The sequence below is a fragment of the Ovis canadensis genome, chromosome 24 (genome assembly GCF_042477335.2).
Source record: "Ovis canadensis isolate MfBH-ARS-UI-01 breed Bighorn chromosome 24, ARS-UI_OviCan_v2, whole genome shotgun sequence".
NCBI classification, from domain to species: domain Eukaryota; kingdom Metazoa; phylum Chordata; class Mammalia; order Artiodactyla; family Bovidae; genus Ovis; species Ovis canadensis.
The window spans coordinates 5259814-5330762 of record NC_091268.1 but is presented as its reverse complement, the minus strand read 5'-3'; positions in this window follow the sequence as shown (position 1 = coordinate 5330762).

Genomic DNA, 70949 nt, shown 5'->3' with positions numbered 1-70949 from the left:
GCGGCGGACTGAGTGACACTGCTGCTACCGCTCTGGAGGAAAGCGCAAGTGCATGCCCGCATTCGAGACGAGGACTGACTCCCCTGGGGAGACTCCAGAATACCCCAAGATCCATGTCAGCACTGGAGAGGAATCCTCAGGTTCCGGCCCCGACTCCACACAAGGTCTTAGGCCCCGGCATCGACGGGAGAGGAATCCCGAGAGGCCCCCGAGGAACTCGCATGGGACTGGCCTTTCCTGAGGCCACCAGAGCGGGTCCCTGAGGTCCCCGTCGTAAGTCGAGAGCACCTGCCGCAACTCGAAAAAATCCAGGAGGTTTTGCCCTCCAGGCGAGATGAGGCCCATTTCCGCTGAGGCTTCTCGAGGCCAATCACGTCTAACCACTGGAACTTCCAAAGATCCTTCACACCATTGCTGCAACTCAAGAAGTTCCCCGACATACCCGTCTGCACGCGAGAGGAAGCACGTGGGGTCCCGCACACATCCAGGGGAGACCCGTTTCCGCCTCCTAGCTCGAGATGAGGGATCCTTTCCCTGTTTCGTAGGGAAAGAATTCCCGGCGTTCCCGTCGCATCTCAAGAGGAGGCGCTCTCCACAGGAAAGGCGAGAGGAACTCCAGGGTCGTGACACCATTCCAAGAGTCCCCCAGATGTGTCAGTCCATTCCAGAGGAACCTTTTTTCCCTGCACTGCCTTGACGTTCAAGCCGAGGATCGACTCCCACCACGTGTGCACGTGGGACAGCCCTGTGGGAAAGCCTCGTGGGAAAGCCTCGTGGGAAAGACTCGAGGGAAAACCATAGATCGTTTGATCCACGCGGCGGACTGCGTGACACTGCTGCTACCGCTCTGGAGGAAAGCGCAAGTGCATGCCCGCATTCGAGACGAGGACTGACTCCCCTGGGGAGACTCCAGAAGTACCCCAAGATCCATGTCAGCACTGGAGAGGAATCCTCAGGTTCCGGCCCCGACTCCACACAAGGTCTTAGGCCCCGGCATCAACGGGAGAGGAATCCTGAGAGGCCCCCGAGGAACTCGCATGGGGACTGGCCTTTCCTGAGGCCACCAGAGCGGGTCCCTGAGGTCCCCGTCGTAAGTCGAGAGCACCTGCCGCAACTCGAGAAAATCCAGGAGTTTTGCCTTCCAGGCGAGATGAGGCCCATTTCCGCTGAGGCTTCTCGAGGCCAATCACATCTAACCACTGGACCTTCCAAAGGGTCCTTCACACCCTTGCTGCAACTCAAGAAGTTCCCCGACATACCCGTGTGCACTCGAGAGGAAGCACGTGGTGTCCCGCACACATCCAGGGGAGACCCGTTTCCGCCTCCTAGCTCGAGATGAGGGATCCTTTCCCTGTTTCGTAGGGAAAGAATTCCCGGCGTTCCCGTCGCATCTCAAGAGGAGGCGCTCTCCACAGGAAAGGCGAGAGGAACTCCAGGGTCATGCCACCATTCCAAGAGTCCCCCAGATGTGTCAGTCCATTCCAGAGGAAACTCTTTTCCCTGCACTGCCTTGACGTTCAAGCCGAGGATCGACTCCCACCACGTGTGCACGTGGGACAGCCCTGTGGGAAAGCCTAGTGGGAAAGCATCGTGGGAAAGACTCGAGGGAAAACCATAGATCCTTTGATCCACGTGGCGGAATGTTTGACACTGCTGCTACCGCTCTGGAAGAAAGCGCAAGTGCATGCCCGCATTCGAGACGAGGACAGACTCCCCTGGGGAGACTCCAGAAGTACCCCAAGATCCATGTCAGCACTGGAGAGGAATCCTCAGGTTCCGGCCCCGACTCCACACAAGGTTTTAGGCCCCGGCATCGACGGGAGAGGAATCCCGAGAGGCCCCCGAGGAACTCGCATGGGGACTGGCCTTTCCTGAGGCCACCAGAGCGGGTCCCTGAGGTCCCCGTCATAAGTCGAGAGCACCTGCCGCAACTCGAGAAAATCCAGGAGGTTTTGCCCTCCAGGCGAGATGAGGCCCATTTCCGCTGAGGCTTCTCGAGGCTAATCACGTCTAACAACTGGAACTTCCAAAGGGTACTTCACACCCTTTCTGCAACTCAAGAAGTTCCCCGACATACCCGTCTGCACTCGAGAGGAAGCACGTGGGGTCCCGCACACATCCAGGGGAGCCCCGTTTCCGCCTTCTAGCTCGAGATGAGGGATCCTTTCCCTGTTTCGTAGGGAAAGAATTCCGGGCGTTCCCGTCGCATCTCAAGAGGAGGCGCTCTCCACAGGAAAGGCGAGAGGAACTCCAGGGTCGTGCCACCATTCCAAGAGTCCCCCAGATGTGTCAGTCCATTCGAGAGGAACCTGTTTTCCCTGCACTGCCTTGACGTTCAAGCCGAGGATCGACTCCCACCACGTGTGCACGTGGGACAGCCCTGTGGGAAAGCCTCGTGGGAAAGCCTCGTGGGAAAGACTCGAGGGAAAACCATAGATCCTTTGATCCACGCGGCGGACTGCGTGACACTGCTGCTACCGCTCTGGAGGAAAGCGCAAGTGCATGCCCGCATTCGAGACGAGGACTGACTCCCCTGGGGAGACTCCAGAAGTACCCCAAGATCCATGTCAGCACTGGAGAGGAATCCTCAGGTTCCGGTCCCGACTCCACACAAGGTCTTAGGCCCCGGCATCGACGGGAGAGGAATCCCGAGACGCCCCCGAGGAACTCGCATGGGGACTGGCCTTTCCTGAGGCCACCAGAGCGGTTCCCTGAGGTCCCCGTCGTAAGTCGAGAGCACCTGCCGCAACTCGAGAAAATCCAGGAGATTTTGCCATCCAGGCGCGATGAGGCCCATTTCCGCTGAGGCTTCTCGAGTCCAATCACATCTAACCACTGGAACTTCCAAAGATCCTTCACACCATTGCTGCAACTCAAGAAGTTCCCCGACATACCCGTCTGCACGCGAGAGGAAGCACGTGGGGTCCCGCACACATCCAGGGGAGACCCGTTTCCGCCTCCTAGCTCGAGATGAGGGATCCTTTCCCTGTTTCGTAGGGAAAGAATTCCCGGCGTTCCCGTCGCATCTCAAGTGGAGGCGCTCTCCACAGGAAAGGCGAGAGGAACTCCAGGGTCGTGACACCATTCCAAGAGTCCCCCAGATGTGTCAGTCCATTCCAGAGGAACCTTTTTTCCCTGCACTGCCTTGACGTTCAAGCCGAGGATCGACTCCCACCACGTGTGCACGTGGGACAGCCCTGTGGGAAAGCCTCGTGGGAAAGCCTCGTGGGAAAGACTCGAGGGAAAACCATAGATCCTTTGATCCACGCGGCGGACTGCGTGACACTGCTGCTACCGCTCTGGAGGAAAGCGCAAGTGCATGCCCGCATTCGAGACGAGGACTGACTCCCCTGGGGAGACTCCAGAAGTACCCCAAGATCCATGTCAGCACTGGAGAGGAATCCTCAGGTTCCGGCCCCGACTCCACACAAGGTCTTAGGCCCCGGCATCGACGGGAGAGGAATCCTGAGAGGCCCCCGAGGAACTCGCATGGGGACTGGCCTTTCCTGAGGCCACCAGAGCGGGTCCCTGAGGTCCCCGTCGTAAGTCGAGAGCACCTGCCGCAACTCGAGAAAATCCAGGAGTTTTGCCCTCCAGGCGAGATGAGGCCCATTTCCGCTGAGGCTTCTCGAGGCCAATCACATCTAACCACTGGACCTTCCAAAGGGTCCTTCACACCCTTGCTGCAACTCAAGAAGTTCCCCGATATACCCGTGTGCACTCGAGAGGAAGCACGTGGTGTCCCGCACACATCCAGGGGAGACCCGTTTCCGCCTCCTAGCTCGAGATGAGGGATCCTTTCCCTGTTTCGTAGGGAAAGAATTCCCGGCGTTCCCGTCGCATCTCAAGAGGAGGCGCTCTCCACAGGAAAGGCGAGAGTAACTCCAGGGTCATGCCACCATTCCAAGAGTCCCCCAGATGTGTCAGTCCATTCCAGAGGAAACTCTTTTCCCTGCACTGCCTTGACGTTCAAGCCGAGGATCGACTCCCACCACGTGTGCACGTGGGACAGCCCTGTGGGAAAGCCTAGTGGGAAAGCATCGTGGGAAAGACTCGAGGGAAAACCATAGATCCTTTGATCCACGTGGCGGAATGTTTGACACTGCTGCTACCGCTCTGGAAGAAAGCGCAAGTGCATGCCCGCATTCGAGACGAGGACAGACTCCCCTGGGGAGACTCCAGAAGTACCCCAAGATCCATGTCAGCACTGGAGAGGAATCCTCAGTTTCCGGCCCCGACTCCACACAAGGTCTTAGGCCCCGGCATCGACGGGAGAGGAATCCCGAGAGGCCCCCGAGGAACTCGCATGGGGACTGGCCTTTCCTGAGGCCACCAGAGCGGGTCCCTGAGGTCCCCGTCGTAAGTCGAGAGCACCTGCCGCAACTCGAGAAAATCCAGGAGGTTTTGCCCTTCAGGCGAGATGAGGCCCATTTCCGCTGTGGCTTCTCGAGGCCAATCACATCTAACCACTGGAACTTCCAAAGGGTTCTTCACACCATTACTGTAACTCAAGAAGTTCCCCGACATACCCATCTCCACTCGAGAGGAAGCACGTGGGGTCCCGCACACATCCAGGGGAGCCCCGTTTCCGCCTCCTAGCTCGAGATGAGGGATCCTTTCCCTGTTTCGTAGGGAAAGAATTCCCGGTGTTCCCGTCACATCTCAAGAGGAGGCGCTCTCCACAGGAAAGGCGAGAGGAACTCCAGGGTCGTGCCACCATTCCAAGAGTCCCCCAGATGTGTCAGTCCATTCCAGAGGAACCTGTTTTCCCTGCACTGCCTTGACGTTCAAACCGAGGATCGACTCCCACCACGTGTGCACGTGGCACAGCCCTGTGGGAAAGCCTCGTGGGAAAGCCTCGTGGGAAAGACTCGACGGAAAACCATACATCCTTTGATCCACGCGGCGGACTGCGTGACACTGCTGCTACCGCTCTGGAGGAAAGCGCAAGTGCATGCCCGCATTCGAGACGAGGACTGACTCCCCTGGGGAGACTCCAGAAGTACCCCAAGATCCATGTCAGCACTGGAGAGGAAACCTCAGGTTCCGGCCCCGACTCCACACAAGGTCTTAGGCCCCGGCATCGACGGGAGAGGAATCCCGAGAGGCCCCCGAGGAACTCGCATGGGGACTGGCCTTTCCTGAGGCCACCAGAGCGGGTCCCTGAGGTCCCCGTCGTAAGTCGAGAGCACCTGCCGCAACTCGAGAAAATCCAGGAGGTTTTGCCCTCCAGGCGAGATGAGGCCCATTTCCACTGAGGCTTCTCGAGGCCAATCACATCTAACCACTGGAACTTCCAAAGGGTCCTTCACACCCTTGCTGCAACTCAAGAAGTTCCCCGACATACCCGTCTCCACTCGAGAGGAAGCACGTGGTGTCCCGCACACATCCAGGGGAGCCCCGTTTCCGCCTCCTAGCTCGAGATGAGGGATCCTTTCCCTGTTTCGTTGGGAAAGAATTCCCGGCGTTCCCGTCGCATCTCAAGAGGAGGCGCTCTCCACAGGAAAGGCGAGAGGAACTCCAGGGTCGTGCCACCATTCCAAGAGTCCCCCAGATGTGTCAGTCCATTCCAGAGGAACCTGTTTTCCCTGCACTGCCTTGACGTTCAAGCCGAGGATCGACTCCCACCACGTGTGCACGTGGGACAGCCCTGTGGGAAAGCCTCGTGGGAAAGCCTCGTGGGAAAGACTCGAGGGAAAACCATAGATCCTTTGATCCACGCGGCGGACTGCGTGACACTGCTGCTACCGCTCTGGAGGAAAGCCCAAGTGCATGCCCGCATTCGAGACGAGGACTGACTCCCCTGGGGAGACTCCAGAAGTACCCCAAGATCCATGTCAGCACTGGAGAGGAAAACTCAGGTTCCGGCCCCGACTCCACACAAGGTCTTAGGCCCCGGCATCGACGGGAGAGGAATCCCGAGAGGCCCCCGAGGAACTCGCATGGGGACTGGCCTTTCCTGAGGCCACCAGAGCGGGTCCCTGAGGTCCCCGTCGTAAGTCGAGAGCACCTGCCGCAACTCGAGAAAATCCAGGAGGTTTTGCCCTCCAGGCGAGATGAGGCCCATTTCCGCTGATGCTTCTCGAGGCCAATCACATCTAACCACTGGAACTTCCAAAGCGTCCTTCACACCCTTGCTGCAACTCAAGAAGTTCCCCGACATACCCGTCTCTACTCAAGAGGAAGCACGTGGGTCCCGCACACATCCAGGGGAGCCCCGATTCCGCCTCCTAGCTCGAGATGAGGGATCCTTTCCCTGTTTCGTAGGGAAAGAATTCCCGGCGTTCCCATCGCATCTCAAGAGGAGGCGCTCTCCACAGGAAAGGCGAGAGGAACTCCAGGGTCGTGCCACCATTCCAAGAGTTCCCCAGATGTGTCAGTCCATTCCAGAGGAACCTGTTTTCCCTGCACTGCCTTGACGTTCAAGCCGAGGATCGACTCGCACCACGTGTGCACGTGGGACAGCCCTGTGGGAAAGCCTCGTGGGAAAGCCTCGTGGGAAAGACTCGAGGGAAAACCATACATCCTTTGATCCACGCGGCGGACTGCGTGACACTGCTGCTACCGCTCTGGAGGAAAGCGCAAGTGCATTCCCGCATTCGAGACGAGGACTGACTCCCCTGGGGAGACTCCAGAAGTACCCCAAGATCCATGTCAGCACTGGAGAGGAAAACTCAGGTTCCGGCCCCGACTCCACACAAGGTCTTAGGCCCCGGCATCGACGGGAGAGGAATCCCGAGAGGCCCCCGAGGAACTCGCATGGGGACTGGCCTTTCCTGAGGCCACCAGAGCGGGTCCCTGAGGTCCCCGTCGTAAGTCGAGAGCACCTGCCGCAACTCGAGAAAATCCAGGAGGTTTTGCCCTCCAGGCGAGATGAGGCCCATTTCCGCTGAGGCTTCTCGAGGCCAATCACATCTAACCACTGGAACTTCCAAAGGGTCCTTCACACCCTTGCTGCAACTCAAGAAGTTCCCCGACATACCCGTCTCCACTCGAGAGGAAGCACGTGGTGTCCCGCACACATCCAGGGGAGCCCCGTTTCCGCCTCCTAGCTCGAGTTGAGGTATCCTTTCCCTGTTTCGTAAGGAAAGAATTCCCGGCGTTCCCGTCGCATCTCAAGAGGAGGCGCTCTCCACAGGAAAGGCGAGAGGAACTCCAGGGTCGTGCCACCATTCCAAGAGTCCCCCAGATGTGTCAGTCCATTCCAGAGGAACCTGTTTTCCCTGCACTGCCTTGACGTTCAAGCCGAGGATCGACTCCTACCACGTGTGCACGTGGAACAGCCCTGTGGGAAAGCCTCGTGGGAAAGCCTCGTGGGAAAGACTCGAGGGAAAACCATAGATCCTTTGATCCACGCGGCGGACTGCGTGACACTGCTGCTACCGCTCTGGAGGAAAGCGCAAGTGCATGCCCGCATTCGAGACGAGGACTGACTCCCCTGGGGAGACTCCAGAAGTACCCCAAGATCCATGTCAGCACTGGAGAGGAATCCTCAGGTTCCGGCCCCGACTCCACACAAGGTCTTAGGCCCCGGCATCGAAGGGAGAGGAATCCCGAGAGGCCCCCGAGGAACTCGCATGGGGACTGGCCTTTCCTGAGGCCACCAGAGCGGGTCCCTGAGGTCCCCGTCGTAAGTCGAGAGCACCTGCCGCAACTCGAGAAAATCCAGGAGGTTTTGCCCTCCAGGCGAGATGAGGCCCATTTCCGCTGAGGCTTCTCGAGGCCAATCACATCTAACCACTGGAACTTCCAAAGGGTCCTTCACACCCTTGCTGCAACTCAAGAAGTTCCCCGACATACCCGTCTCCACTCGAGAGGAAGCACGTGGTGTCCCGCACACATCCAGGGGAGCCCCGTTTCCGCCTCCTAGCTCGAGATGAGGGATCCTTTCCCTGTTTCGTAGGGAAAGAATTCCCGGCGTTCCCGTCGCATCTCAAGAGGAGGCGCTCTCCACAGGAAAGGCGAGAGGAACTCCAGGGTCGTGCCACCATTCCAAGAGTCCCCCAGATGTGTCAGTCCATTCCAGAGGAACCTGTTTTCCCTGCACTGCCTTGACGTTCAAGCCGAGGATCGACTCCCACCACGTGTGCACGTGGGACAGCCCTGTGGGAAAGCCTCGTGGGAAAGCCTCCTGGGAAAGACTCGAGGGAAAACCATAGATCCTTAGATCCACGCGGCGGACTGCGTGACACTGCTGCTACCGCTCTGGAGGAAAATGCAAGTGCATGCCCGCATTCGAGATGAGGACTGACTCCCCTGGGGAGACTCCAGAAGTACCCCAAGATCCATGTCAGCACTGGAGAGGAATCCTCAGGTTCCGGCCCCGACTCCACACAAGGTCTTAGGCCCCGGCATCGACGGGAGAGGAATCCCGAGAGGCCCCCGAGGAACTCGCATGGGGACTGGCCTTTCCTGAGGCCACCAGAGCGGGTCCCTGAGGTCCCCGTCGTAAGTCGAGAGCACCTGCCGCAACTCGAGAAAATCCAGGAGGTTTTGCCCTCCAGGCGAGATGAGGCCAATTTCCGCTGAGGCTTCTCGAGGCCAATCACATCTAACCACTGGAACTTCCAAAGGGTCCTTCACACCCTTGCTGCAACTCAAGAATTTCCCCGACATACCCGTCTCCACTCGAGAGGAAGCACGTGGTGTCCCGCACACATCCAGGGGAGCCCCGTTTCCGCCTCCTAGCTCGAGATGAGGGATCCTTTCCCTGTTTCGTAGGGAAAGAATTCCCGGCGTTCCCGTCGCATCTCAAGAGGAGGCGCTCTCCACAGGAAAGGCGAGAGGAACTCCAGGGTCGTGCCACCATTCCAAGAGTCCCCCAGATGTGTCAGTCCATTCCAGAGGAACCTGTTTTCCCTGCCCTGCCTTGACGTTCAAGCCGAGGATCGACTCCCACCACGTGTGCACGTGGGACAGCCCTGTGGGAAAGCCTCGTGGGAAAGCCTCGTGGGAAAGACTCGAGGGAAAACCATAGATCCTTTGATCCACGCGGCGGACTGCGTGACACTGCTGCTACCGCTCTGGAGGAAAGCGCAAGTGCATGCCCGCATTCGAGACGAGGAGTGACTCCACTGGGGAATCTCCAGAAGTACCCCAAGATCCATGTCAGCACTGGAGAGGATTCCTCAGGTTCCGGCCCCGACTCCACACAAGGTCTTAGACCCCGGCATCGACGGGAGAGGAATCCCGAGAGGCCCCCGAGGAACTCGCATGGGGACTGGCCTTTCCTGAGGCCACCAGAGCGGGTCCCTGAGGTCCCCGTCGTAAGTCGAGAGCACCTGCCGCAACTCGAGAAAATCCAGGAGGTTTTGCCCTCTAGGCGAGATGAGGCCCATTTCCGCTGAGGCTTCTCGAGGCCAATCACATCTAACCACTGGAACTTCCAAAGGGTCCTTCACACCATTGCTGCAACTCAAGAAGTTCCCCGACATACCCATCTCCACTCGAGAGAAAGCACGTGGGGTCCCGCACACATCCAGGGGAGCCCCGTTTCCGCCTCCTAGCTCGAGATGAGGGATCCTTTCCCTGTTTCGTAGGGAAAGAATTCCCGGCGTTCCCGTCGCATCTCAAGAGGAGGCGCTCTCCACAGGAAAGGCGAGAGGAACTCCAGGGTCGTGCCACCATTCCAAGAGTCCCCCAGATGTGTCAGTCCATTCCAGAGGAACCTGTTTTCCCTGCCCTGCCTTGACGTTCAAGCCGAGGATCGACTCCCACCACGTGTGCACGTGGGACAGCCCTGTGGGAAAGCCTCGTGGGAAAGCCTCGTGGGAAAGACTCGAGGGAAAACCATAGATCCTTTGATCCACGCGGCGGACTGCGTGACACTGCTGCTACCGCTCTGGAGGAAAGCGCAAGTGCATGCCCGCATTCGAGACGAGGACTGACTCCCCTGGGGAATCTCCAGAAGTACCCCAAGATCCATGTCAGCACTGGAGAGGATTCCTCAGGTTCCGGCCCCGACTCCACACAAGGTCTTAGACCCCGGCATCGACGGGAGAGGAATCCCGAGAGGCCCCCGAGGAACTCGCATGGGGACTGGCCTTTCCTGAGGCCACCAGAGCGGGTCCCTGAGGTCCCCGTCGTAAGTCGAGAGCACCTGCCGCAACTCGAGAAAATCCAGGAGGTTTTGCCCTCTAGGCGAGATGAGGCCCATTTCCGCTGAGGCTTCTCGAGGCCAATCACATCTAACCACTGGAACTTCCAAAGGGTCCTTCACACCATTGCTGCAACTCAAGAAGTTCCCCGACATACCCATCTCCACTCGAGAGAAAGCACGTGGGGTCCCGCACACATCCAGGGGAGCCCCGTTTCCGCCTCCTAGCTCGAGATGAGGGATCCTTTCCCTGTTTCTTAGGGAAAGAATTCCCGGCGTTCCCGTCGCATCTCAAGAGGAGGCGCTCTCCACAGGAAAGGCGAGAGGAACTCCAGGGTCGTGCCACCATTCCAAGAGTCCCCCAGATGTGTCAGTCCATTCCAGAGGAACCTGCTTTCCCTGCACTGCCTTGACGTTCAAGCCGAGGATCGACTCCCACCACGTGTGCACGTGGGACAGCCCTGTGGGAAAGCCTCGTGGGAAAGCCTCGTGGGAAAGACTCGAGGGAAAACCATAGATCCTTTGATTCACGCGGCGGACTGCGTGACACTGCTGCTACCGCTCTGGAGGAAAGCGCATGTGCATGCCCGCATTCGAAACGAGGACTGACTCCCCTGGGGAGACTCCAGAAGTACCCCAAGATCCATGTCAGCACTGGAGAGGAATCCTCAGGTTCCGGCCCCGACTCCACACAAGGTCTTAGGCCCCGGCATCCACGGGAGAGGAATCCCGAGACGCCCCCGAGGAACACGCATGGGGACTGGCCTTTCCTGAGGCCACCAGAGCGGGTCCCTGAGGTCCCCGTCGTAAGTCAAGAGCACCTGCCGCAACTCGAGAAAATCCAGGAGGTTTTGCCCTCCAGGCGAGATGAGGCCCATTTCCGCTGAGGCTTCTCGAGGCCAATCACATCTAACCACTGGAAATTCCAAAGGGTCCTTCACACCCTTGCTGCAACTCAAGAAGTTCCCCGACATACCCGTCTGCACTCGAGAGGAAGCACGTGTTGTTCCGCACACATCCAGGGGAGCCCCGTTTCCGCCTCCTAGCTCGAGATGAGGGATCCTTTCCCTGTTTCGTAGGGAAAGAATTCCCGGCGTTCCCGTCGCATCTCAAGAGGAGGCGCTCTCCACAGGAAAGGCGAGAGGAACTCCAATGTCGTGACACCATTCCAGGATTCCCCAGATGTGTCAGTCCATTCCAGAGGAACCTGTTTTCCCTGCACTGCCTTGACGTTCAAGCCGAGGATCGACTCCCACCACGTGTGCACGTGGGACAGCCCTGTGGGAAAGCCTCGTGGTAAAGGCTCGTGGGAAAGACTCGAGGGAAAACCATAGATCCTTTGATCCACGCGGCGGACTGTGTGACACTGCTCATACCGCTCTGGAGGAAAGCGCAAGTGCATGCCCGCATTCGAGACGAGGACTGACTCCCCTGGGGAGACTCCAGACGTACCCCAAGATCCATGTCAGCACTGGAGAGGAATCCTCAGGTTCCGGCCCCGACTCCACACAAGGTCTTAGGCCCCGGCATTGACGGGAGAGGAATCCCGAGACGCCCCCGAGGAACTCGCATGGGGACTGGCCTTTCCTGAGGCCACCAGAGCGGTTCCCTGAGGTCCCCGTCGTAAGTCGAGAGCACCTGCCGCAACTCGAGAAAATCCAGGAGGTTTTGCCCTCCAGGCGAGATGAGGCCCATTTCCGCTGAGGCTTCTCGAGGCTAATCACGTCTAACCACTGGAACTTCCAAAGGTTCCTTCACACCCTTGCTGCAACTCAAGAAGTTCCCCGACATACCCGTCTCCACTCGAGAGGAAGCACGTGGGTCCCGCACACATCCAGGGGAGCCCCGTTTCCGCCTCCTAGCTCGAGATGAGGGATCCTTTCCCTGTTTCTTAGGGAAAGAATTCCCGGCGTTCCCCTCGAATCTCAAGAGGAGGCGCTCTCCACAGGAAAGGCGAGAGGAACTCCAGGGTCGTGCCACCATTCCAAGAGTCCCCCAGATGTGTCAGTCCATTCCAGAGGAGCCTGTTTTCCCTGCACTGCCTTGACGTTCAAGCCGAGGATCGACTCCCACCACGTGTGCACGTGGGACAGCCCTGTGGGAAAGCCTCGTGGGAAAGCCTCGTGGGAAAGACTCGAGGGAAAACCATAGATCCTTTGATCCACGTGGCGGACTGCATGACACTGCTGCTACCGCTCTGGAGGAAAGCGCAAGTGCATGCCCGCATTCGAGACGAGGACTGACTCCCCTGGGGAGACTCCAGAAGTACCCCAAGATCCATTTCAGCACTGGAGAGGAATCCTCAGGTTCCGGCCCCGACTCCACACAAGGTCTTAGGCCCCGGCATCGACGGGAGAGGAATCCCGAGAGGCCCCCGAGGAACTCGCATGGGGACTGGCCTTTCCTGAGGCCACCAGAGCGGGTCCCTGAGGTCCCCGTCGTAAGTCGAGAGCACCTGCCGCAACTCGAGAAAATCAGGGAGGTTTTGCCCTCCAGGCGAGATGAGGCCCATTTCCGCTGAGGCTTCTCGAGGCCAATCACGTCTAACCAGTGGAACTTCCAAAGGGTCCTTCACACCCTTGCTGCAACTCAAGAAGTTCCCCGACATACCCGTCTGCACTCGAGAGGAAGCACGTGGTGTCCCGCACACATCCAGGGGAGCCCCGTTTCCGCCTCCTAGCTCGAGATGAGGGATCCTTTCCCTGTTTCGTAGGGAAAGAATTCCGGGCGTTCCCGTCGCATCTCAAGAGGAGGCGCTCTCCACAGGAAAGGCGAGAGGAACTCCAGGGTCGTGCCACCATTCCAAGAGTCCACCAGATGTGTCAGTCCATTCCAGAGGAACCTGTTTTCCCTGCACTGCCTTGACGTTCAAGCCGAGGATCGACTCCCACCATGTGTGCACGTGGGACAGCCCTGTGGGAAAGCCTCATGGGAAAGCCTCGTGGGAAAGACACGAGGGAAAACCATAGATCCTTTGATCCACGGGGCAGACTGCGTGACACTGCTGCTACCGCTCTGGAGGAAAGCGCAAGTGCATGCCCGCATTCGAGACGAGGACTGACTCCCCTGGGGAGACTCCAGAAGTACCCCAAGATCCATGTCAGCACTGGAGAGGAATCCTCAGGTTCCGGCCCCGACTCCACACAAGGTCTTAGGCCCCGGCATCGACGGGAGAGGAATCCCGAGAGGCCCACGAGGAACTCGCATGGGGACTGGCCTTTCCTGAGGCCACCAGAGCGGGTCCCTGAAGTCCCCGTCGTAAGTCGAGAGCACCTGCAGCAACTCGAGAAAATCCAGGAGGTTTTGCCCTCCAGGCGAGATGAGGCCCATTTCCGCTGAGGCTTCTCGAGGCCAATCACATCTAACCACTGGAACTTCCAAAGGGTCCTTCACACCCTTGCTGTAACTCAAGAATTGCCCCGACATACCCGTCTCCACTCGAGAGGAAGCACGTGGGGTCCCGCAGACATCCAGGGGAGCCCCGTTTCCGCCTCCTAGCTCGAGATGAGGGATCCTTTCCCTGTTTCGTAGGGAAAGAATTCCAGGCGTTCCCGTCGCATCTCAAGAGGAGGCGCTCTCCACAGGAAAGGCGAGAGGAACTCCAGGGTCATGCCACCATTCCAAGAGTCCCCCAGATGTGTCAGTCCATTCCAGAGGAACCTGTTTTCCCTGCACTGCCTTGACGTTCAAGCCGAGGATCGACTCCCACCACGTGTGCACGTGGGACAGCCCTGTGGGAAAGCCTCGTGGGAAAGCCTCGTGGGAAAGACTCGAGGGAAAACCATAGATCCTTTGATCCACGCGGTGGACTGCGTGACACTGCTGCTACCGCTCTGGAGGAAAGCGCAAGTGCATGCCCGCATTCGAGACGAGGACTGACTCCCCTGGGGAGACTCCAGAAGTACCCCAAGATCCATGTCAGCACTGGAGAGGAATCCTCAGGTTCCGGCCCCGACTCCACAGAAGGTCTTAGGCCCCGGCATCGACGGGAGAGGAATCCCGAGAGGCCCCCGAGGAACTCGCATGGGGACTGGCCTTTCCTGAGGCCACCAGAGCGGGTCCCTGAGGTCCCCGTCGTAAGTCGAGATCACCTGCCGCAACTCGAGAAAATCCAGGAGGATTTGCCCTCCAGGCGAGATGAGGCCCATTTCCGCTGAGGCTTCTCGAGGCTAATCACGTCCAACCACTGGAACTTCCAAAGGTTCCTTCACACCCTTGCTACAACTCAAGAAGTTCCCCGACATACCCGTCTCCACTCGAGAGGAAGCACGTGGGTCCCGCACACATCCAGGGGAGCCCCGTTTCCGCCTCCTAGCACGAGATGAGGGATCCTTTCCCTGTTTCGTAGGGAAAGAATTCCCGGCGTTCCTGTCGCATCTCAAGAGGAGGCGCTCTCCACAGGAAAGGCGGGAGGAACTCCAGGGTCGTGCCATCATTCCAAGAGTCCCCCAGATGTGTCAGTCCATTCCAGAGGAACCTGTTTTCCCTGCACTGCCTTGACGTTCAAGCCGAGGATCGACTCCCACCACGTGTGCACGTGGGACAGCCCTGTGGGAAAGCCTCGTGGGAAAGACTCGAGGGAAAACCATAGATCCTTTGATCCACGCGGCGGACTGCGTGACACTGCTGCTACCGCTCTGGAGGAAAGCGCAAGTGCATGCCCGCATTCGAGACGAGGACTGACTCCCCTGGGGAGACTCCAGAAGTACCCCAAGATCCATGTCAGCACTGGAGAGGAATCCTCAGGTTCCGGCCCCGACTCCACACAAGGTCTAAGGCCCCGGCATCGACGGGAGAGGAATCCCGAGAGGCCCCCGCGGAACTCGCATGGGGACTGGCCTTTCCTGAGGCCACCAGGGCGGGTCCCTGAGGTCCCCGTCGTAAGTCGAGAGCACCTGACGCAACTCGAGAAAATCCAGGAGGTTATGCCCTCCAGGCGAGATGAGGCCCATTTCCGCTGAGGCTTCTCGAGGCCAATCACGTCTAACCACTGGAACTTCCAAAGGGTCCTTCACACCCTTGCTGCAACTCAAGAAGTTCCCCGACATACCCGTCTCCACTCGAGAGGAAGCACGTGGGTCCCGCACACATCCAGGGGAGCCCCGTTTCCGCCTCCTAGCTCGAGATGAGGGATCCTTTCCCTGTTTCGTAGGGAAAGAATTCCCGGCGTTCCCGTCGCATCTCAAGAGGAGGCGCTCTCCACAGGAAAGGCGAGAGGAACTCCAGGGTCGTGCCACCATTCGAAGAGTCCCCCAGATGTGTCAGTCCATTCCAGAGGAAACTGTTTTCCCTGCACTGCCTTGACGTTCAAGCCGAGGATCGACTCCCACCACGTGTGCAATTGGGACAGCCCTGTGGGAAAGCCTCGTGGGAAAGCCTCGTGGGAAAGACTCGAGGGAAACCATAGATCCTTTGATCCACGCGGCGGACTGAGTGACACTGCTGCTACCGCTCTGGAGGAAAGCGCAAGTGCATGCCCGCATTCGAGACGAGGACTGACTCCCCTGGGGAGACTCCAGAATACCCCAAGATCCATGTCAGCACTGGAGAGGAATCCTCAGGTTCCGGCCCCGACTCCACACAAGGTCTTAGGCCCCGGCATCGACGGGAGAGGAATCCCGAGAGGCCCCCGAGGAACTCGCATGGGACTGGCCTTTCCTGAGGCCACCAGAGCGGGTCCCTGAGGTCCCCGTCGTAAGTCGAGAGCACCTGCCGCAACTCGAAAAAATCCAGGAGGTTTTGCCCTCCAGGCGAGATGAGGCCCATTTCCGCTGAGGCTTCTCGAGGCCAATCACGTCTAACCACTGGAACTTCCAAAGATCCTTCACACCATTGCTGCAACTCAAGAAGTTCCCCGACATACCCGTCTGCACGCGAGAGGAAGCACGTGGGGTCCCGCACACATCCAGGGGAGACCCGTTTCCGCCTCCTAGCTCGAGATGAGGGATCCTTTCCCTGTTTCGTAGGGAAAGAATTCCCGGCGTTCCCGTCGCATCTCAAGAGGAGGCGCTCTCCACAGGAAAGGCGAGAGGAACTCCAGGGTCGTGACACCATTCCAAGAGTCCCCCAGATGTGTCAGTCCATTCCAGAGGAACCTTTTTTCCCTGCACTGCCTTGACGTTCAAGCCGAGGATCGACTCCCACCACGTGTGCACGTGGGACAGCCCTGTGGGAAAGCCTCGTGGGAAAGCCTCGTGGGAAAGACTCGAGGGAAAACCATAGATCGTTTGATCCACGCGGCGGACTGCGTGACACTGCTGCTACCGCTCTGGAGGAAAGCGCAAGTGCATGCCCGCATTCGAGACGAGGACTGACTCCCCTGGGGAGACTCCAGAAGTACCCCAAGATCCATGTCAGCACTGGAGAGGAATCCTCAGGTTCCGGCCCCGACTCCACACAAGGTCTTAGGCCCCGGCATCAACGGGAGAGGAATCCTGAGAGGCCCCCGAGGAACTCGCATGGGGACTGGCCTTTCCTGAGGCCACCAGAGCGGGTCCCTGAGGTCCCCGTCGTAAGTCGAGAGCACCTGCCGCAACTCGAGAAAATCCAGGAGTTTTGCCTTCCAGGCGAGATGAGGCCCATTTACGCTGAGGCTTCTCGAGGCCAATCACATCTAACCACTGGACCTTCCAAAGGGTCCTTCACACCCTTGCTGCAACTCAAGAAGTTCCCCGACATACCCGTGTGCACTCGAGAGGAAGCACGTGGTGTCCCGCACACATCCAGGGGAGACCCGTTTCCGCCTCCTAGCTCGAGATGAGGGATCCTTTCCCTGTTTCGTAGGGAAAGAATTCCCGGCGTTCCCGTCGCATCTCAAGAGGAGGCGCTCTCCACAGGAAAGGCGAGAGGAACTCCAGGGTCATGCCACCATTCCAAGAGTCCCCCAGATGTGTCAGTCCATTCCAGAGGAAACTCTTTTCCCTGCACTGCCTTGACGTTCAAGCCGAGGATCGACTCCCACCACGTGTGCACGTGGGACAGCCCTGTGGGAAAGCCTAGTGGGAAAGCATCGTGGGAAAGACTCGAGGGAAAACCATAGATCCTTTGATCCACGTGGCGGAATGTTTGACACTGCTGCTACCGCTCTGGAAGAAAGCGCAAGTGCATGCCCGCATTCGAGACGAGGACAGACTCCCCTGGGGAGACTCCAGAAGTACCCCAAGATCCATGTCAGCACTGGAGAGGAATCCTCAGGTTCCGGCCCCGACTCCACACAAGGTTTTAGGCCCCGGCATCGACGGGAGAGGAATCCCGAGAGGCCCCCGAGGAACTCGCATGGGGACTGGCCTTTCCTGAGGCCACCAGAGCGGGTCCCTGAGGTCCCCGTCATAAGTCGAGAGCACCTGCCGCAACTCGAGAAAATCCAGGAGGTTTTGCCCTCCAGGCGAGATGAGGCCCATTTCCGCTGAGGCTTCTCGAGGCTAATCACGTCTAACAACTGGAACTTCCAAAGGGTACTTCACACCCTTTCTGCAACTCAAGAAGTTCCCCGACATACCCGTCTGCACTCGAGAGGAAGCACGTGGGGTCCCGCACACATCCAGGGGAGCCCCGTTTCCGCCTTCTAGCTCGAGATGAGGGATCCTTTCCCTGTTTCGTAGGGAAAGAATTCCGGGCGTTCCCGTCGCATCTCAAGAGGAGGCGCTCTCCACAGGAAAGGCGAGAGGAACTCCAGGGTCGTGCCACCATTCCAAGAGTCCCCCAGATGTGTCAGTCCATTCGAGAGGAACCTGTTTTCCCTGCACTGCCTTGACGTTCAAGCCGAGGATCGACTCCCACCACGTGTGCACGTGGGACAGCCCTGTGGGAAAGCCTCGTGGGAAAGCCTCGTGGGAAAGACTCGAGGGAAAACCATAGATCCTTTGATCCACGCGGCGGACTGCGTGACACTGCTGCTACCGCTCTGGAGGAAAGCGCAAGTGCATGCCCGCATTCGAGACGAGGACTGACTCCCCTGGGGAGACTCCAGAAGTACCCCAAGATCCATGTCAGCACTGGAGAGGAATCCTCAGGTTCCGGTCCCGACTCCACACAAGGTCTTAGGCCCCGGCATCGACGGGAGAGGAATCCCGAGACGCCCCCGAGGAACTCGCATGGGGACTGGCCTTTCCTGAGGCCACCAGAGCGGTTCCCTGAGGTCCCCGTCGTAAGTCGAGAGCACCTGCCGCAACTCGAGAAAATCCAGGAGATTTTGCCATCCAGGCGCGATGAGGCCCATTTCCGCTGAGGCTTCTCGAGTCCAATCACATCTAACCACTGGAACTTCCAAAGATCCTTCACACCATTGCTGCAACTCAAGAAGTTCCCCGACATACCCGTCTGCACGCGAGAGGAAGCACGTGGGGTCCCGCACACATCCAGGGGAGACCCGTTTCCGCCTCCTAGCTCGAGATGAGGGATCCTTTCCCTGTTTCGTAGGGAAAGAATTCCCGGCGTTCCCGTCGCATCTCAAGTGGAGGCGCTCTCCACAGGAAAGGCGAGAGGAACTCCAGGGTCGTGACACCATTCCAAGAGTCCCCCAGATGTGTCAGTCCATTCCAGAGGAACCTTTTTTCCCTGCACTGCCTTGACGTTCAAGCCGAGGATCGACTCCCACCACGTGTGCACGTGGGACAGCCCTGTGGGAAAGCCTCGTGGGAAAGCCTCGTGGGAAAGACTCGAGGGAAAACCATAGATCCTTTGATCCACGCGGCGGACTGCGTGACACTGCTGCTACCGCTCTGGAGGAAAGCGCAAGTGCATGCCCGCATTCGAGACGAGGACTGACTCCCCTGGGGAGACTCCAGAAGTACCCCAAGATCCATGTCAGCACTGGAGAGGAATCCTCAGGTTCCGGCCCCGACTCCACACAAGGTCTTAGGCCCCGGCATCGACGGGAGAGGAATCCTGAGAGGCCCCCGAGGAACTCGCATGGGGACTGGCCTTTCCTGAGGCCACCAGAGCGGGTCCCTGAGGTCCCCGTCGTAAGTCGAGAGCACCTGCCGCAACTCGAGAAAATCCAGGAGTTTTGCCCTCCAGGCGAGATGAGGCCCATTTCCGCTGAGGCTTCTCGAGGCCAATCACATCTAACCACTGGACCTTCCAAAGGGTCCTTCACACCCTTGCTGCAACTCAAGAAGTTCCCCGATATACCCGTGTGCACTCGAGAGGAAGCACGTGGTGTCCCGCACACATCCAGGGGAGACCCGTTTCCGCCTCCTAGCTCGAGATGAGGGATCCTTTCCCTGTTTCGTAGGGAAAGAATTCCCGGCGTTCCCGTCGCATCTCAAGAGGAGGCGCTCTCCACAGGAAAGGCGAGAGGAACTCCAGGGTCATGCCACCATTCCAAGAGTCCCCCAGATGTGTCAGTCCATTCCAGAGGAAACTCTTTTCCCTGCACTGCCTTGACGTTCAAGCCGAGGATCGACTCCCACCACGTGTGCACGTGGGACAGCCCTGTGGGAAAGCCTAGTGGGAAAGCATCGTGGGAAAGACTCGAGGGAAAACCATAGATCCTTTGATCCACGTGGCGGAATGTTTGACACTGCTGCTACCGCTCTGGAAGAAAGCGCAAGTGCATGCCCGCATTCGAGACGAGGACAGACTCCCCTGGGGAGACTCCAGAAGTACCCCAAGATCCATGTCAGCACTGGAGAGGAATCCTCAGGTTCCGGCCCCGACTCCACACAAGGTTTTAGGCCCCGGCATCGACGGGAGAGGAATCCCGAGAGGCCCCCGAGGAACTCGCATGGGGACTGGCCTTTCCTGAGGCCACCAGAGCGGGTCCCTGAGGTCCCCGTCATAAGTCGAGAGCACCTGCCGCAACTCGAGAAAATCCAGGAGGTTTTGCCCTCCAGGCGAGATGAGGCCCATTTCCGCTGAGGCTTCTCGAGGCTAATCACGTCTAACAACTGGAACTTCCAAAGGGTACTTCACACCCTTTCTGCAACTCAAGAAGTTCCCCGACATACCCGTCTGCACTCGAGAGGAAGCACGTGGGGTCCCGCACACATCCAGGGGAGCCCCGTTTCCGCCTTCTAGCTCGAGATGAGGGATCCTTTCCCTGTTTCGTAGGGAAAGAATTCCGGGCGTTCCCGTCGCATCTCAAGAGGAGGCGCTCTCCACAGGAAAGGCGAGAGGAACTCCAGGGTCGTGCCACCATTCCAAGAGTCCCCCAGATGTGTCAGTCCATTCCAGAGGAAACTCTTTTCCCTGCACTGCCTTGACGTTCAAGCCGAGGATCGACTCCCACCACGTGTGCACGTGGGACAGCCCTGTGGGAAAGCCTAGTGGGAAAGCATCGTGGGAAAGACTCGAGGGAAAACCATAGATCCTTTGATCCACGCGGCGGAATGTTTGACACTGCTGCTACCGCTCTGGAGGAAAGCGCAAGTGCATGCCCGCATTCGAGACGAGGACAGACTCCCCTGGGGAGACTCCAGAAGTACCCCAAGATCCATGTCAGCACTGGAGAGGAATCCTCAGGTTCCGGCCCCGACTCCACACAAGGTTTTAGGCCCCGGCATCGACGGGAGAGGAATCCCGAGAGGCCCCCGAGGAACTCGCATGGGGACTGGCCTTTCCTGAGGCCACCAGAGCGGGTCCCTGAGGTCCCCGTCATAAGTCGAGAGCACCTGCCGCAACTCGAGAAAATCCAGGAGGTTTTGCCCTCCAGGCGAGATGAGGCCCATTTCCGCTGAGGCTTCTCGAGGCTAATCACGTCTAACCACTGGACCTTCCAAAGGGTCCTTCACACCCTTGCTGCAACTCAAGAAGTTCCCCGACATACCCGTGTGCACTCGAGAGGAAGCACGTGGTGTCCCGCACACATCCAGGGGAGACCCGTTTCCGCCTCCTAGCTCGAGATGAGGTATCCTTTCCCTGTTTCGTAGGGAAAGAATTCCCGGCGTTCCCGTCGCATCTCAAGAGGAGGCGCTGTCCACAGGAAAGGCGAGAGGAACTCCAGGGTCATGCCACCATTCCAAGAGTCCCCCAGATGTGTCAGTCCATTCCAGAGGAAACTCTTTTCCCTGCACTGCCTTGACGTTCAAGCCGAGGATCGACTCCCACCACGTGTGCACGTGGGACAGCCCTGTGGGAAAGCCTAGTGGGAAAGCATCGTGGGAAAGACTCGAGGGAAAACCATAGATCCTTTGATCCACGCGGCGGAATGTTTGACACTGCTGCTACCGCTCTGGAGGAAAGCGCAAGGGCATGCCCGCATTCGAGACGAGGACAGACTCCCCTGGGGAGACTCCAGAAGTACCCCAAGATCCATGTCAGCACTGGAGAGGAATCCTCAGGTTCCGGCCCCGACTCCACACAAGGTTTTAGGCCCCGGCATCGACGGGAGAGCAATCCCGAGAGGCCCCCGAGGAACTCGCATGGGGACTGGCCTTTCCTGAGGCCACCAGAGCGGGTCCCTGAGGTCCCCGTCGTAAGTCGAGAGCACCTGCCGCAACTCGAGAAAATCCAGGAGGTTTTGCCCTCCAGGCGAGATGAGGCCCATTTCCGCTGAGGCTTCTCGAGGCTAATCACGTCTAACAACTGGAACTTCCAAAGGGTCCTTCACACCCTTGCTGCAACTCAAGAAGTTCCCCGACATACCCGTCTCTACTCGAGAGGAAGCACGTGGGTCCCGCACACATCCAGGGGAGCCCCGTTTCCGCCTCCTAGCTCGAGATGAGGGATCCTTTCCCTGTTTCGTAGGGAAAGAATTCCCGGCGTTCCCGTCGCATCTCAAGAGGAGGCGCTCTCCACAGGAAAGGCGAGAGGAACTCCAGGGTCGTGCCACCATTCCAAGAGTCCCCCAGATGTGTCAGTCCATTCCAGAGGAACCTGTTTTCCCTGCACTGCATTGACGTTCAAGCCGAGGATCGACTCCCACCACGTGTGCACGTGGGACAGCCCTGTGGGAAAGCCTCGTGGGAAAGCCTCGTGGGAAAGACTCGAGGGAAAACCATAGATCCTTTGATTCACGCGGCGGACTGCGTGACACTGCTGCTACCGCTCTGGAGGAAAGCGCAAGTGCATGCCCGCATTCGAGACGAGGACTGACTCCCCTGGGGAGACTCCAGAAGTACCCCAAGATCCATGTCAGCACTGGAGAGGAATCCTCAGGTTCCGGTCCCGACTCCACACTAGGTCTTAGGCCCCAGCATCGACGGGAGAGGAATCCCGAGACGCCCCCGAGGAACTCGCATGGGGACTGGCCTTTCCTGAGGCCACCAGAGCGGTTCCCTGAGGTCCCCGTCGTAAGTCGAGAGCACCTGCCGCAACTCGAGAAAATCCAGGAGATTTTGCCCTCCAGGCGGGATGAGGCCCATTTCTGCTGAGGCTTCTCGAGGCCAATCACATCTAACCACTGGAACTTCCAAAGATCCTTCACACCATTGCTGCAACTCAAGAAGTTCCCCGACATACCCGTCTGCACTCGAGAGGAAGCACGTGGGGTCCCGCACACATCCAGGGGAGCCCCGTTTCTGCCTTCTAGCTCGAGATGAGGGATCCTTTCCCTGTTTCGTAGGGAATGAATTCCAGGCGTTCCCGTCGCATCTCAAGAGGAGGCGCTCTCCACAGGAAAGGCGAGAGGAACTCCAGGGTCGTGCCACCATTCCAAGAGTCCCCCAGATGTGTCAGTCCATTCCAGAGGAACCTGTTTTCCCTGCACTGCCTTGACGTTCAAGCCGAGGATCGACTCCCACCACGTGTGCACGTGGGACAGCCCTGTGGAAAGCCTCGTGGGAAAGCCTCGTGGGAAAGACTCGAGGGAAAACCATAGATCCTTTGATCCACGCGGCGGACTGCGTGACACTGCTGCTACCGCTCTGGAGGAAAGCGCAAGTGCATGCCCGCATTCGAGACGAGGACTGACTCCCCTGGGGAGACTCCAGAAGTACCCCAAATCCATGTCAGCACTGGAGAGGAATCCTCAGGTTCCGGCCCCGACTCCACACAAGGTCTTAGGCCCCAGCATCGACGGGAGAGGAATCCCGAGACACCCCCGAGGAACTCGCATGGGGACTGGCCTTTCCTGAGGCCACCAGAGCGGGTCCCTGAGGTCCCCGTCGTAAGTCGAGAGCACCTGCCGCAACTCGAGAAAATCCAGGAGGTTTTGCCCTCCAGGCGAGATGAGGCCCATTTCCGCTGAGGCTTCTCGAGGCTAATCACGTCTAACAACTGGAACTTCCAAAGGGTCTTTCACACCCTTGCTGCAACTCAAGAAGTTCCCCGACATACCCGTCTCTACTCGAGAGGAAGCACGTGGGTCCCGCACACATCCAGGGGAGCCCCGTTTCCGCCTCCTAGCTCGAGATGAGGGATCCTTTCCCTGTTTCGTAGGGAAAGAATTCCCGGCGTTCCCGTCGCATCTCAAGAGGAGGCGCTCTCCACAGGAAAGGCGAGAGGAACTCCAGGGTCGTGCCACCATTCCAAGAGTCCCCCAGATGTGTCAGTCCATTCCAGAGGAACCTGTTTTCCCTGCACTGCCTTGACGTTCAAGCCGAGGATCGACTCCCACCACGTGTGCACGTGGGACAGCCCAGTGGGAAAGCCTCGTGGGAAAGCCTCGTGGGAAAGACTCGAGGGAAAACCATAGATCCTTTGATCCACGCGGCGGACTGCGTGACACTGCTGCTACCGCTCTGGAGGAAAGCGCAAGTGCATGCCCGCATTCGAGACGAGGACTGACTCCCCTGGGGAGACTCCAGAAGTACCCCAAGATCCATGTCAGCACTGGAGAGGAATCCTCAGGTTCCGGTCCCGACTCCACACTAGGTCTTAGGCCCCAGCATCGACGGGAGAGGAATCCCGAGACGCCCCCGAGGAACTCGCATGGGGACTGGCCTTTCCTGAGGCCACCAGAGCGGTTCCCTGAGGTCCCCGTCGTAAGTCGAGAGCACCTGCCGCAACTCGAGAAAATCCAGGAGATTTTGCCCTCCAGGCGCGATGAGGCCCATTTCTGCTGAGGCTTCTCGAGGCCAATCACATCTAACCACTGGAACTTCCAAAGATCCTTCACACCATTGCTGCAACTCAAGAAGTTCCCCGACATACCCGTCTGCACTCGAGAGGAAGCACGTGGGGTCCCGCACACATCCAGGGGAGCCCCGTTTCCGCCTTCTAGCTCGAGATGAGGGATCCTTTCCCTGTTTCGTAGGGAATGAATTCCCGGCGTTCCCGTCGCATCTCAAGAGGAGGCGCTCTCCGCAGGAAAGGCGAGAGGAACTCCAGGGTCGTGCCACCATTCCAAGAGTCCCCCAGATGTGTCAGTCCATTCCAGAGGAACCTGTTTTCCCTGCACTGCCTTGACGTTCAAGCCGAGGATCGACTCCCACCACGTGTGCACGTGGGACAGCCCTGTGGAAAGCCTCGTGGGAAAGCCTCGTGGGAAAGACTCGAGGGAAAACCATAGATCCTTTGATCCACGCGGCGGACTGCGTGACACTGCTGCTACCGCTCTGGAGGAAAGCGCAAGTGCATGCCCGCATTCGAGACGAGGACTGACTCCCCTGGGGAGACTCCAGAAGTATCCCAAGATCCATGTCAGCACTGGAGAGGAATCCTCAGGTTCCGGCCCCGACTCCACACAAGGTCTTAGGCCCCAGCATCGACGGGAGAGGAATCCCGAGACGCCCCCGAGGAACTCGCATGGGGACTGGCCTTTCCTGAGGCCACCAGAGCGGGTCCCTGAGGTCCCCGTCGTAAGTCGAGAGCACCTGCCGCAATTCGAGAAAATCCAGGAGGTTTTGCCCTCCAGGCGAGATGAGGCCCATTTCCGCTGAGGCTTCTCGAGGCCAATCACATCTAACCACTGGAACTTCCAAAGGGTCCTTCACACCATTGCTGCAACTCAAGAAGTTCCCCAACATACCCGTCGGCACTCGAGAGGAAGCACGTGGGGTCCCGCACACATCCAGGGGAGCCCCGTTTCCGCCTCCTAGCTCGAGATGAGGGATCCTTTCCCTGTTTCGTAGGGAAAGAATTCCCGGCGTTCCCGTCGCATCTCAAGAGGAGGCGCTCTCCACAGGAAAGGCGAGAGGAACTCCAGGGTCGTGCCACCATTCCAAGAGTCCCCCAGATGTGTCAGTCCATTCGAGAGGAACCTGTTTTCCCTGCACTGCCTTGACGTTCAAGCCGAGGATCGACTCCCACCACGTGTGCACGTGGGACAGCCCTGTGGGAAAGCCTCGTGGGAAAGCCTCGTGGGAAAGACTCGAGGGAAAACCATAGATCCTTTGATCCACGCGGCGGACTGCGTGACACTGCTGCTACCGCTCTGGAGGAAAGCGCAAGTGCATGCCCGCATTCGAGACGAGGACTGACTCCCCTGGGGAGACTCCAGAAGTACCCCAAGATCCATGTCAGCACTGGAGAGGAATCCTCAGGTTCCGGCCCCGACTCCACACAAGGTCTTAGGCCCCGGCATCGACGGGAGAGGAATCCCGAGAGGCCCCCGAGGAACTCGCATGGGGACAGGCCTTTCCTGAGGCCACCAGAGCGGTTCCCTGAGGTCCCCGTCGTAAGTCGAGAGCACCTGCCGCAACTCGAGAAAATCCAGGAGGTTTTGCCCTCCAGGCGAGATGAGGCCCATTTCCACTGAGGCTTCTCGAGGCCAATCACATCTAACCACTGGAACTTCCAAAGGGTCCTTCACACCCTTGCTGCAACTCAAGAAGTTCCCCGACATACCCGTCTCTACTCGAGAGGAAGCACGTGGGTCCCGCACACATCCAGGGGAGCCCCGTTTCCGCCTCCTAGCTCGAGATGAGGGATCCTTTCCCTGTTTCGTAGGGAAAGAATTCCCGGCGTTCCCGTCGCATCTCAAGAGGAGGCGCTCTCCACAGGAAAGGCGAGAGGAACTCCAGGGTCGTGCCACCATTCCAAGAGTCCCCCAGATGTGTCAGTCCATTCCAGAGGAACCTGTTTTCCCTGCACTGCCTTGACGTTCAAGCCGAGGATCGACTCCCACCACGTGTGCACGTGGGACAGCCCTGTGGGAAAGCCTCGTGGGAAAGCCTCGTGGGAAAGACTCGAGGGAAAACCATAGATCCTTTGATCCACGCGGCGGACTGCGTGACACTGCTGCTACCGCTCTGGAGGAAAGCGCAAGTGCATGCCCGCATTCGAGACGAGGACTGACTCCCCTGGGGAGACTCCAGAAGTACCCCAAGATCCATGTCAGCACTGGAGAGGAATCCTCAGGTTCCGGTCCCGACTCCACACTAGGTCTTAGGCCCCAGCATCGACGGGAGAGGAATCCCGAGACGCCCCCGAGGAACTCGCATGGGGACTGGCCTTTCCTGAGGCCACCAGAGCGGTTCCCTGAGGTCCCCGTCGTAAGTCGAGAGCACCTGCCGCAACTCGAGAAAATCCAGGAGATTTTGCCCTCCAGGCGCGATGAGGCCCATTTCTGCTGAGGCTTCTCGAGGCCAATCACATCTAACCACTGGAACTTCCAAAGATCCTTCACACCATTGCTGCAACTCAAGAAGTTCCCCGACATACCCGTCTGCACTCGAGAGGAAGCACGTGGGGTCCCGCACACATCCAGGGGAGCCCCGTTTCCGCCTTCTAGCTCGAGATGAGGGATCCTTTCCCTGTTTCGTAGGGAATGAATTCCCGGCGTTCCCGTCGCATCTCAAGAGGAGGCGCTCTCCGCAGGAAAGGCGAGAGGAACTCCAGGGTCGTGCCACCATTCCAAGAGTCCCCCAGATGTGTCAGTCCATTCCAGAGGAACCTGTTTTCCCTGCACTGCCTTGACGTTCAAGCCGAGGATCGACTCCCACCACGTGTGCACGTGGGACAGCCCTGTGGAAAGCCTCGTGGGAAAGCCTCGTGGGAAAGACTCGAGGGAAAACCATAGATCCTTTGATCCACGCGGCGGACTGCGTGACACTGCTGCTACCGCTCTGGAGGAAAGCGCAAGTGCATGCCCGCATTCGAGACGAGGACTGACTCCCCTGGGGAGACTCCAGAAGTACCCCAAATCCATGTCAGCACTGGAGAGGAATCCTCAGGTTCCGGCCCCGACTCCACACAAGGTCTTAGGCCCCAGCATCGACGGGAGAGGAATCCCGAGACGCCCCCGAGGAACTCGCATGGGGACTGGCCTTTCCTGAGGCCACCAGAGCGGGTCCCTGAGGTCCCCGTCGTAAGTCGAGAGCACCTGCCGCAACTCGAGAAAATCCAGGAGGTTTTGCCCTCCAGGCGAGATGAGGCCCATTTCCGCTGAGGCTTCTCGAGGCCAATCACATCTAACCACTGGAACCTCCAAAGGGTCCTTCAAACCATTGCTGCAACTCAAGAAGTTCCCCGACATACCCGTCTCCACTCGAGGGGAAGCACGTGGGGTCCCGCACACATCCAGGGGTGCCCCGTTTCCGCCTCTTAGCTCGAGATGAGGGATCCTTTCCCTGTTTCGTAGGGAAAGAATTCCCGGCGTTCCCGTCGCATCTCAAGAGGAGGCGCTCTCCACAGGAAAGGCGAGAGGAACTCCAGGGTCATGCCACCATTCCAAGAGTCCCCCAGGTGTGTCAGTCCATTCCAGAGGAACCTGTTTTCCCTGCACTGCCTTGACGTTCAAGCCGAGGATCGACTCCCACCACGTGTGCACGTGGGACAGCCCTGTGGGAAAGCCTCGTGGGAAAGCCTCGTGGGAAAGACTCGAGGGAAAAACATAGATCCTTTGATCCACGCGGCGGACTGCGTGACACTGCTGCTACCGCTCTGGAGGAAAGCGCAAGTGCATGCCCGCATTCGAGACGAGGACTGACTCCCCTGGGGAGACTCCAGAAGTACCCCAAGATCCATGTCAGCACTGGAGAGGAATCCTCAGGTTCCGGCCCTGACTCCACACAAGGTCTAAGGCCCCGGCATCGACGGGAGAGGAATCCCGAGACGCCCCCGAGGAACTCGCATGGGGACTGGCCTTTCCTGAGGCCACCAGAGTGGGTCCCTGAGGTCCCCGTCGTAAGTCGAGAGCACCTGCCGCAACTCGAGAAAATCCAGGAGGTTTTGCCCTCCAGGCGAGATGAGGCCCATTTCCGCTGAGGCTTCTCGAGGCTAATCACGTCTAACAACTGGAACTTCCAAAGGGTCCTTCACACCTTTGCTGCAACTCAAGAAGTTCCCCGACATACCCGTCTGCACTCGAGAGGAAGCACGTGGGTCCCGCACACATCCAGGGGAGCCCCGTTTCCGCCTCCTAGCTCGAGATGAGGGATCCTTTCCCTGTTTCATAGGGAAAGAATTCCCGGCGTTCCCGTCGCATCTCAAGAGGAGGCGCTCTCCACAGGAAAGGCAAGAGGAACTCCAGGGTCGTGCCACCATTCCAAGAGTCCCCCAGATGTGTCAGTCCATTCCAGAGGAACCTGTTTTCCCTGCACTGCCTTGACGTTCAAGCCGAGGATCGACTCCCACCACGTGTGCACGTGGGACAGCCCTGTGGGAAAGCCTCGTGGGAAAGCCTCGTGGGAAAGACTCGAGGGAAAACCATAGGTCCTTTGATCCACGCGGCGGACTGCGTGACACTGCTGCTACCGCTCTGGAGGAAAGCGCAAGTGCATGCCCGCATTCGAGACGAGGACTGACTCCCTTGGGGAGACTCCAGAAGTACCCCAAGATCCATGTCAGCACTGGAGAGGAATCCTCAGGTTCCGGTCCCGACTCCACACAAGGTCTTAGGCCCCGGCATCGACGGGAGAGGAATCCTGAGAGGCCCCCGGGGAACTCGCATGGGGACTGGCCTTTCCTGAGGCCACCAGAGCGGGTCCCTGAGGTCCCCGTCGTAAGTCGAGAGCACCTGCCGCAACTCGAGAAAATCCAGGAGGTTTTGCCCTCCAGGCGAGATGAGGCCCATTTCCGCTGAGGCTTCTCGAGGCCAATCACATCTAGCCACTGGACCTTCCAAAGGGTCCTTCACACCCTTGCTGCAACTCAAGAAGTTCCCCGACATACCCGTGTGCACTCGAGAGGAAGCACGTGGTGTCCCGCACACATCCAGGGGAGACCCGTTTCCGCCTCCTAGCTCGAGATGAGGGATCCTTTCCCTGTTTCGTAGGGAAAGAATTCCCGGCGTTCCCGTCGTATCTCAAGAGGAGGCGCTCTCCACAGGAAAGGCGAGAGGAACTCCAGGGTCATGCCACCATTCCAAGAGTCCCCCAGATGTGTCAGTCCATTCCAGAGGAAACTCTTTTCCCAGCACTGCCTTGACGTTCAAGCCGAGGATCGACTCCCACCACGTGTGCACGTGGGACAGCCCTGTGGGAAAGCCTCGTGGGAAAGCCTCGTGGGAAAGACTCGAGGGAAAACCATAGATCCTTTGATCCACGCAGCGGACTGTGTGACACTGCTGCTACCGCTCTGGAGGAAAGCGCAAGTGCATGCCCGCATTCGAGACGAGGACTGACTCCCCTGGGGAGACTCCAGAAGTACCCCAAGATCCATGTCAGCACTGGAGAGGAATCCTCAGGTTCCGGCCCCGACTCCACACAAGGTCTTAGGCCCCGGCATCGACGGGAGAGGAATCCCGAGACGCCCCCGAGGAACTCGCATGGGGACTGGCCTTTCCTGAGGCCACCAGAGCGGGTCCCTGAGGTCCCCGTCGTAAGTCGAGAGCACCTGCCGCAACTCGAGAAAATCCAGGAGGTTTTGCCCTCCAGGCGAGATGAGGCCCATTTCCGCTGAGGCTTCTCGAGGCCAATCACATCTAACCACTGGAACTTCCAAAGGGTCCTTCACACCCTTGCTGCAACTCAAGAAGTTCCCCGACATACCCGTCTCTACTCGAGAGGAAGCACGTGGGTCCCGCACACATCCAGGGGAGCCCCGTTTCCGCCTCCTAGCTCGAGATGAGGGATCCTTTCCCTGTTTCGTAGGGAAAGAATTCCCGGCGTTCCCGTCGCATCTCAAGAGGAGGCGCTCTCCACAGGAAAGGCGAGAGGAACTCCAGGGTCGTGCCACCATTCCAAGAGTCCCCCAGATGTGTCAGTCCATTCCAGAGGAACCTGTTTTCCCTGCACTGCCTTGACGTTCAAGCCGAGGATCGACTCCCACCACGTGTGCACGTGGGACAGCCCTGTGGGAAAGCCTCGTGGGAAAGCCTCGTGGGAAAGACTCGAGGGAAAACCATAGATCCTTTGATCCACGCGGCGGACTGCGTGACACTGCTGCTACCGCTCTGGAGGAAAGCGCAAGTGCATGCCCGCATTCGAGACGAGGACTGACTCCCCTGGGGAGACTCCAGAAGTACCCCAAGATCCATGTCAGCACTGGAGAGGAATCCTCAGGTTCCGGTCCCGACTCCACACTAGGTCTTAGGCCCCAGCATCGACGGGAGAGGAATCCCGAGACGCCCCCGAGGAACTCGCATGGGGACTGGCCTTTCCTGAGGCCACCAGAGCGGTTCCCTGAGGTCCCCGTCGTAAGTCGAGAGCACCTGCCGCAACTCGAGAAAATCCAGGAGGTTTTGCCCTCCAGGCGAGATGAGGCCCATTTCCACTGAGGCTTCTCGAGGCCAATCACATCTAACCACTGGAACCTCCAAAGGGTCCTTCAAACCATTGCTGCAACTCAAGAAGTTCCCCGACATACCCGTCTCCACTCGAGGGGAAGCACGTGGGGTCCCGCACACATCCAGGGGTGCCCCGTTTCCGCCTCTTAGCTCGAGATGAGGGATCCTTTCCCTGTTTCGTAGGGAAAGAATTCCCGGCGTTCCCGTCGCATCTCAAGAGGAGGCGCTCTCCACAGGAAAGGCGAGAGGAACTCCAGGGTCATGCCACCATTCCAAGAGTCCCCCAGGTGTGTCAGTCCATTCCAGAGGAACCTGTTTTCCCTGCACTGCCTTGACGTTCAAGCCGAGGATCGACTCCCACCACGTGTGCACGTGGGACAGCCCTGTGGGAAAGCCTCGTGGGAAAGCCTCGTGGGAAAGACTCGAGGGAAAAACATAGATCCTTTGATCCACGCGGCGGACTGCGTGACACTGCTGCTACCGCTCTGGAGGAAAGCGCAAGTGCATGCCCGCATTCGAGACGAGGACTGACTCCCCTGGGGAGACTCCAGAAGTACCCCAAGATCCATGTCAGCACTGGAGAGGAATCCTCAGGTTCCGGCCCTGACTCCACACAAGGTCTTAGGCCCCGGCATCGACGGGAGAGGAATCCCGAGACGCCCCCGAGGAACTCGCATGGGGACTGGCCTTTCCTGAGGCCACCAGAGTGGGTCCCTGAGGTCCCCGTCGTAAGTCGAGAGCACCTGCCGCAACTCGAGAAAATCCAGGAGGTTTTGCCCTCCAGGCGAGATGAGGCCCATTTCCGCTGAGGCTTCTCGAGGCTAATCACGTCTAACAACTGGAACTTCCAAAGGGTCCTTCACACCTTTGCTGCAACTCAAGAAGTTCCCCGACATACCCGTCTGCACTCGAGAGGAAGCACGTGGGTCCCGCACACATCCAGGGGAGCCCCGTTTCCGCCTCCTAGCTCGAGATGAGGGATCCTTTCCCTGTTTCGTAGGGAAAGAATTCCCGGCGTTCCCGTCGTATCTCAAGAGGAGGCGCTCTCCACAGGAAAGGCGAGAGGAACTCCAGGGTCATGCCACCATTCCAAGAGTCCCCCAGATGTGTCAGTCCATTCCAGAGGAAACTCTTTTCCCAGCACTGCCTTGACGTTCAAGCCGAGGATCGACTCCCACCACGTGTGCACGTGGGACAGCCCTGTGGGAAAGCCTCGTGGGAAAGCCTCGTGGGAAAGACTCGAGGGAAAACCATAGATCCTTTGATCCACGCAGCGGACTGTATGACACTGCTGCTACCGCTCTGGAGGAAAGCGCAAGTGCATGCCCGCATTCGAGACGAGGACTGACTCCCCTGGGGAGACTCCAGAAGTACCCCAAGATCCATGTCAGCACTGGAGAGGAATCCTCAGGTTCCGGCCCCGACTCCACACAAGGTCTTAGGCCCCGGCATCGACGGGAGAGGAATCCCGAGACGCCCCCGAGGAACTCGCATGGGGACTGGCCTTTCCTGAGGCCACCAGAGCGGGTCCCTGAGGTCCCCGTCGTAAGTCGAGAGCACCTGCCGCAACTCGAGAAAATCCAGGAGGTTTTGCCCTCCAGGCGAGATGAGGCCCATTTCCACTGAGGCTTCTCGAGGCCAATCACATCTAACCACTGGAACTTCCAAAGGGTCCTTCACACCCTTGCTGCAACTCAAGAAGTTCCCCGACATACCCGTCTCTACTCGAGAGGAAGCACGTGGGTCCCGCACACATCCAGGGGAGCCCCGTTTCCGCCTCCTAGCTCGAGATGAGGGATCCTTTCCCTGTTTCGTAGGGAAAGAATTCCCGGCGTTCCCGTCGCATCTCAAGAGGAGGCGCTCTCCACAGGAAAGGCGAGAGGAACTCCAGGGTCGTGCCACCATTCCAAGAGTCCCCCAGATGTGTCAGTCCATTCCAGAGGAACCTGTTTTCCCTGCACTGCCTTGACGTTCAAGCCGAGGATCGACTCCCACCACGTGTGCACGTGGGACAGCCCTGTGGGAAAGCCTCGTGGGAAAGCCTCGTGGGAAAGACTCGAGGGAAAACCATAGATCCTTTGATCCACGCGGCGGACTGCGTGACACTGCTGCTACCGCTCTGGAGGAAAGCGCAAGTGCATGCCCGCATTCGAGACGAGGACTGACTCCCCTGGGGAGACTCCAGAAGTACCCCAAGATCCATGTCAGCACTGGAGAGGAATCCTCAGGTTCCGGTCCCGACTCCACACTAGGTCTTAGGCCCCAGCATCGACGGGAGAGGAATCCCGAGACGCCCCCGAGGAACTCGCATGGGGACTGGCCTTTCCTGAGGCCACCAGAGCGGTTCCCTGAGGTCCCCGTCGTAAGTCGAGAGCACCTGCCGCAACTCGAGAAAATCCAGGAGATTTTGCCCTCCAGGCGCGATGAGGCCCATTTCTGCTGAGGCTTCTCGAGGCCAATCACATCTAACCACTGGAACTTCCAAAGATCCTTCACACCATTGCTGCAACTCAAGAAGTTCCCCGACATACCCGTCTGCACTCGAGAGGAAGCACGTGGGGTCCCGCACACATCCAGGGGAGCCCCGTTTCCGCCTTCTAGCTCGAGATGAGGGATCCTTTCCCTGTTTCGTAGGGAATGAATTCCCGGCGTTCCCGTCGCATCTCAAGAGGAGGCGCTCTCCGCAGGAAAGGCGAGAGGAACTCCAGGGTCGTGCCACCATTCCAAGAGTCCCCCAGATGTGTCAGTCCATTCCAGAGGAACCTGTTTTCCCTGCACTGCCTTGACGTTCAAGCCGAGGATCGACTCCCACCACGTGTGCACGTGGGACAGCCCTGTGGAAAGCCTCGTGGGAAAGCCTCGTGGGAAAGACTCGAGGGAAAACCATAGATCCTTTGATCCACGCGGCGGACTGCGTGACACTGCTGCTACCGCTCTGGAGGAAAGCGCAAGTGCATGCCCGCATTCGAGACGAGGACTGACTCCCCTGGGGAGACTCCAGAAGTACCCCAAATCCATGTCAGCACTGGAGAGGAATCCTCAGGTTCCGGCCCCGACTCCACACAAGGTCTTAGGCCCCAGCATCGACGGGAGAGGAATCCCGAGACGCCCCCGAGGAACTCCATGGGGACTGGCCTTTCCTGAGGCCACCAGAGCGGGTCCCTGAGGTCCCCGTCGTAAGTCGAGAGCACCTGCCGCAACTCGAGAAAATCCAGGAGGTTTTGCCCTCCAGGCGATATGAGGCCCATTTCCACTGAGGCTTCTCGAGGCCAATCACATCTAACCACTGGAACCTCCAAAGGGTCCTTCAAACCATTGCTGCAACTCAAGAAGTTCCCCGACATACCCGTCTCCACTCGAGGGGAAGCACGTGGGGTCCCGCACACATCCAGGGGTGCCCCGTTTCCGCCTCTTAGCTCGAGATGAGGGATCCTTTCCCTGTTTCGTAGGGAAAGAATTCCCGGCGTTCCCGTCGCATCTCAAGGGGAGGCGCTCTCCACAGGAAAGGCGAGAGGAACTCCAGGGTCATGCCACCATTCCAAGAGTCCCCCAGGTGTGTCAGTCCATTCCAGAGGAACCTGTTTTCCCTGCACTGCCTTGACGTTCAGGCCGAGGATCGACTCCCACCACGTGTGCACGTGGGACAGCCCTGTGGGAAAGCCTCGTGGGAAAGCCTCGTGGGAAAGACTCGAGGGAAAAACATAGATCCTTTGATCCACGCGGCGGACTGCGTGACACTGCTGCTACCGCTCTGGAGGAAAGCGCAAGTGCATGCCCGCATTCGAGACGAGGACTGACTCCCCTGGGGAGACTCCAGAAGTACCCCAAGATCCATGTCAGCACTGGAGAGGAATCCTCAGGTTCCGGCCCTGACTCCACACAAGGTCTTAGGCCCCGGCATCGACGGGAGAGGAATCCCGAGACGCCCCCGAGGAACTCGCATGGGGACTGGCCTTTCCTGAGGCCACCAGAGTGGGTCCCTGAGGTCCCCGTCGTAAGTCGAGAGCACCTGCCGCAACTCGAGAAAATCCAGGAGGTTTTGCCCTCCAGGCGAGATGAGGCCCATTTCCGCTGAGGCTTCTCGAGGCTAATCACGTCTAACAACTGGAACTTCCAAAGGGTCCTTCACACCTTTGCTGCAACTCAAGAAGTTCCCCGACATACCCGTCTCCACTCGAGAGGAAGCACGTGGGTCCCGCACACATCCAGGGGAGCCCCGTTTCCGCCTCCTAGCTCGAGATGAGGGATCCTTTCCCTGTTTCATAGGGAAAGAATTCCCGGCGTTCCCGTCGCATCTCAAGAGGAGGCGCTCTCCACAGGAAAGGCAAGAGGAACTCCAGGGTCGTGCCACCATTCCAAGAGTCCCCCAGATGTGTCAGTCCATTCCAGAGGAACCTGTTTTCCCTGCACTGCCTTGACGTTCAAGCCGAGGATCGACTCCCACCACGTGTGCACGTGGGACAGCCCTGTGGGAAAGCCTCGTGGGAAAGCCTCGTGGGAAAGACTCGAGGGAAAACCATAGGTCCTTTGATCCACGCGGCGGACTGCGTGACACTGCTGCTACCGCTCTGGAGGAAAGCGCAAGTGCATGCCCGCATTCGAGACGAGGACTGACTCCCCTGGGGAGACTCCAGAAGTACCCCAAGATCCATGTCAGCACTGGAGAGGAATCCTCAGGTTCCGGTCCCGACTCCACACAAGGTCTTAGGCCCCGGCATCGACGGGAGAGGAATCCTGAGAGGCCCCCGGGGAACTCGCATGGGGACTGGCCTTTCCTGAGGCCACCAGAGCGGGTCCCTGAGGTCCCCGTCGTAAGTCGAGAGCACCTGCCGCAACTCGAGAAAATCCAGGAGGTTTTGCCCTCCAGGCGAGATGAGGCCCATTTCCGCTGAGGCTTCTCGAGGCCAATCACATCTAGCCACTGGACCTTCCAAAGGGTCCTTCACACCCTTGCTGCAACTCAAGAAGTTCCCCGACATACCCGTGTGCACTCGAGAGGAAGCACGTGGTGTCCCGCACACATCCAGGGGAGACCCGTTTCCGCCTCCTAGCTCGAGATGAGGGATCCTTTCCCTGTTTCGTAGGGAAAGAATTCCCGGCGTTCCCGTCGTATCTCAAGAGGAGGCGCTCTCCACAGGAAAGGCGAGAGGAACTCCAGGGTCATGCCACCATTCCAAGAGTCCCCCAGATGTGTCAGTCCATTCCAGAGGAAACTCTTTTCCCAGCACTGCCTTGACGTTCAAGCCGAGGATCGACTCCCACCACGTGTGCACGTGGGACAGCCCTGTGGGAAAGCCTCGTGGGAAAGACTCGAGGGAAAACCATAGATCCTTTGATCCACGCAGCGGACTGTGTGACACTGCTGCTACCGCTCTGGAGGAAAGCGCAAGTGCATGCCCGCATTCGAGACGAGGACTGACTCCCCTGGGGAGACTCCAGAAGTACCCCAAGATCCATGTCAGCACTGGAGAGGAATCCTCAGGTTCCGGCCCCGACTCCACACAAGGTCTTAGGCCCCGGCATCGACGGGAGAGGAATCCCGAGACGCCCCCGAGGAACTCGCATGGGGACTGGCCTTTCCTGAGGCCACCAGAGCGGGTCCCTGAGGTCCCCGTCGTAAGTCGAGAGCACCTGCCGCAACTCGAGAAAATCCAGGAGGTTTTGCCCTCCAGGCGAGATGAGGCCCATTTCCGCTGAGGCTTCTCGAGGCTAATCACGTCTAACAACTGGAACTTCCAAAGGGTCCTTCACACCTTTGCTGCAACTCAAGAAGTTCCCCGACATACCCGTCTCCACTCGAGAGGAAGCACGTGGGTCCCGCACACATCCAGGGGAGCCCCGTTTCCGCCTCCTAGCTCGAGATGAGGGATCCTTTCCCTGTTTCGTAGGGAAAGAATTCCCGGCTTTCCCGTCGCATCTCAAGAGGAGGCGCTCTCCACAGGAAAGGCGAGAGGAACTCCAGGGTCGTGCCACCATTCCAAGAGTCCCCCAGATGTGTCAGTCCATTACAGAGGAACCTGTTTTCCCTGCACTGCCTTGACGTTCAAGCCGAGGATCGACTCCCACCACGTGTGCACGTGGGACAGCCCTGTGGGAAAGCCTCGTGGGAAAGCCTCGTGGGAAAGACTCGAGGGAAAACCATAGATCCTTTGATCCACGCGGCGGACTGCGTGACACTGCTGCTACCGCTCTGGAGGAAAGCGCAAGTGCATGCCCGCATTCGAGACGAGGACTGACTCCCCTGGGGAGACTCCAGAAGTACCCCAAGATCCATGTCAGCACTGGAGAGGAATCCTCAGGTTCCGGTCCCGACTCCACACAAGGTCTTAGGCCCCGGCATCGACGGTAGAGGAATCCCGAGAGGCCCCCGAGGAACTCGCATGGGGATTGGCCTTTCCTGAGGCCACCAGAGCGGTTCCCTGAGGTCCCCGTCGTAAGTCGAGAGCACCTGCCGCAACTCGAGAAAATCCAGGAGATTTTGCCCTCCAGGCGCGATGAGGCCCATTTCCGCTGAGGCTTCTCGAGGCTAATCACGTCTAACAACTGGAACTTCCAAAGGGTCCTTCACACCCTTGCTGCAACTCAAGAAGTTCCCCGACATACCCGTCTCCACTCGAGAGGACGCACGTGGGTCCCGAACACATCCAGGGGAGCCCCGTTTCCGCCTCCTAGCTCGAGATGAGGGATCCTTTCCCTGTTTCATAGGGAAAGAATTCCCGGCGTTCCCGTCGCATCTCAAGAGGAGGCGCTCTCCACAGGAAAGGCGAGAGGAACTCCAGGGTCGTGCCACCATTCCAAGAGTCCCCCAGATGTGTCAGTCCATTCCAGAGGAACCTGTTTTCCCTGCACTGCCTTGACGTTCAAGCCGAGGATCGACTCCCACCACGTGTGCACGTGGGACAGCCCTGTGGGAAAGCCTCGTGGGAAAGCCTCGTGGGAAAGACTCGAGGGAAAACCATAGATCCTTTGATCCACGCGGCAGTCTGCGTGACACTGCTGTTACCGCTCTGGAGGAAAGCGCAAGTGCCTGCCCGCATTCGAGACGAGGAGTGACTCCCCTGGGGAGACTCCAGAAGTACCCCAAGATCCATGTCAGCACTGGAGAGGAATCCTCAGGTTCCGGCCCCGACTCCACACAAAGTCTTAGGCCCCGGCATCGACGGGAGAGGAATCCGGAGAGGCCCCCGAGGAACTCGCATGGGGACTGGCCTTTCCTGAGGCCACCAGAGCTGGTCCCTGAGGTCCCCGTCGTAAGTCGAGAGCACCTGCCGCAACTCGAGAAAATCCAGGAGGTTTTGCCCTCCAGGCGCGATGAGGCCCATTTCCGCTGAGGCTTCTCTAGGCCAATCACATCTAACCACTGGAACTTTCAAAGATCCTTCACACCATTGCTGCAACTCAAAAAGTTCCCCGACATACCCGTCTCCACTCGAGAGGAAGCACGTGGGTCCCGCACACATCCAGGGGAGCCCCGTTTCCGCCTCCTAGCTCGAGATGAGGGATCCTTTCCCTGTTTCGTAGGGAAAGAATTCCCGGCTTTCCCGTCGCATCTCAAGAGGAGGCGCTCTCCACAGGAAAGGCGAGAGGATCTCCAGGGTCGTGCCACCATTCCAAGAGTCCCCCAGATGTGTCAGTCCATTCCAGAGGAACCTGTTTTCCCTGCACTGCCTTGACGTTCAAGCCGAGGATCGACTCCCACCACGTGTGCACGTGGGACAGCCCTGTGGGAAAGCCTCGTGGGAAAGCCTCGTGGGAAAGACTCGAGGGAAAACCATAGATCCTTTGATCCACGCGGCGGACTGCGTGACACTGCTGCTACCGCTCTGGAGGAAAGCGCAAGTGCATGCCCGCATTCGAGACGAGGACTGACTCCCCTGGGGAGACTCCAGAAGTACCCCAAGATCCATGTCAGCACTGGAGAGGAATCCTCAGGTTCCGGTCCAGACTCCACACAAGGTCTTAGGCCCCGGCATCGACGGGAGAGGAATCCCGAGACGCCCCCGAGGAACTCGCATGGGGACTGGCCTTTCCTGAGGCCACCAGAGCGGTTCCCTGAGGTCCCCGTCGTAAGTCGAGAGCACCTGCCGCAACTCGAGAAAATCCAGGAGATTTTGCCATCCAGGCGCGATGAGGCCCATTTCCGCTGAGGCTTCTCTAGGCCAATCACATCTAACCACTGGAACTTCCAAAGATCCTTCACACCATTGCTGCAACTCAAGAAGTTCCCCGACATACCCGTCTCCACTCGAGAGGAAGCACGTGGGGTCCCGCACACATCCAGGGGAGACCCGTTTCCGCCTCCTAGCTCGAGATGAGGGATCCTTTCCCTGTTTCGTAGGGAAAGAATTCCCGGCGTTCCCGTCGCATCTCAAGTGGAGGCGCTCTCCACAGGAAAGGCGAGAGGAACTCCAGGGTCCTGACACCATTCCAAGAGTCCCCCAGATGTGTCAGTCCATTCCAGAGGAACCTGTTTTCCCTGCACTGCCTTGACGTTCAAGCCGAGGATCGACTCCCACCACGTGTGCACGTGGGACAGCCCTGTGTGAAAGCCTCGTGGGAAAGCCTCGTGGGAAAGACTCGAGGGAAAACAATAGATCCTTTGATCCACGCGGCGGACTGCGTGACACTGCTGCTACCGCTCTGGAGGAAAGCGCAAGTGCATGCCCGCATTCGAGACGAGGACTGACTCCCCTGGGGAGACTCCAGAAGTACCCCAAGATCCATGTCAGCACTGGAGAGGAATCCTCAGGTTCCGGCCCCGACTCCACACAAGGTCTTAGGCAACGGCATCGACGGGAGAGGAATCCCGAGAGGCCACCGAGGAACTCGCATGGGGACTGGCCTTTCCTGAGGCCACCAGAGCGGGTCCCTGAGGTCCCCGTCGTAAGTCGAGAGCACCTGCCGCAACTCGAGAAAATCCAGGAGGTTTTGCCCTCCAGGCGAGATGAGGCCCATTTCCGCTGAGGCTTCTAGAGGCTAATCACGTCTAACAACTGGAACTTCCAAAGGGTCCTTCACACCATTGCTGCAACTCAAGAATTTCCCCGACATACCCGTCTCCACTCGAGAGGAAGCACGTGGGGTCCCGCACACATCCAGGGGAGCCCCGTTTCCGCCTCCTAGCTCGAGATGAGGGATCCTTTCCCTGTTTCATAGGGAAAGAATTCCCGGCGTTCCCGTCGCATCTCAAGAGGAGGCGCTCTCCACAGGAAAGGCGAGAGGAACTCCAGGGTCGTGCCACCATTCCAAGAGTCCCCCAGATGTGTCAGTCCATTCCAGAGGAACCTGTTTTCCCTGCACTGCCTTGACGTTCAAGCCGAGGATCGACTCCCACCACGTGTGCACGTGGGACAGCCCTGTGGGAAAGCCTCGTGGGAAAGCCTCGTGGGAAAGACTCGAGGGAAAACCATAGATCCTTTGATCCACGCGGCAGTCTGTGTGACACTGCTGCTACCGCTCTGGAGGAAAGCGCAAGTGCATGCCCGCATTCGAGACGAGGAGTGACTCCCCTGGGGAGACTCCAGAAGTACCCCAAGATCCATGTCAGCACTGGAGAGGAATCCTCAGGTTCCGGCCCAGACTCCACACAAAGTCTTAGGCCCCGGCATCGACGGGAGAGGAATCCGGAGAGGCCCCCGAGGAACTCGCATGGGGACTGGCCTTTCCTGAGGCCACCAGAGCGGGTCCCTGAGGTCCCCGTCGTAAGTCGAGAGCACCTGCCGCAACTCGAGAAAATCCAGGAGGTTTTGCCCTCCAGGCGCGATGAGGCCCATTTCCGATGAGGCTTCTCGAGGCCAATCACATCTAACCACTGGAACTTCCAAAGATCCTTCACACCATTGCTGCAACTCAAGAAGCTCCCCGACATACCCGTCTGCACTCGAGAGGAAGCACGTGGGGTCCCGCACACATCCAGGGGAGCCCCGTTTCCGCCTCCTAGCTCGAGATGAGGGATCCTTTCCCTGTTTCGTAGGGAATGAATTCCCGGCGTTCCCGTCGCATCTCAAGAGGAGGCGCTCTCCACAGGAAAGGCGAGAGGAACTCCAGGGTCGTGCCACCATTCTAAGAGTCCCCCAGATGTGTCAGTCCATTCCAGAGGAACCTGTTTTCCCTGCACTGCCTTGACGTTCAAGCCGAGGATCGACTCCCACCACGTGTGCACGTGGGACAGCCCTGTGGGAAAGCCTCGTGGGAAAGCCTCGTGGGAAAGACTCGAGGGAAAACCATAGATCCTTTTATCCACGCGGAGGACTGCGTGAAACTGCTGCTACCGCTCTGGAGGAAAGAGCAAGTGCATGCCCGCATTCGAGACGAGGACTGACTCCCCTGGGGAGACTCCAGAAGTACCCCAAGATCCATGTCAGCACTGGAGAGGAATCCTCAGGTTCCGGCCCCGACTCCACACAAGGTCTTAGGCCCCGGCATCGACGGGAGAGGAATCCCGAGAGGCCCCCGAGGAACTCGCATGGGGACTGGCCTTTCCTGAGGCGACCAGAGCGGGTCCCTGAGGTCCCCGTCGTAAGTCGAGAGCACCTGCCGCAACTCGGGAAAATCCAGGAGGTTTTGCCCTCCAGGCGAGATGAGGCCCATTTCCACTGAGGCTTCTCGAGGCTAATCACGTCTAACCACTGGAACTTCCAAAGGGTCCTTCACACCCTTGCTGCAACTCAAGAAGTTCCCCGACATACCCGTCTGCACTCGAGAGGAAGCACGTGGTGTCCCGCACACACCCAGGGGAGCCCCGTTTCCGCCTCCTAGCTCGAGATGAGGGATCCTTTCCCTGTTTCGTAGGGAAAGAATTCCCGGCGTTCCCGTCGCATCTCAAGAGGAGGCGCTCTCCACAGGAAAGGCGAGAGGAACTCCAGGGTCGTGCCACCATTCCAAGAGTCCCCCAGATGTCTCAGTCCATTCCAGCGGAACCTGTTTTCCCTGCACTGCCTCGAGTTTCACGCCGAGGATCGACTCCCACCACGGTGGCACGTGGGACAGCCCTGTGGGAAAGCCTCGTGGGAAAGCCACAGATTACTTGATCCACGCGACAGGAAGGGTGACACTGCTGCTACTGCTCTGGAGGAAAGCGCACGTGCATGCCCCCATTCGAGACGAGGACTTACTCCCCTGGGGAGACTCCAGAAGTACCCCAAGATCCATGTCAGCACTGGAGAGGAATCCTCAGGTTCTGGCCCCGACTCCACACAAGGTCTTAGGCCCCAGCATCGAAAGGAGAGGAATGCCTAGAGGCCCCCGAGCAACTCGCATGGGGATTGGCCTTTCCTGAGGCCACCAGAGAGGGTCCCTGAGGTCCCCGTCGTAATTCGAGAGCACCTGCCGCAACTCGAGAAAATCCAGGAGGTTTTGCCCTCCAGGCGAGATGAGGCCCATTTCCGTTGAGGCTTCTCGAAGCTAATCAAACCTACAGTCTGTAACTTCCAAAAGGCCCTTCACACCCTTGCTGCAACTCAAGAAGTTGCCTGACATACCCGTCTCCACTCGAGAGGAAGCACGAGGGTCCGGCCCACATCCAGAAGAGCCCCATTTCCGCTCGTAGCTCGTGATGAGGGATCCTTTCGCTGGTGGCCGGGAAAGAATTCTGGGCGTTCCCGTCGCATCTCAAGAGGAGGCGCTCTCCACAGGAAAGGCGAGAGGTACGCCAGCGTCGTTCCACCATTCCAAGAGTCCCCCAGATGTCTCAGTCCATTCCAGAGGAACCTGTTTTCCCTGCACTGCCTCGACTTTCACGCCAAGGATCGACTGCCACCAAGGTGGCACGTGAGACAGCCCTGTGCGAAAGCCTCGTGGGACAGCCCTGTGGGAAAGCCTCGTGGGAAAGACTCGTGGAAAATCCTGGAGGGAAAGCCACAGATCCCATGACTCACGAGATGGGAAGCGTGACACTGCTGCTACAGATCAGGAGGAAAGCGCACCTGCATGCCCCCTCTCGAGACGAGGACTGACTCCCCTGGGGAGACTCCATAATTACCCCAAGATCCATGTCGGCATTGGTGAGGAATCCTCAGGTTCCGGCCCCGACTCCACACAACGTCTTAGGCCCCGGCACCGACGGGAGAGGAATCACGAGAGGCCCCCTAGCAACACGCATGATGACTGGCCTTTCCTGAGGCCGCCAGAGCGGGTCCCTGAAGTCCCCGTGGTAACTTGAGAGCACCTGCTGAAACTGGGGAATATCTAGAAGCCTCTCCATTCCAGGCGCCATGAGGCCCATTTCTGCTGAGGCATCTCGAGACTAACCACACCTAACCTCTGGAACTTCGAAAGGGTCCTTCACACCTTTGCTGCAACTCAAGAAGTTCCCCGACATACGCGTTCCTCTTCCCATTCTGCCATAATGGTGGTGACATCTGCATATCTAAGTTTATTGCTATTTCTTCCGGCAATCTTGATTCCAGCTCAGGTATCTTCCATCCCAGCATTTTTCATGATGTAGTCTGCATATAAGCTAAATAAACAGGGTGACAATATACAGCCTTGACATACTCCTTTTCCTTTTTGGAACCAGTATGTTGTTCCATGTCCTGCTCTAACTGTTGCTTCCTGACCGTCATACAGATTTCTCAAGAGGCAGGTTAGGTGGTCTAGTATTCCCTTCTCTTTCAGAATTGTGGCTAAAACAACAGTATAAGGACCTTTCCGATGTCAGGCCAAGGAATTGTGTTTCCAGTCATTGAGCCACACCTGATCACTGAGCACAAATTCATGAATCTGTTCCTCAAGGGGGAATGATATTTTTTTTTACACAAACTTAGTTACCTGATTTATTACCTTACCTAATTGTTCCAGCTGCTGTGAAATCCCACCTCCTTACTTGTGGCAAATCTGCTAACACCTGCCTCATTTGGGGTGGGGGGTTCTCCCATAGAAAATTTCATAAGGACAACAACAATGGGAACGTGCAGTTACCCGTAATATGAGTAAGTCTGCCAGAAGTAAGCCCATCCATGTACAGTCAGTCTCTATGATCCATTTTGAAAGAGTCTCTTCAAGAGTTTGGTTGTTTCTTTCCACCATTCCAGAACACTGGGGCCTATATGCTGTATGTAATTTCCACTGATATTTAGAGCTTCACATACCTGTTAATTAACGCGGCTACAAAGACAGGGCCATTGTCGGATTCTATCCTGGTTGGAAACCCAAGTCTGGGAATTATTTCTCAAATCAGCGAGCTACTTCATTTTCTTTTTCAGATCAGGTAGGGAAGGCCTCTGCCCAACCAGAGAAGGTACCTACTATTCTAGTAAGTAATGATAACAGGTGACTGCCTTTGCTTCCCCGAAGGGACACTCGCTTTCCCTGCATCCTGAGAACTCCACGTCTCAGCCAGTTGGAAAAGAGCTTCTTGGAGGTCATTATTCAGGGGCAATTTCCCCTGGAGCCCGGGGCCATAGGGAGTGGCTCCACACTCCCAGGGAAAGGCAGAGCCACAGCCACACATCTGTCCCATCCCCTTTGCTCTGTAGGAGAGCTCTAGTGAGCCTAGGTCTGTCAGGAAAATTCTTGGCTCCTATGGGGACACATTCTATGTGTGAAACTGCATACAGGACCGAGGGGCCACAGGGCGCCTGTTTCTCTCGGGGCCGGAGGGGTGGGGGGCCTGAAGCAGTGCGGCCCAGCAACAGCTTCCACATCCATCCAATTGCTCTTTTCTTACCTCTGATAGAACTAGCTTTGTTCCAGCCTTTGGCAATTTGGAGGCAAGCGGGCCCCACTTCCTCCCCAAGGAGGCATGGGACCTACTTTGAGTGGAAAGGCCCCTCACGGAGCTGAACCCAGGAAGGCACCCAGTCATGTCTGACACATTCCTGCATCCTGCTTCTTCATGAGCAATACCGCTATAAGCTAGGAATGTCTTTCCAAGGCTCAGAAAGGACAGGGGAGATGCATGGTGCTGCCTCTGGAATTTCGGTCCTCTGAGCAGACCTGGAGGTCTCCCCTTGAAGAAGCAAACCAGTTTCTTCCAAATACAGGCTTGCAAACACACACTGGGTGGCTGCCTCTTCTTCCCTGAAGGACGATCACTTTCCCCACATCCTGTGAACTCTGCATCCCAGCCTGCTGGAAAAGCGCTTCTTGGAGGTCATTTTTCAGGGACAATTTTCCCTGGAGCCCGGGGCCGTAGGGAGGGCCCCATGCTCGCTGGGAAAGGCAGAGTCACATCCACAGTCTGTTCTATCCCTTTTGCCCTGTAGGAGAGCTCTAGTGAGCCTAGGTCTGTCAGGAAAATTCTTGGCTCCTATGGGGACACATCCTGTGTGTTAACCTGCATATGGGACCGAGGGGCCACAGGGCGCCTGCTCCTCTCGGGGGGTAACCTGAAGTGGTGCGGCCCAGCAACAGCCTGAACATCCATCTAATTGCTCTTTTCTTCCTTCTGATAGAGCTAGCTTTGCTTCTCGCTTTGGCATTTCGGAAGCCAGGGGGAGCCCCACCGCTGTTGTCCTGGGGTCTATTGGAGGTACCAGGTCTACTGGACCCCAGCATGGCACCCGACCCCCTCAGACACACTCCCGCAGCCTCCTTCCCCATGGGCAGGACTGTTCTGACCTAGGAATGTGTTCCCAAGGCTCAGAAAATGCAGGGAGACACACGGCCCTGACTCTGGAACTGAGGCCGTTGGAGCAGGCCTGGAGGTCTGACGTCTGAGACGGCAAACGCTTGCTGCGAGATACAGGTGTGAAAACACACTCTCTGGGGCTGCCTTTCCTTCCTCCAAGGAAGATAGCTTTTCCAGTCTCCTCCGTGCTGAGTCATACAAGGCTGGAAAGGTCTGGCTTAGAGGGCATTTCTCAGCGGCAATGGCCCCTGAGGCCCTGCACCCAGGGAGGGATCCTACCCTCCCAGGGGAAGTCAAAGCAACCTCCAAACAGCTGTTCTATCATGTTTCCTCTGCAGGAGGGAGCTAGTGAGCCCAGGTCTGTCTGGAACGTTCTTGGATCCTGCGGGGAAATCATCCTGGGAGCCCACCTGGATACCAGTCGTAGGGGCTAACATCTGCATTTTTCTTCCTTGGAGCCCTAACGCAGTACAGCCTAGCAACTGCTTGAAAATCCATCCTGTTGCTGTTTTCTTCCCTCTGACAGAGCGAGCTTTGCTCCCCACTTTGGGATTTCAGAAGCAAGGTGGTGGCCTGCAACTCCTTGCCTGGGGTCCATTGGAGGTGCAAGGTGCCCTCGACCAGGTGACCCCAGCATGGCACCTGGCCCCCTCAGACACACTCCCGCAGCCTGCTTCCCCATGGGCAGGACTGCTCTCCCCTAGGAATGTGTTTGCGAGGCCAGGAAACTGCAGGGAGACACAAGGCCCTGATTCTGGAATGGAGTCTGTTGGAGCAGGCCTGCAGGTCTTATGTCTAACAAGCCAAACACTTGCTGCAAGATACAGGCCTGAAAACACACTCTTGGGCTGCCTTTCCTTCCTCCAAGGAAGAGAGTTTTCTCAGCCTCCTGTGGGCTGAGAGTCACACAGGGCTGAAAAGCACTTACTGGGAGATTAGTTTTCATTGGCCATGGCCCCTGAGGCCCTGTGCTCAGGGAGGGCTCCCTCCCTCCCAGGGAAAGTCAAAGGAAGCTCCAAACGGCTGTTCAATCATGTTTCGGAGAGAGTCATTGCCAAGGCAGGTTTATAAGAAGTTCCAGGGTCCCCAAGGAGAGAGGGGTCTAGAATTCTCAAGGAGGAAGAAAGGGCACACTTTTTTCCCTCTACATTCCTTCGGATTACATAACAATCATGCATCCTTCTTGAGGACGGTCTCTGGAAAAACCTTCTGGCTAATCCTGTTATCTTAAAATGTAAATGATGGGAGTAGGTCTAGTGAGTCTTTACAACCTCCAGACATTCTTTTGTTCGTTGTAATAACTTATTGGAGAGTATATAACTCCATTACTAACACTAGCAAGGGGGTACACTTTCTGCCCCTTGTGATGTCTCTGTCAGAAGCTTTCTCTATCTCCTTTCTACTTGAATAAGACTCGATTGCACAAAAGCTCTGAGCAATCAAGCCTCGTCTTGGGCCCTGGATTGAATTCTTCTCCTCCATAAGCCAAGAATCCCAGCATCTTTTCGTGGTTCAGCAACAATATTTCATTTCCTCTGCAGGAGAGAGCTAGTGAGCTTAGGTCTGTCTGGAACATTCTTGGATCCTGTGGGGAAAATATCCTGTGCACACATCTGGATACTGGGCCTAGAGGCCAAAATTCGCATTTCTTTCCCGCGGAGCCCTCACGTGGTGTGACTGAGCAACTGCTTGAAAATCCATCCCATTGCTGTTTTCCTCCTTCTGACAGACAGAGCTAGCTTTGTTCCCTGCTTTGGGATATCTCAACCGAGGGGCCGGTCCATAGCTACTCGCCTGGGGCCCATTGGATGTGCAAGGTGCCCTCGACTAGGTGACCCTAGCATGGCACTCAGCCCGCTCAGACACACTCCCGAGGCTTCTTTCTCATGGGAAGCACTGCTCCAACCTAGGAATGTGTCTGCAATGCTTGGAAAGTGCAGTGAGACACACAGCCCTGACTCTGGAATTGAGGCCCTCAGAGCAAGCCTGCAGCTCTGATGTCTGAGAAGCAAAACACTTGCTGCAAAGAGAGGCCTGAAAACACACTCTCTGTGGATGACTTTCCTTCCTCTAAGGAAGACAGTTTTCCCAGTCTCCTGCTTCCTGCATGTCACACAGCTGGAATGCGCTTGCTTGGATGTCATGATTCAGTGGCAATGACCCCTGAGGCCCTTTGCCCAGGGAGGGCTCCCACACTCATAGGCAAATCAAAGCAACTTCCAAGTGAGTCAGCTCTTCACATCAAGTGGCCAAAGTATTGGAGTTTCAGGTTCAGTATTAGTCCTTCCAATGGATATTCAGACCTGATTTCCTTTAGGATGGAGTGGTTGCGTCTCCTTGTAGTCTAAGCGACCTACAAGCATCTTCTCCAACACCACTGTTCAAAAGCATCAAATTTTCAGCTGTCACTTTCTTTATAGTACATCTTTCATATCCATCCATGACATATGGAAAAACCATAGCCTTGACCGGATGGGTCTTTGTTGGCAAAGCAACGTCTCGGCTTTTTAATATGCTGTCTAGTTTGGTCATCACTTTTCTTCCAAGTCATAAATATGTTTTAAGTTCATGGAGGCAGCCATCACCTGCAGTGATTTCCAAGCCCCCCAAAATAGTCTGCTGCTGTTTCCAATGTTTTCCCATCTATTTGCCATGAAGTGATGAGACTGGATGCAATGATTGTAGTTTTCTGAATGCTGAGCTTTAAGCTAACTTTTTCACTCTCCTCTTTCACTTTCATCAGGAGACTCTTTAGCTCTTCTTCACTTTCTGCCATAAGGGTGGTGTCATCTGAATATCTGAGATTATTGATATTTCTCCCAGCAACCTTGATTCCAGCGTGTGCTTCCTCCAGCCCAGTGTTTCTCATGCTGTACTCTGCATATAAGTTAAATAAGCAGGGTGACAATATACAGCCTTGACATGTTCCTTTTCCTATGTAGAACCAGTCTGTTGTTCCATGTCCAGTTCGAACTGTTTCTTCCTGACCTGCATACAGGTTTCTCAAGAGACAGGTCAGGTGGTCTGGTATTCCCATCTCTTTCAGAATTTTTCCCAGTTTCTTGTGATCCACACAGTCAAAGGCTTTGGCATTGTCAATAAAGCAGAAATAGATGGTTTTTTTTTTTTTTTCCGGAACTCTCTTGCTTTTTCAATGATCCAGTGGATGTTGGCAATTTGATATCTGCTTTCTCTGCATTTTTTAAATCCCTCTTGAACATCTGGAAGTTCACAGTTCATGTGAACTTGGAGAATTTTGAGCATTACTTTACTAGTGTGTGAGATGAGTGCAATTGTGCAGCAGCTTGAATAGTGTTTGTCATTGCCTTTCTTTGGGATTGGAATGAAAACTGACCTAATGACTAGATGTTTTCAATTGCATATGCTGAAAGAACTGGGTGTGCAGTTTTGAAGGAAAAAAAAATCATTTTAACCCATTTTCTCTGAAGTGCAAGGCATATCATGGCCATCCCTGAATCATAAAGTCACCTTTTCTTTATGTAGTCATAGTTTCATGCCTAAATTATAGGCCAACTCGTGCTCAACTTGACTCTGATGTCAGGGGCAGATCAACTGATAAAAATCTTGGATTGTCCCTCTGGAGGAAAGTGAGATCTTGGTCCCACGAGAAGAATCTGAAGGGTTAAGGGAACTTGCAAGAGTGGGGAAAGCTTAGTCCATCCTACATGTACCAAAATCTTAAATAAGGCTTATTTACTTTACCGAAGTAAAAAAACAGATGATGAAAACAATTATAAATCAATGAAAGGTAGAGAAACTCATAGTCTGTGATCAAAAATTGCATTCTAAGAAAACTTAGTTCTCTTAACCTAGAGAGGAGACTAAATTCCATCTGGTAGCAGCTTACCAGAAGACAAGCAAACAAACAAACAAATTATCAGTAAGCTTAAAAAAAGTATTTTCCATGTATCTTGAAGTAGCAGTATTTCTGCAAAGGCATCAGTGTGAAACCACAGAGGACATGGTTAAAACCTGACGAAATAGAAATTGACAATGTCATCTGGTCACTGCTGCGACTTGAAATGCTTTAATATGATAACTAGAATGATAACTGACAGCATTTGACCAGGACATATCAGATTTTCACGGATGTCATATCATTTCTAGGATATCTATATTAGGAACTGAAGGAATCTTTGAACCTAGGAAAGAAAACAACAGTCTCAAAGGCCCTTGCTGAGTCATCTAGCAGCAAGGAATGTCTTTGCAAGGATCGCAAAGTGAAGGGAAGATACACCGACCTGCCTCTGCAACTTCGGTCCTCTGAGCAGATCTGGAGGTCTCCCTTTGTATAAGCTAACCTGTTCCTTCCAAATAGAGGTTTGCAACACAAAACAAGTGGCCGCCTATTCTTCCCCGAAGGAGGCTCTCTTTCCCCACATCCTGCAAACTCCCTTTCCCAGCCTCCTGGAAAAGTGCTTCTTGCAGTTCCTTTCAGAAAATCCTATGGACAGAGAAGCCTGGTAGGCTGCAGTCCATGGGGTCGCTGAGGGTCGGACACGACTGAGCGACTGCACTTTCATTTTCACTTTCATGCATTGGAGAAGGCAATGGCAACCCACTTACTGTTCTTGCCTGGAGAATCCCAGGGACGGGGGAGCCTAGTGGGCTACCGTCTATGGCGTCGCACAGAGTCGAACACGACTGAACCAACTTAGCAGCAGCAGCAGCAGCAGCAGCAGCAGCAGCAGCAGCAGCAGCAGCAGCAGTTCCTTTCTTAGGGGCAGTTATCCCTGAGATTGGGACCTGGAAAGGCAGAGCCACCTCCACACACACATCTTTTCTGTCCCCTTTCCTCTGGAGGAGAGCTCTAGTGAGCCTAGGTCTGTCAGGAAAATTCTTGGCTTTGACGGGATCACACCCGGTGTGTGAACCTGCATACCCGACCTAGGGGCCACAGGGCACCTGTTTTGCTCGAGTGGGTCCTGGAGGGGTGCAGCATAGCAAGAGCTTAAAGATCCATCCAATTTGTCTTTTACCTCGGAGAGAACGAGTTTGCTCCACCTCCACCCTTTGGCAGTGTGGAGGGAAGAGGGCACAACCCTCTCCCAAAGGGGACATAGGGCCTACCAGGAGAGAAAGGCCCCTTGAGGAGCTGAGCCCAGGTAGGCAGCCAGTGATGTCAAGCACACTCCCGCTGCTTGCTTCTTCATGGGCACTCCGACAATCTGCTAGGAATGTCTTGGCAAGGATCTCAAAGGGAAGGGGAGATACATGGCCCTGTCTCTGGAACTTCAGTCCTCTGAGCAGATCTGGAGGTCTTGAGTTGTATAAGCAAACGTGTTCCTTCCAAATAGAGGCTTGCGAACACACCCCCGGTGGTTGCCTCTTCTTCCCCGAAGAAGTCTTTCTTTCCCCACATGCTGCGAACTCCCTGTCCCAACCTCCAAGATTAGCGCTTCTTGCCATTCCTTTCTTAGAGGCAGTTATCCCTGAGCTTGGGGCCGTAGGGAGTAGCCCCACACTCACAGGGAAAGGCAAAGACTCCTCCATACATCTCCTCTATCCCCTTTGCTCTGGAGGAGAGCTTTAGTGAGCCTAGGTCTTTCAGGAAAATTGTTGGCTTGGACAGGATCTCACCCTGTTTGTGAACCTGCATACCCAACCGGGGGCCACAGAGCACCTGTTTCAGTAAAGTGGGCCCTGAAAGGGTGCAGCCTAGCAAGAGCTTGAAAATCCATTCAATTGCTGTTTTTGTACCTCTGACAGAGCGAGCTTTGCTCCACCCTTTGGCAGTGTGGAGAAAAGAGGCATGACACCCTCCCCAAGGGGACATGGGGCCTACTTCGAGAGGAAAGGCCCCTTGTGGAGTTGAGGCACACAGTCGTGTCAAACACACTCCCACTGCTTGCTTCTTCATGGGCACTCCCGCTATCAGCTAGGAATGTCTTTGCAATGATCACAAAGGGAAGGGGAGATACACAGCCCTACCTCTGGACCACCGGTGCTCTGAGCAAATCTGGTCTCCCGTTGTTGGTCAAGTTCAAGTTCAAGGTCAAGGTCAAGTTCAAGTTCAAGGTCAAAGTCAAGGTCAAGTTCAAGTTCAAGGTCAAGGTCAAAGTCAAGGTCAAGTTCAAGTTCAAGTTCAAGGTCAAGGTCAAGTTCAAGTTCAAGTTCAAGGTCAAGGTCAAGTTCAAGGTCAAGGTCAAGGTCAAGGTCAAGTTCAAGGTCAAAGTCAAGGTCAAGTTCAAGTTCAAGGTCAAGTTCAAGGTCAAGTTCAAGTTCAAGTTCAAGTTCAAGGTCAAAGTCAAGGTCAAGTTCAAGTTCAAGTTCAAGTTCAAGGTCAAAGTCAAGGTCAAGTTCAAGTTCAAGTTCAAGGTCAAAGTCAAGGTCAAGTTCAAGTTCAAGTTCAAGGTCAAAGTCAAGTTCAAGTTCAAGTTCAAGGTCAAAGTCAAGGTCAAAGTCAAGTTCAAGTTCAAGTTCAAGTTCAAGGTCAAGGTCAAGGTCAAAGTCAAGGTCAAGTTCAAGTTCAAGTTCAAGTTCAAGGTCAAGGTCAAAGTCAAGGTCAAGTTCAAGTTCAAGTTCAAGGTCAAAGTCAAGGTCAAGTTCAAGTTCAAGTTCAAGGTCAAAGTCAAGGTCAAGTTCAAGTTCAAGTTCAAGGTCAAAGTCAAGGTCAAGTTCAAGTTCAAGTTCAAGTTCAAGTTCAAGGTCAAAGTCAAGGTCAAGTTCAAGTTCAAGTTCAAGTTCAAGGTCAAGTTCAAGTTCAAGTTCAAGTTCAAGGTCAAAGTCAAGGTCAAGGTCAAGTTCAAGTTCAAGTTCAAGGTCAAAGTCAAGGTCAAGTTCAAGTTCAAGTTCAAGTTCAAGGTCAAGGTCAAGTTCAAGTTCAAGTTCAAGTTCAAGTTCAAGGTCAAAGTCAAGTTCAAGTTCAAGTTCAAGTTCAAGGTCAAAGTCAAGGTCAAGGTCAAGTTCAAGTTCAAGTTCAAGTTCAAGTTCAAGGTCAAAGTCAATGCCCACAGGAAGATGTGAGGATAAAGGGCCTCATCCCAGCACAGCACCCGCTCCCACCGGCCCCTGACTCCCGCAGCACGCCCCCTAAAACAACACTGTCTTCCCAGAAAAGAGAACGGAGAAGCCATGTGTGTGCCAAAGGAGCAAGATGAACGAACGATGCAACGCCCTCCAACTTTGGGCACACCTGACGCCTGGGAACCCCGGGCCCGGCCGATGGGTCCCCGCCGTTCTCGGGCGGGAGCGGGGGTCGACACGTGGGCCGAGAGCCCTTGCCCGGGCCACCCGCAAATCCCCTGAGACGTGATCCGACCCCAGGGACCGAGGGCAAACGTACCGCTTGAGGTGCTGGAGGAGCTGGACGAAGCCATGGTGGGAGAGGCACACAGGAGCGCTGCAGACTGCTGGCCGAGTGGGCGGGGACCCAGCAGCCCAGGACTCTGGAGAGCGGGAGGCGTCTCCACCCCCATTGACGTCAATAGGGTTTGGGTGCGTAGATGGAGGGGGCCGCCCCTGGCCTCTTTCCAAGCAGAGACCCTGGACGGAGTCCCGTGGAGTGAGTGGGCTTTTCCCGGGCACAGCTGTGCCCCGGACCGCCAAGATCCCCGTTGGGGTGGGTGGGCAGTTCGGGGGCTTTGGTTTGTGGCCCTCCCTCGCAGCGGATGGTGGGATCAACCCCGGGTGGATCAATCAGGGGCCCTCAGCAGTGCCAAGGGAGCTCACCGCCCAGGAAACGCCCCCTAGGTCCCTTTGAATTGGCCGCCCACGCCCCCTTTCCCAGCCTGCCTTGTTCTGGGGTTTCCCACCTTTTCACATACCACAGGTCCCTGGGCCTGGACTGTCCCCCGCTGGCTCCTCCGAGGCATTCCGGGACAACGGACGCTCTCTCCAGCGCCTCCACCTAGATCCCACGCTGTCCTCGCCTCCATATGCCACCTGCGCCTCCCCAACTCCTCCGTGGGCTCCTGGCGTCCTTTCCCTACAGCAGTCCCAGAGCACCAGCCCCGAGGGCTTTGAGTTGCCTGGAGCCCAAGGCTCCGGCCAGAGACCTGAGGGGCCAGCGTCTGGACCGGCAGCTAATGCCATTAGGGGCTTTTCTCATGTGGAGCCTGAGGCCAACATCCGTGGCAACCCCCAAGCGCGAATGCCCCGGAGATACACGCCCAAGGGGACAGTGTACCCCCTATGTGGGGAAGGAGGTTCCTGTTTTCCCAGCACTGCATGGTGGCACGTGGAATAGCCCTGTGGGAAAGCCCATGGAAAAGCCTCGAGGGAAAGACACAGATCCCTTGATCCACAAGACGGGAAGCGAGACACTGCTGCTACTGCTCAGGAGGAAAGCACACCTGCATGACCCCACTCGAGACGAGGACTGACGCCCCTTGGGAGACTCCAGAAGTACGCCAAGATCCATTTGAGCACGGGAGAGGAATCCTCAGGTTCTGGTCCGACTCCACACAAGGTCTTAGGCGCCGGCATCGACGGGCGAGGAATCCTGAGAGGCCACCGAGCAACTCGCATGGGGAATGACCTTTCCTGAGGCCAACAGAGCGGGTCCATGAGGTCCCCGTCGTAAGTCGAGAGCACAAGCCGCAACTCGAGAAAACCAGGAGGTTCCCCCCTCCGGGCGAGATGTGGCCCATTTTGGCTGAGGCGTCTCGAGGCTAATCACATCTAACCTCTGGAACTTCCAAAGGGTCCTTGACACCCTTACTGCAACTCAAGAAGTTCCCCGACATACCCGTCTCCAGTCGAAAGAAAGCACGGCGTTCGGCCCACATCCAGAGGAGCCCCGTTTCCACCTCGTAGCTCGAGATGAGGGATCCTTTCCCTGCTTGGTCGGGAAAGAATTCCCGGCGTTCCCGTCGCATCTCAAGAGCAGGCACTCTCCAAAGGAAAGGCGAGAGGAACTCCAGGGTCGTGCCACCATTCCCAGAGTCCCCCAGATGTCCCAGTCCATTCCTGAGGAACCTCCTTTCCCTGCACTGCCTCGACTTTCACGCCGAGGATCGACTCACACCAGGGTGGCACGTGAGACAGCCCTGTGGGAAAGCCTCGTGGGAAAGCCTCATGGGAAAGCCTCGAGGGAAAGCCACAGATCCCATGATCGACACGACGGGAAGCGTGACACTGCTACTACAGCTCGGGAGGAAAGCGCACGTGCATGCCCCCTCTCGAGACGAGGACTGACTCTCCTGGGCAGACTCCAGAAGTACCGCAAGATCCATGTCAGCACTGGAGAGGAATCCTCAGGTTCCGCCTCCGACTCCACACAAGGTCTTAGGCCCCGGCATCGAAGGGAGAGGAATCCCGAGAGGCCCCCGGGGAACTCGCATGGGGACTGGCCTTTCCTGAGGCCACCAGAGCGGGTCCCTGAGGTCCCCGTCGTAAGTCGAGAGCACCTGCCGCAACTCGAGAAAATCCAGGAGGTTTTGCCCTCCAGGCGAGATGAGGCCCATTTCCGCTGAGGCTTCTCGAGGCCAATCACATCTAGCCACTGGACCTTCCAAAGGGTCCTTCACACCCTTGCTGCAACTCAAGAAGTTCCCCGACATACCCGTGTGCACTCGAGAGGAAGCACGTGGTGTCCCGCACACATCCAGGGGAGACCCGTTTCCGCCTCCTAGCTCGAGATGAGGGATCCTTTCCCTGTTTCGTAGGGAAAGAATTCCCGGCGTTCCCGTCGTATCTCAAGAGGAGACGCTCTCCACAGGAAAGGCGAGAGGAACTCCAGGGTCATGCCACCATTCCAAGAGTCCCCCAGATGTGTCAGTCCATTCCAGAGGAAACTCTTTTCCCAGCACTGCCTTGACGTTCAAGCCGAGGATCGACTCCCACCACGTGTGCACGTGGGACAGCCCTGTGGGAAAGCCTCGTGGGAAAGACTCGAGGGAAAACCATAGATCCTTTGATCCACGCAGCGGACTGTGTGACACTGCTGCTACCGCTCTGGAGGAAAGCGCAAGTGCATGCCCGCATTCGAGACGAGGACTGACTCCCCTGGGGAGACTCCAGAAGTACCCCAAGATCCATGTCAGCACTGGAGAGGAATCCTCAGGTTCCGGCCCCGACTCCACACAAGGTCTTAGGCCCCGGCATCGACGGGAGAGGAATCCCGAGACGCCCCCGAGGAACTCGCATGGGGACTGGCCTTTCCTGAGGCCACCAGAGCGGGTCCCTGAGGTCCCCGTCGTAAGTCGAGAGCACCTGCCGCAACTCGAGAAAATCCAGGAGGTTTTGCCCTCCAGGCGAGATGAGGCCCATTTCCGCTGAGGCTTCTCGAGGCTAATCACGTCTAACAACTGGAACTTCCAAAGGGTCCTTCACACCTTTGCTGCAACTCAAGAAGTTCCCCGACATACCCGTCTCCACTCGAGAGGAAGCACGTGGGTCCCGCACACATCCAGGGGAGCCCCGTTTCCGCCTCCTAGCTCGAGATGAGGGATCCTTTCCCTGTTTCGTAGGGAAAGAATTCCCGGCTTTCCCGTCGCATCTCAAGAGGAGGCGCTCTCCACAGGAAAGGCGAGAGGAACTCCAGGGTCGTGCCACCATTCCAAGAGTCCCCCAGATGTGTCAGTCCATTACAGAGGAACCTGTTTTCCCTGCACTGCCTTGACGTTCAAGCCGAGGATCGACTCCCACCACGTGTGCACGTGGGACAGCCCTGTGGGAAAGCCTCGTGGGAAAGCCTCGTGGGAAAGACTCGAGGGAAAACCATAGATCCTTTGATCCACGCGGCGGACTGCGTGACACTGCTGCTACCGCTCTGGAGGAAAGCGCAAGTGCATGCCCGCATTCGAGACGAGGACTGACTCCCCTGGGGAGACTCCAGAAGTACCCCAAGATCCATGTCAGCACTGGAGAGGAATCCTCAGGTTCCGGTCCCGACTCCACACAAGGTCTTAGGCCCCGGCATCGACGGTAGAGGAATCCCGAGAGGCCCCCGAGGAACTCGCATGGGGATTGGCCTTTCCTGAGGCCACCAGAGCGGTTCCCTGAGGTCCCCGTCGTAAGTCGAGAGCACCTGCCGCAACTCGAGAAAATCCAGGAGATTTTGCCCTCCAGGCGCGATGAGGCCCATTTCCGCTGAGGCTTCTCGAGGCTAATCACGTCTAACAACTGGAACTTCCAAAGGGTCCTTCACACCCTTGCTGCAACTCAAGAAGTTCCCCGACATACCCGTCTCCACTCGAGAGGACGCACGTGGGTCCCGAACACATCCAGGGGAGCCCCGTTTCCGCCTCCTAGCTCGAGATGAGGGATCCTTTCCCTGTTTCATAGGGAAAGAATTCCCGGCGTTCCCGTCGCATCTCAAGAGGAGGCGCTCTCCACAGGAAAGGCGAGAGGAACTCCAGGGTCGTGCCACCATTCCAAGAGTCCCCCAGATGTGTCAGTCCATTCCAGAGGAACCTGTTTTCCCTGCACTGCCTTGACGTTCAAGCCGAGGATCGACTCCCACCACGTGTGCACGTGGGACAGCCCTGTGGGAAAGCCTCGTGGGAAAGCCTCGTGGGAAAGACTCGAGGGAAAACCATAGATCCTTTGATCCACGCGGCAGTCTGCGTGACACTGCTGTTACCGCTCTGGAGGAAAGCGCAAGTGCCTGCCCGCATTCGAGACGAGGAGTGACTCCCCTGGGGAGACTCCAGAAGTACCCCAAGATCCATGTCAGCACTGGAGAGGAATCCTCAGGTTCCGGCCCCGACTCCACACAAAGTCTTAGGCCCCGGCATCGACGGGAGAGGAATCCGGAGAGGCCCCCGAGGAACTCGCATGGGGACTGGCCTTTCCTGAGGCCACCAGAGCTGGTCCCTGAGGTCCCCGTCGTAAGTCGAGAGCACCTGCCGCAACTCGAGAAAATCCAGGAGGTTTTGCCCTCCAGGCGCGATGAGGCCCATTTCCGCTGAGGCTTCTCTAGGCCAATCACATCTAACCACTGGAACTTTCAAAGATCCTTCACACCATTGCTGCAACTCAAGAAGTTCCCCGACATACCCGTCTCCACTCGAGAGGAAGCACGTGGGTCCCGCACACATCCAGGGGAGCCCCGTTTCCGCCTCCTAGCTCGAGATGAGGGATCCTTTCCCTGTTTCGTAGGGAAAGAATTCCCGGCTTTCCCGTCGCATCTCAAGAGGAGGCGCTCTCCACAGGAAAGGCGAGAGGATCTCCAGGGTCGTGCCACCATTCCAAGAGTCCCCCAGATGTGTCAGTCCATTCCAGAGGAACCTGTTTTCCCTGCACTGCCTTGACGTTCAAGCCGAGGATCGACTCCCACCACGTGTGCACGTGGGACAGCCCTGTGGGAAAGCCTCGTGGGAAAGCCTCGTGGGAAAGACTCGAGGGAAAACCATAGATCCTTTGATCCACGCGGCGGACTGCGTGACACTGCTGCTACCGCTCTGGAGGAAAGCGCAAGTGCATGCCCGCATTCGAGACGAGGACTGACTCCCCTGGGGAGACTCCAGAAGTACCCCAAGATCCATGTCAGCACTGGAGAGGAATCCTCAGGTTCCGGTCCAGACTCCACACAAGGTCTTAGGCCCCGGCATCGACGGGAGAGGAATCCCGAGACGCCCCCGAGGAACTCGCATGGGGACTGGCCTTTCCTGAGGCCACCAGAGCGGTTCCCTGAGGTCCCCGTCGTAAGTCGAGAGCACCTGCCGCAACTCGAGAAAATCCAGGAGATTTTGCCATCCAGGCGCGATGAGGCCCATTTCCGCTGAGGCTTCTCTAGGCCAATCACATCTAACCACTGGAACTTCCAAAGATCCTTCACACCATTGCTGCAACTCAAGAAGTTCCCCGACATACCCGTCTCCACTCGAGAGGAAGCACGTGGGGTCCCGCACACATCCAGGGGAGACCCGTTTCCGCCTCCTAGCTCGAGATGAGGGATCCTTTCCCTGTTTCGTAGGGAAAGAATTCCCGGCGTTCCCGTCGCATCTCAAGTGGAGGCGCTCTCCACAGGAAAGGCGAGAGGAACTCCAGGGTTCTGACACCATTCCAAGAGTCCCCCAGATGTGTCAGTCCATTCCAGAGGAACCTGTTTTCCCTGCACTGCCTTGACGTTCAAGCCGAGGATCGACTCCCACCACGTGTGCACGTGGGACAGCCCTGTGTGAAAGCCTCGTGGGAAAGCCTCGTGGGAAAGACTCGAGGGAAAACAATAGATCCTTTGATCCACGCGGCGGACTGCGTGACACTGCTGCTACCGCTCTGGAGGAAAGCGCAAGTGCATGCCCGCATTCGAGACGAGGACTGACTCCCCTGGGGAGACTCCAGAAGTACCCCAAGATCCATGTCAGCACTGGAGAGGAATCCTCAGGTTCCGGCCCCGACTCCACACAAGGTCTTAGGCAACGGCATCGACGGGAGAGGAATCCCGAGAGGCCACCGAGGAACTCGCATGGGGACTGGCCTTTCCTGAGGCCACCAGAGCGGGTCCCTGAGGTCCCCGTCGTAAGTCGAGAGCACCTGCCGCAACTCGAGAAAATCCAGGAGGTTTTGCCCTCCAGGCGAGATGAGGCCCATTTCCGCTGAGGCTTCTCGAGGCTAATCACGTCTAACAACTGGAACTTCCAAAGGGTCCTTCACACCATTGCTGCAACTCAAGAATTTCCCCGACATACCCGTCTCCACTCGAGAGGAAGCACGTGGGGTCCCGCACACATCCAGGGGAGCCCCGTTTCCGCCTCCTAGCTCGAGATGAGGGATCCTTTCCCTGTTTCATAGGGAAAGAATTCCCGGCGTTCCCGTCGCATCTCAAGAGGAGGCGCTCTCCACAGGAAAGGCGAGAGGAACTCCAGGGTCGTGCCACCATTCCAAGAGTCCCCCAGATGTGTCAGTCCATTCCAGAGGAACCTGTTTTCCCTGCACTGCCTTGACGTTCAAGCCGAGGATCGACTCCCACCACGTGTGCACGTGGGACAGCCCTGTGGGAAAGCCTCGTGGGAAAGGCTCGAGGGAAAACCATAGATCCTTTGATCCACGCAGCGGACTGTGTGACACTGCTGCTACCGCTCTGGAGGAAAGCGCAAGTGCATGCCCGCATTCGAGACGAGGACTGACTCCCCTGGGGAGACTCCAGAAGTACCCCAAGATCCATGTCAGCACTGGAGAGGAATCCTCAGGTTCCGGCCCCGACTCCACACAAGGTCTTAGGCCCCGGCATCGACGGGAGAGGAATCCCGAGACGCCCCCGAGGAACTCGCATGGGGACTGGCCTTTCCTGAGGCCACCAGAGCGGGTCCCTGAGGTCCCCGTCGTAAGTCGAGAGCACCTGCCGCAACTCGAGAAAATCCAGGAGGTTTTGCCCTCCAGGCGAGATGAGGCCCATTTCCGCTGAGGCTTCTCGAGGCTAATCACGTCTAACAACTGGAACTTCCAAAGGGTCCTTCACACCTTTGCTGCAACTCAAGAAGTTCCCCGACATACCCGTCTCCACTCGAGAGGAAGCACGTGGGTCCCGCACACATCCAGGGGAGCCCCGTTTCCGCCTCCTAGCTCGAGATGAGGGATCCTTTCCCTGTTTCGTAGGGAAAGAATTCCCGGCTTTCCCGTCGCATCTCAAGAGGAGGCGCTCTCCACAGGAAAGGCGAGAGGAACTCCAGGGTCGTGCCACCATTCCAAGAGTCCCCCAGATGTGTCAGTCCATTCCAGAGGAACCTGTTTTCCCTACACTGCCTTGACGTTCAAGCCGAGGATCGACTCCCACCACGTGTGCACGTGGGACAGCCCTGTGGGAAAGCCTCGTGGGAAAGCCTCGTGGGAAAGACTCGAGGGAAAACCATAGATCATTTGATCCACGCGGCGGACTGCGTGACACTGCTGCTACCGCTCTGGAGGAAAGCGCAAGTGCATGCCCGCATTCGAGACGAGGACTGACTCCCCTGGGGAGACTCCAGAAGTACCCCAAGATCCATGTCAGCACTGGAGAGGAATCCTCAGGTTCCGGTCCCGACTCCACACAAGGTCTTAGGCCCCGGCATCGACGGTAGAGGAATCCCGAGAGGCCCCCGAGGAACTCGCATGGGGATTGGCCTTTCCTGAGGCCACCAGAGCGGTTCCCTGAGGTCCCCGTCGTAAGTCGAGAGCACCTGCCGCAACTCGAGAAAATCCAGGAGATTTTGCCCTCCAGGCGCGATGAGGCCCATTTCCGCTGAGGCTTCTCGAGGCTAATCACGTCTAACAACTGGAACTTCCAAAGGGTCCTTCACACCCTTGCTGCAACTCAAGAAGTTCCCCGACATACCCGTCTCCACTCGAGAGGAAGCACGTGGGTCCCGAACACATCCAGGGGAGCCCCGTTTCCGCCTCCTAGCTCGAGATGAGGGATCCTTTCCCTGTTTCATAGGGAAAGAATTCCCGGCGTTCCCGTCGCATCTCAAGAGGAGGCGCTCTCCACAGGAAAGGCGAGAGGAACTCCAGGGTCGTGCCACCATTCCAAGAGTCCCCCAGATGTGTCAGTCCATTCCAGAGGAACCTGTTTTCCCTGCACTGCCTTGACGTTCAAGCCGAGGATCGACTCCCACCACGTGTGCACGTGGGACAGCCCTGTGGGAAAGCCTCGTGGGAAAGCCTCGTGGGAAAGACTCGAGGGAAAACCATAGATCCTTTGATCCACGCGGCAGTCTGCGTGACACTGCTGTTACCGCTCTGGAGGAAAGCGCAAGTGCCTGCCCGCATTCGAGACGAGGAGTGACTCCCCTGGGGAGACTCCAGAAGTACCCCAAGATCCATGTCAGCACTGGAGAGGAATCCTCAGGTTCCGGCCCCGACTCCACACAAAGTCTTAGGCCCCGGCATCGACGGGAGAGGAATCCGGAGAGGCCCCCGAGGAACTCGCATGGGGACTGGCCTTTCCTGAGGCCACCAGAGCTGGTCCCTGAGGTCCCCGTCGTAAGTCGAGAGCACCTGCCGCAACTCGAGAAAATCCAGGAGGTTTTGCCCTCCAGGCGCGATGAGGCCCATTTCCGCTGAGGCTTCTCTAGGCCAATCACATCTAACCACTGGAACTTTCAAAGATCCTTCACACCATTGCTGCAACTCAAGAAGTTCCCCGACATACCCGTCTCCACTCGAGAGGAAGCACGTGGGTCCCGCACACATCCAGGGGAGCCCCGTTTCCGCCTCCTAGCTCGAGATGAGGGATCCTTTCCCTGTTTCGTAGGGAAAGAATTCCCGGCTTTCCCGTCGCATCTCAAGAGGAGGCGCTCTCCACAGGAAAGGCGAGAGGATCTCCAGGGTCGTGCCACCATTCCAAGAGTCCCCCAGATGTGTCAGTCCATTCCAGAGGAACCTGTTTTCCCTGCACTGCCTTGACGTTCAAGCCGAGGATCGACTCCCACCACGTGTGCACGTGGGACAGCCCTGTGGGAAAGCCTCGTGGGAAAGCCTCGTGGGAAAGACTCGAGGGAAAACCATAGATCCTTTGATCCACGCGGCGGACTGCGTGACACTGCTGCTACCGCTCTGGAGGAAAGCGCAAGTGCATGCCCGCATTCGAGACGAGGACTGACTCCCCTGGGGAGACTCCAGAAGTACCCCAAGATCCATGTCAGCACTGGAGAGGAATCCTCAGGTTCCGGTCCAGACTCCACACAAGGTCTTAGGCCCCGGCATCGACGGGAGAGGAATCCCGAGACGCCCCCGAGGAACTCGCATGGGGACTGGCCTTTCCTGAGGCCACCAGAGCGGTTCCCTGAGGTCCCCGTCGTAAGTCGAGAGCACCTGCCGCAACTCGAGAAAATCCAGGAGATTTTGCCATCCAGGCGCGATGAGGCCCATTTCCGCTGAGGCTTCTCTAGGCCAATCACATCTAACCACTGGAACTTCCAAAGATCCTTCACACCATTGCTGCAACTCAAGAAGTTCCCCGACATACCCGTCTCCACTCGAGAGGAAGCACGTGGGGTCCCGCACACATCCAGGGGAGACCCGTTTCCGCCTCCTAGCTCGAGATGAGGGATCCTTTCCCTGTTTCGTAGGGAAAGAATTCCCGGCGTTCCCGTCGCATCTCAAGTGGAGGCGCTCTCCACAGGAAAGGCGAGAGGAACTCCAGGGTCCTGACACCATTCCAAGAGTCCCCCAGATGTGTCAGTCCATTCCAGAGGAACCTGTTTTCCCTGCACTGCCTTGACGTTCAAGCCGAGGATCGACTCCCACCACGTGTGCACGTGGGACAGCCCTGTGTGAAAGCCTCGTGGGAAAGCCTCGTGGGAAAGACTCGAGGGAAAACAATAGATCCTTTGATCCACGCGGCGGACTGCGTGACACTGCTGCTACCGCTCTGGAGGAAAGCGCAAGTGCATGCCCGCATTCGAGACGAGGACTGACTCCCCTGGGGAGACTCCAGAAGTACCCCAAGATCCATGTCAGCACTGGAGAGGAATCCTCAGGTTCCGGCCCCGACTCCACACAAGGTCTTAGGCAACGGCATCGACGGGAGAGGAATCCCGAGAGGCCACCGAGGAACTCGCATGGGGACTGGCCTTTCCTGAGGCCACCAGAGCGGGTCCCTGAGGTCCCCGTCGTAAGTCGAGAGCACCTGCCGCAACTCGAGAAAATCCAGGAGGTTTTGCCCTCCAGGCGAGATGAGGCCCATTTCCGCTGAGGCTTCTCGAGGCTAATCACGTCTAACAACTGGAACTTCCAAAGGGTCCTTCACACCATTGCTGCAACTCAAGAATTTCCCCGACATACCCGTCTCCACTCGAGAGGAAGCACGTGGGGTCCCGCACACATCCAGGGGAGCCCCGTTTCCGCCTCCTAGCTCGAGATGAGGGATCCTTTCCCTGTTTCATAGGGAAAGAATTCCCGGCGTTCCCGTCGCATCTCAAGAGGAGGCGCTCTCCACAGGAAAGGCGAGAGGAACTCCAGGGTCGTGCCACCATTCCAAGAGTCCCCCAGATGTGTCAGTCCATTCCAGAGGAACCTGTTTTCCCTGCACTGCCTTGACGTTCAAGCCGAGGATCGACTCCCACCACGTGTGCACGTGGGACAGCCCTGTGGGAAAGCCTCGTGGGAAAGCCTCGTGGGAAAGACTCGAGGGAAAACCATAGATCCTTTGATCCACGCGGCAGTCTGCGTGAAACTGCTGCTACCGCTCTGGAGGAAAGAGCAAGTGCATGCCCGCATTCGAGACGAGGACTGACTCCCCTGGGGAGACTCCAGAAGTACCCCAAGATCCATGTCAGCACTGGAGAGGAATCCTCAGGTTCCGGCCCCGACTCCACACAAGGTCTTAGGCCCCGGCATCGACGGGAGAGGAATCCCGAGAGGCCCCCGAGGAACTCGCATGGGGACTGGCCTTTCCTGAGGCGACCAGAGCGGGTCCCTGAGGTCCCCGTCGTAAGTCGAGAGCACCTGCCGCAACTCGGGAAAATCCAGGAGGTTTTGCCCTCCAGGCGAGATGAGGCCCATTTCCACTGAGGCTTCTCGAGGCTAATCACGTCTAACCACTGGAACTTCCAAAGGGTCCTTCACACCCTTGCTGCAACTCAAGAAGTTCCCCGACATACCCGTCTGCACTCGAGAGGAAGCACGTGGTGTCCCGCACACACCCAGGGGAGCCCCGTTTCCGCCTCCTAGCTCGAGATGAGGGATCCTTTCCCTGTTTCGTAGGGAAAGAATTCCCGGCGTTCCCGTCGCATCTCAAGAGGAGGCGCTCTCCACAGGAAAGGCGAGAGGAACTCCAGGGTCGTGCCACCATTCCAAGAGTCCCCCAGATGTCTCAGTCCATTCCAGCGGAACCTGTTTTCCCTGCACTGCCTCGAGTTTCACGCCGAGGATCGACTCCCACCACGGTGGCACGTGGGACAGCCCTGTGGGAAAGCCTCGTGGGAAAGCCACAGATTACTTGATCCACGCGACAGGAAGGGTGACACTGCTGCTACTGCTCTGGAGGAAAGCGCACGTGCATGCCCCCATTCGAGACGAGGACTTACTCCCCTGGGGAGACTCCAGAAGTACCCCAAGATCCATGTCAGCCCTGGAGAGGAATCCTCAGGTTCTGGCCCCGACTCCACACAAGGTCTTAGGCCCCGGCATCGAAAGGAGAGGAATGCCTAGAGGCCCCCGAGCAACTCGCATGGGGATTGGCCTTTCCTGAGGCCACCAGAGAGGGTCCCTGAGGTCCCCGTCGTAATTCGAGAGCACCTGCCGCAACTCGAGAAAATCCAGGAGGTTTTGCCCTCCAGGCGAGATGAGGCCCATTTCCGTTGAGGCTTCTCGAAGCTAATCAAACCTACAGTCTGTAACTTCCAAAAGGCCCTTCACACCCTTGCTGCAACTCAAGAAGTTGCCTGACATACCCGTCTCCACTCGAGAGGAAGCACGAGGGTCCGGCCCACATCCAGAAGAGCCCCATTTCCGCTCGTAGCTCGTGATGAGGGATCCTTTCGCTGGTGGCCGGGAAAGAATTCTGGGCGTTCCCGTCGCATCTCAAGAGGAGGCGCTCTCCACAGGAAAGGCGAGAGGTACGCCAGCGTCGTTCCACCATTCCAAGAGTCCCCCAGATGTCTCAGTCCATTCCAGAGGAACCTGTTTTCCCTGCACTGCCTCGACTTTCACGCCAAGGATCGACTGCCACCAAGGTGGCACGTGAGACAGCCCTGTGCGAAAGCCTCGTGGGACAGCCCTGTGGGAAAGCCTCGTGGGAAAGACTCGTGGAAAATCCTGGAGGGAAAGCCACAGATCCCATGACTCACGAGATGGGAAGCGTGACACTGCTGCTACAGATCAGGAGGAAAGCGCACCTGCATGCCCCCTCTCGAGACGAGGACTGACTCCCCTGGGGAGACTCCATAATTACCCCAAGATCCATGTCGGCATTGGTGAGGAATCCTCAGGTTCCGGCCCCGACTCCACACAACGTCTTAGGCCCCGGCACCGACGGGAGAGGAATCACGAGAGGCCCCCTAGCAACACGCATGATGACTGGCCTTTCCTGAGGCCGCCAGAGCGGGTCCCTGAAGTCCCCGTGGTAACTTGAGAGCACCTGCTGAAACTGGGGAATATCTAGAAGCCTCTCCATTCCAGGCGCCATGAGGCCCATTTCTGCTGAGGCATCTCGAGACTAACCACACCTAACCTCTGGAACTTCGAAAGGGTCCTTCACACCTTTGCTGCAACTCAAGAAGTTCCCCGACATACGCGTTCCTCTTCCCATTCTGCCATAATGGTGGTGACATCTGCATATCTAAGTTTATTGCTATTTCTTCCGGCAATCTTGATTCCAGCTCAGGTATCTTCCATCCCAGCATTTTTCATGATGTAGTCTGCATATAAGCTAAATAAACAGGGTGACAATATACAGCCTTGACATACTCCTTTTCCTTTTTGGAACCAGTATGTTGTTCCATGTCCTGCTCTAACTGTTGCTTCCTGACCGTCATACAGATTTCTCAAGAGGCAGGTTAGGTGGTCTAGTATTCCCTTCTCTTTCAGAATTGTGGCTAAAACAACAGTATAAGGACCTTTCCGATGTCAGGCCAAGGAATTGTGTTTCCAGTCATTGAGCCACACCTGATCACTGAGCACAAATTCATGAATCTGTTCCTCAAGGGGGAATGATATTTTTTTTTACACAAACTTAGTTACCTGATTTATTACCTTACCTAATTGTTCCAGCTGCTGTGAAATCCCACCTCCTTACTTGTGGCAAATCTGCTAACACCTGCCTCATTTGGGGTGGGGGGTTCTCCCATAGAAAATTTCATAAGGACAACAACAATGGGAACGTGCAGTTACCCGTAATATGAGTAAGTCTGCCAGAAGTAAGCCCATCCATGTACAGTCAGTCTCTATGATCCATTTTGAAAGAGTCTCTTCAAGAGTTTGGTTGTTTCTTTCCACCATTCCAGAACACTGGGGCCTATATGCTGTATGTAATTTCCACTGATATTTAGAGCTTCACATACCTGTTAATTAACGCGGCTACAAAGACAGGGCCATTGTCGGATTCTATCCTGGTTGGAAACCCAAGTCTGGGAATTATTTCTCAAATCAGCGAGCTACTTCATTTTCTTTTTCAGATCAGGTAGGGAAGGCCTCTGCCCAACCAGAGAAGGTACCTACTATTCTAGTAAGTAATGATAACAGGTGACTGCCTTTGCTTCCCCGAAGGGACACTCGCTTTCCCTGCATCCTGAGAACTCCACGTCTCAGCCAGTTGGAAAAGAGCTTCTTGGAGGTCATTATTCAGGGGCAATTTCCCCTGGAGCCCGGGGCCATAGGGAGTGGCTCCACACTCCCAGGGAAAGGCAGAGCCACAGCCACACATCTGTCCCATCCCCTTTGCTCTGTAGGAGAGCTCTAGTGAGCCTAGGTCTGTCAGGAAAATTCTTGGCTCCTATGGGGACACATTCTATGTGTGAAACTGCATACAGGACCGAGGGGCCACAGGGCGCCTGTTTCTCTCGGGGCCGGAGGGGTGGGGGGCCTGAAGCAGTGCGGCCCAGCAACAGCTTCCACATCCATCCAATTGCTCTTTTCTTACCTCTGATAGAACTAGCTTTGTTCCAGCCTTTGGCAATTTGGAGGCAAGCGGGCCCCACTTCCTCCCCAAGGAGGCATGGGACCTACTTTGAGTGGAAAGGCCCCTCACGGAGCTGAACCCAGGAAGGCACCCAGTCATGTCTGACACATTCCTGCATCCTGCTTCTTCATGAGCAATACCGCTATAAGCTAGGAATGTCTTTCCAAGGCTCAGAAAGGACAGGGGAGATGCATGGTGCTGCCTCTGGAATTTCGGTCCTCTGAGCAGACCTGGAGGTCTCCCCTTGAAGAAGCAAACCAGTTTCTTCCAAATACAGGCTTGCAAACACACACTGGGTGGCTGCCTCTTCTTCCCTGAAGGACGATCACTTTCCCCACATCCTGTGAACTCTGCATCCCAGCCTGCTGGAAAAGCGCTTCTTGGAGGTCATTTTTCAGGGACAATTTTCCCTGGAGCCCGGGGCCGTAGGGAGGGCCCCATGCTCGCTGGGAAAGGCAGAGTCACATCCACAGTCTGTTCTATCCCTTTTGCCCTGTAGGAGAGCTCTAGTGAGCCTAGGTCTGTCAGGAAAATTCTTGGCTCCTATGGGGACACATCCTGTGTGTTAACCTGCATATGGGACCGAGGGGCCACAGGGCGCCTGCTCCTCTCGGGGGGTAACCTGAAGTGGTGCGGCCCAGCAACAGCCTGAACATCCATCTAATTGCTCTTTTCTTCCTTCTGATAGAGCTAGCTTTGCTTCTCGCTTTGGCATTTCGGAAGCCAGGGGGAGCCCCACCGCTGTTGTCCTGGGGTCTATTGGAGGTACCAGGTCTACTGGACCCCAGCATGGCACCCGACCCCCTCAGACACACTCCCGCAGCCTCCTTCCCCATGGGCAGGACTGTTCTGACCTAGGAATGTGTTCCCAAGGCTCAGAAAATGCAGGGAGACACACGGCCCTGACTCTGGAACTGAGGCCGTTGGAGCAGGCCTGGAGGTCTGACGTCTGAGACGGCAAACGCTTGCTGCGAGATACAGGTGTGAAAACACACTCTCTGGGGCTGCCTTTCCTTCCTCCAAGGAAGATAGCTTTTCCAGTCTCCTCCGTGCTGAGTCATACAAGGCTGGAAAGGTCTGGCTTAGAGGGCATTTCTCAGCGGCAATGGCCCCTGAGGCCCTGCACCCAGGGAGGGATCCTACCCTCCCAGGGGAAGTCAAAGCAACCTCCAAACAGCTGTTCTATCATGTTTCCTCTGCAGGAGGGAGCTAGTGAGCCCAGGTCTGTCTGGAACGTTCTTGGATCCTGCGGGGAAATCATCCTGGGAGCCCACCTGGATACCAGTCGTAGGGGCTAACATCTGCATTTTTCTTCCTTGGAGCCCTAACGCAGTACAGCCTAGCAACTGCTTGAAAATCCATCCTGTTGCTGTTTTCTTCCCTCTGACAGAGCGAGCTTTGCTCCCCACTTTGGGATTTCAGAAGCAAGGTGGTGGCCTGCAACTCCTTGCCTGGGGTCCATTGGAGGTGCAAGGTGCCCTCGACCAGGTGACCCCAGCATGGCACCTGGCCCCCTCAGACACACTCCCGCAGCCTGCTTCCCCATGGGCAGGACTGCTCTCCCCTAGGAATGTGTTTGCGAGGCCAGGAAACTGCAGGGAGACACAAGGCCCTGATTCTGGAATGGAGTCTGTTGGAGCAGGCCTGCAGGTCTTATGTCTAACAAGCCAAACACTTGCTGCAAGATACAGGCCTGAAAACACACTCTTGGGCTGCCTTTCCTTCCTCCAATGAAGAGAGTTTTCTCAGCCTCCTGTGGGCTGAGAGTCACACAGGGCTGAAAAGCACTTACTGGGAGATTAGTTTTCATTGGCCATGGCCCCTGAGGCCCTGTGCTCAGGGAGGGCTCCCTCCCTCCCAGGGAAAGTCAAAGGAAGCTCCAAACGGCTGTTCAATCATGTTTCGGAGAGAGTCATTGCCAAGGCAGGTTTATAAGAAGTTCCAGGGTCCCCAAGGAGAGAGGGGTCTAGAATTCTCAAGGAGGAAGAAAGGGCACACTTTTTTCCCTCTACATTCCTTCGGATTACATAACAATCATGCATCCTTCTTGAGGACGGTCTCTGGAAAAACCTTCTGGCTAATCCTGTTATCTTAAAATGTAAATGATGGGAGTAGGTCTAGTGAGTCTTTACAACCTCCAGACATTCTTTTGTTCGTTGTAATAACTTATTGGAGAGTATATAACTCCATTACTAACACTAGCAAGGGGGTACACTTTCTGCCCCTTGTGATGTCTCTGTCAGAAGCTTTCTCTATCTCCTTTCTACTTGAATAAGACTCGATTGCACAAAAGCTCTGAGCAATCAAGCCTCGTCTTGGGCCCTGGATTGAATTCTTCTCCTCCATAAGCCAAGAATCCCAGCATCTTTTCGTGGTTCAGCAACAATATTTCATTTCCTCTGCAGGAGAGAGCTAGTGAGCTTAGGTCTGTCTGGAACATTCTTGGATCCTGTGGGGAAAATATCCTGTGCACACATCTGGATACTGGGCCTAGAGGCCAAAATTCGCATTTCTTTCCCGCGGAGCCCTCACGTGGTGTGACTGAGCAACTGCTTGAAAATCCATCCCATTGCTGTTTTCCTCCTTCTGACAGACAGAGCTAGCTTTGTTCCCTGCTTTGGGATATCTCAACCGAGGGGCCGGTCCATAGCTACTCGCCTGGGGCCCATTGGATGTGCAAGGTGCCCTCGACTAGGTGACCCTAGCATGGCACTCAGCCCGCTCAGACACACTCCCGAGGCTTCTTTCTCATGGGAAGCACTGCTCCAACCTAGGAATGTGTCTGCAATGCTTGGAAAGTGCAGTGAGACACACAGCCCTGACTCTGGAATTGAGGCCCTCAGAGCAAGCCTGCAGCTCTGATGTCTGAGAAGCAAAACACTTGCTGCAAAGAGAGGCCTGAAAACACACTCTCTGTGGATGACTTTCCTTCCTCTAAGGAAGACAGTTTTCCCAGTCTCCTGCTTCCTGCATGTCACACAGCTGGAATGCGCTTGCTTGGATGTCATGATTCAGTGGCAATGACCCCTGAGGCCCTTTGCCCAGGGAAGGCTCCCACACTCATAGGCAAATCAAAGCAACTTCCAAGTGAGTCAGCTCTTCACATCAAGTGGCCAAAGTATTGGAGTTTCAGGTTCAGTATTAGTCCTTCCAATGGATATTCAGACCTGATTTCCTTTAGGATGGAGTGGTTGCGTCTCCTTGTAGTCTAAGCGACCTACAAGCATCTTCTCCAACACCACTGTTCAAAAGCATCAAATTTTCAGCTGTCACTTTCTTTATAGTACATCTTTCATATCCATCCATGACATATGGAAAAACCATAGCCTTGACCGGATGGGTCTTTGTTGGCAAAGCAACGTCTCGGCTTTTTAATATGCTGTCTAGTTTGGTCATCACTTTTCTTCCAAGTCATAAATATGTTTTAAGTTCATGGAGGCAGCCATCACCTGCAGTGATTTCCAAGCCCCCCAAAATAGTCTGCTGCTGTTTCCAATGTTTTCCCATCTATTTGCCATGAAGTGATGAGACTGGATGCAATGATTGTAGTTTTCTGAATGCTGAGCTTTAAGCTAACTTTTTCACTCTCCTCTTTCACTTTCATCAGGAGACTCTTTAGCTCTTCTTCACTTTCTGCCATAAGGGTGGTGTCATCTGAATATCTGAGATTATTGATATTTCTCCCAGCAACCTTGATTCCAGCGTGTGCTTCCTCCAGCCCAGTGTTTCTCATGCTGTACTCTGCATATAAGTTAAATAAGCAGGGTGACAATATACAGCCTTGACATGTTCCTTTTCCTATGTAGAACCAGTCTGTTGTTCCATGTCCAGTTCGAACTGTTTCTTCCTGACCTGCATACAGGTTTCTCAAGAGACAGGTCAGGTGGTCTGGTATTCCCATCTCTTTCAGAATTTTTCCCAGTTTCTTGTGATCCACACAGTCAAAGGCTTTGGCATTGTCAATAAAGCAGAAATAGATGGGTTTTTTTTTTTTTTTTCCGGAACTCTCTTGCTTTTTCAATGATCCAGTGGATGTTGGCAATTTGATCTCTGCTTTCTCTGCATTTTTTAAATCCCTCTTGAACATCTGGAAGTTCACAGTTCATGTGAACTTGGAGAATTTTGAGCATTACTTTACTAGTGTGTGAGATGAGTGCAATTGTGCAGCAGCTTGAATAGTGTTTGTCATTGCCTTTCTTTGGGATTGGAATGAAAACTGACCTAATGACTAGATGTTTTCAATTGCATATGCTGAAAGAACTGGGTGTGCAGTTTTGAAGGAAAAAAA